This window comes from Rutidosis leptorrhynchoides, chromosome 11 (genome assembly GCF_046630445.1).
Source record: "Rutidosis leptorrhynchoides isolate AG116_Rl617_1_P2 chromosome 11, CSIRO_AGI_Rlap_v1, whole genome shotgun sequence".
Classification (NCBI taxonomy): Eukaryota; Viridiplantae; Streptophyta; class Magnoliopsida; order Asterales; family Asteraceae; genus Rutidosis; species Rutidosis leptorrhynchoides.
The window spans coordinates 300,383,569-300,455,657 of NC_092343.1; the positions used below are offsets into that span (position 1 = coordinate 300,383,569).

The window sequence follows — 72,089 nt, forward strand, 5'->3', positions numbered from 1 at the left end:
TCACTGACCCTCAGATAGTCACGCTCTAACCTCCTAACCCGACCGACAAACGATTCGGAGCACTCCGACTTACGGTGTCCCTTCTTTTGGCAAATAAAGCACTTGATTGTGCTTAAAGGTACACTCGTACAATCCCGTTCCAAATGACCTCGTCCTCCACACCTAAAGCACGTAGGCCCATAACCTCCCTTAATCCTCTTCTTCACTTTTTCAACACCTTCGGGCGTACTTCTCGCCCTCTTACTAGGAGCACCTCTTGATTCCAACTTTCTCTTACCCAAAGAGTGATCCGCAAATTTTGGAGCGTGAGATTTAATCCCCATAGTTGCTCCTTTGTCACCGACACCTTGAGGTTTAGGAAACCTCTTTTCTAACTCTCCCTTCACGACCTTAGGCACTTGGTCTCGGACCATCTCGGTCACTATTCCCTCGAACGACTCTTGGAGAACTTGTTTAACCTTGTCGGCGAAAATCGAAATATAGCGTTCGAACTCGGCCTCAATCCTTAACGTTAACTCATCCTTCCCTTCGTGAATAGGCTCATTCGTTCCACATCCATCTTCCATTTTCATTCTAAGGAATGCAAACGATTAGATCACGAGCGTGTAAACCATACGCACAACACCGTTCCATCTTGCTAAACACTCGTCGTACATAACTTGTTAGACATGATTTGCACCCGTAATAAGGTTTGCAAATCCTTATTACGCGTACACGCCGTATCAACTTGTTAGTACAACGACCGCCTCGCTCGATGATATATGCAACCGCAACATAAACAAAGCACAAACAAAATCCTACGCGATATAAACACACGCGAGAATTATTATCACATCAAAATAATATATTAATAATATCCGCATTACTAATATACACGTTAGTCAATCTATAAACAAGGCACTAACTAAACCCATTCCGACCCGTAATCCTACAAGTCCCGCAACAATTAAGCACACACACAAGTCTAAGTCTAGGCACCTATCTCAAGTCACCTAAATCCCTTAGACCATGCTCTGATACCACTTGTAACAACCCAACCCGTTAACCAACCAATAACGCAGAAATTTTTTTTTTTTTGCTGGTACAGCACATGGCGCGGCGCCCCATATGGCCGCGCGGCGCGCCAAAGTGGCCTGTCCAAAAAGTCATGAAATGCGAAAATGTTTGACCACTTCCCGACGTATTTAGACAAAACGCTTTTAACCATACATTAATATATGTAGAACTAACACGTTCCATTAATAAAATTAGTTTTATGAAGACCGGGCCCACATTGGCCGTTTTACGACTTTCGTACGAAAATACAAGTTTTCAACCACATGATTTGTAATACAAAATTAAGGTCGAGCATGGCGATTGGGGATACGCTACCAAATCCCAATCAATCCAAAAGCAAGCCTTCTAAAGCAACTACGCGAGTCCACTAGTCCCCGCTTACCCGAGCCTCCGCATCCATGCAATCTATAAAAAAAGTCAACAACGAGAGGGTAAGCTAACGCTTAGTGAGTGAAAATATACTACATACTTATATATGTATAAAATGGACACGCCACAATAATAATCAAATAGCGCATACCGAAGCATCCAAGTATAAGGCAAGCTAAACCTAGCATACCGTACGTTCACTAAGCACAAGCTAACAACACCAACAATATAGTAAGTTCGCAAACAACGTTGCGAACAATGCCAATAAGCTACAACCAGAAGGTTAGCTACATCATGTCAATACAACATTATACGTATACAATATATATATAACAACGCGTAAAACTCCCAAGGTTAACCATAACGCTATGGTGCTACCGGCTCGTGGTTCACACCATACGCAATTGAGTCATACTCTTTTATAGTGCTACCGGCTCGTGGTTCACACTCGATGCTACCGGCTCGTGGTTCACATCAATTATTTTATAGTGCTACCGGCTCGTGGTTCACACTCGATGCTACCGGCTCGTGGTTCACATCAATTATTTTATAGTGCTACCGGCTCGTGGTTCACACTCGATGCTACCGGCTCGTGGTTCACATCCTATCACACACACACATTATGGCACTACCGGCTCGATGGTTCATACCATAACATTCACAAATAAATACGCCATATACACATACGTATAATTATTCCACTCACAATACTACCCTTCGCCATTGGAGTTATATCTAAGTCCGCATCACAATATTAACCCTTCGCCATTGGGGTTATACAATCCACATCATACCGCGTGTGATAATGTACACACAAATTGTGTACCCCGCCAAAGGTGGCCAACCAAAATGCACAACCGTGCCAATTGGACCTATACACAAGTCCATCAAATCCACCTATATGTGAAGTGAGCTCTATAACCAAGAAACACTTCAACCCGACCCGCACCCATCCTACACATACATATGCACATAGGATATTTACACTCACCTTGAAGTCTTGATGGATGCCAAACCAAAATCCGTAATCGCCGATGGAATGTACCTATTCCATTTATCATAAATACAATAACACAATTAGGGTGGATTTACAAACCAACCCAATTTGACACTTAGTGCAAATTTGACCCAAATGCACTTCCAAGTACAAACCGCGCCCAAAATTAACCAATAATCACTAACACAAGTGAGAATGGTCTTAATATGCCAATTAAACCACATCATAGGTGTTAAATACCTATCTTGCCCAAAATGACACTTAAACCCTAATTTGACCCATAAGAAGTCAATATCACGCCATTAGCAAGTTTTGACACCAAAACATATTTAACTCGGTTCTATGCTTCAACCTAATCCATTTTAAGTTTATAAACCTTATTAATTCGATAATTGGGTCATAATCACCACCAAACCCTAATTTTGACCCAAAGTCAAAATTAGTCAACCAACACACCTAAAAGTGTTCCAACACTTCCATAATCACTAAACCTAGTGATTAAACCCAATTACATGTAGCGACCCCGACAAATCGTCAAGTGACGGCGTCGTCTACGTGGGTCCCATTACCTGGTCATAAGTCTTTATGACAACGTTTGACCAAAATATGTCGCCTTCATTTCAAAATAAAGATTGTTTCCAAAGTTTACAAGAATTGTTCAACCAAAAGTTAAGTTACAAGGTTATAAGTACAAATGAAATCTAGGCGACACGGTTTAAAGTAAAGTCAAAAGACGCTCCATGAAATGCATGTATACTCGACATCAAATGCAAGTATCAAATAGTGAGCGGAAGCATGTTTCACATATCGTGCAAGACCTGAGAAAAACATAGAAATCTGTCAACGAAAACGTTGGTGAAATCATAGGTTTAAGTAAGTAAGTGAGTAAAAGTAAGTAAGTCGAACCACAAGGTTTGCAAAGTTGAAATAATAGTAATACATTCTAAAAGTTAATATTCACGAGCACCCAATTATCAAAGCTTAACATTCCATCCATTGTATACCCCATCCATAGTGCTAGAACAAACACTGATTCTCGAAAATATATTTCATCCGTAGACGGTAGCGAACCGTCAGAGATGAGGGTTGTCAACCCATATGGCCATATAACATAAGTTCTCGCTTACACCCGTCAAGTGTAACTAATGATAATCGAATTGAGGATTTTTGTTCTAAACTCGTATGTAGAATGTTTGTTTTCCCGTTCTTGTGTTCACTTAGTTCAAAAGAATCGTTTATGTTTTCTCATCCCAAATATAAGTTCAAAAAGAGTAAAAGTGGGACTATGATCTCACCTTGTATGCACGAACCAAAAAGTACTTCGACAAGTAACGTGTGCAAAGAACAATGCTAGTCTTGACCTAAACAAATAGGTTGTATCAATAACGATAGTCACGAAGGGTCAAAGATGTTCAATTAGTTCTATGGCTCGTTACGACTCGATTATATTAGCATGTGAATCAACTAGTCAAGTTTCATGCAAGATACAAGTAAATAATCATGTTAGAAAGGTTGTATAAGTATTTGGTTAAGTTTGACAAAAAGTCAAACTTGGTCGGGTCAAAGTCAACGGAAAAGTCAACATGGTCGGGTCGGGTCTCGGACAAATTTTCTATGCTAGTTATTCATATATAAGCATGTTAAAACAAGTTGCACGTGAATTTGAGGTCTAGAACATGCCAAACATTTTTCGTCAAAAGACTAAGCGAACAGCCAGTTTTAGGCCATTAGGACGGCGTCCCAGATGACTGGACGGCGTCCTATATTGAAGAGTGGGACGGCGTCCTGAGTACCTAGACGGCGTCCAGGTATTAGAAGTGGGACGGCGTCCTGATTTTCTGGACGGCGTCCTGGTTGGTTTCCAGGCCTTGTTTGCTGCAACTCTAGGTGCACGAACCAACAATCAAACCAACCCAAATTACAAACCGCAAACAATTAGAACATGTATTTTATATCACCGGAAAGGTAATTTGACGAGGAAAACACCTAGACACATTTCATCAAGCAATTCAACACTTACACACCCCAAAACCGCATTTAAATGTCCATAATCAAAGTTCAAGTTCCAAATATGCATTTCATGATTCGGGCAACCGTTTTACATGTATGATATGCCGTTTCGAAGGTGATCAAACACACATTGCAACAAAACACTTAACAACAATATCTATAGCATTTGACGCATCAAAAGTTCATGTAAAGCTTATCAAACCCTAATCCAAGTTCACAAAATCACTAATCATGTTCTTGGAGTTTCCTTAATCAACCTATACATCAAAACGAAGCTAATGATACTAGTAACACTTTTAAAATATGCACTTTAACAATCTAACAACATTTGATCATCCAAAATCAAGGATTTAGCAAGTAATTTTCATATTGAACTAGTTACACCAAAAACAACGAATCGAGCATACAAATTACATACACGACATCACAATGAGCCATAGACGCTAATTAACAACTTTATAAGTCAAGAACACGAATTTAAAGAAATCTAGTGTTTTAGAAATGTTACCCAAATGAGATGAAGTTGGTACCAAAACGAAGAGGAAGTTGTAAGGAGCTCAAATATGTAATTTGTTTTGCAAAATACCCGCTAGATCATAAATGGATGATGAATCTTTGTGTTTGGAGTTAGAGAGAAAATGGAGGAAGTAATAAAATGGAGGAGGTGATAATGAACGGGTGGAAAGGGTTTGACCCTTTGACCTAGTCAAAGGTTTGAACCCTTGGCAAGTTTGGTCCCTCAACTATGAATCGGGTGCGGGAATTAACCGAACGAATATTTTAAATTACACGGGAGTACGGGAGACGTTATAATCCAATAACGCGAATTTTTAAGAATGATAGCTAAAAATGGATACGAATCTAGATACAAGGAATATTATTAAAAAGAAAAGACGGCGTTAAAAATAATTTAACGGAAAAATGCGGGATGTTACATTATCCACACCTCAAAAGAAATTTCGTCCCGAAATTTAGTTGGAAGTAATAATCGATGCCTCTCACTCGAGACTTTACGTTGTCAATGCTATGAATAAGTGAAAGTACGTCCTTGAGTGTTCTCATGAATTTGGATAGTTAGGGTTTTACGTTGTATTAAGGTTTGGTTTTACGATCCCCGGTTTCAACTGGTTTTCCTATGAAGAGAAATTTGTCATCGATAGTTGGTGTATCTAGCAGGATTGCACGTTCCTGTTCCGCAGGACACGTTTCTAAGTTTGTTACACGAAATGTAGGGTAAACGGAAACTTAATTTAGTCGGAAGTTCTAAACGGTAGGAAGCGGTTCCAATACGCCCCAAGGTTTCAAAAGGGTTAACATGTCGCGGGTTTAACTTTCCCTGATTCCCGAAACGGATTACACCCTTCCAAGGTGCGGGTTCTCAATATTACGTAGTTACACACTGGGATTTGTGAGGTTTTCATCTAAGTTTGGTATAACTCTTCTGGCGACTACGGGTCATCTCGAGCCCTTCTCGGACTTGAATGATCTCAATTGTTGTTTCTTGTTGGGGTTCGGATTCGGTGATTTGCTTGCCACATGCTTTGGTTAAATGAACAGGGGTATGACATTTGCGGTCATATAGGGTTTCGGAGGTGCGGCGTTAATATACGAGGGATAGCTGTCGTTGTAAGAGGAACTACTAAAGGTGACAATACCAGTCTATAACATGTCTTTCCAAGATTGAATCGTACGTTTGCTCGGTTCGTCAGTTGTGGAAGATACGCGGTACATGTGTCTAAGCGAGTTCCCAAGGTTTCTTGTAACACTAGAAGTGAAACGAGTATTTCGATACAGGATAAATGACGAAGATACACTGTGTTGGTGTAGAATCTCTTAAGATATGTTTGAACAAGTCAGTTAGGGTTCGAAAAATGTTCGTTAGGACTATTCACCCTCGTGGCGAATACTAATGTAATATAAGGAGTTTCTCTATCCATGGAGAAATGTTACAAGGAGTTTCCTTAAACAGAAATGCGAGCGATAAAGATAGGAGTGAAATGAGGACCTAGAATAGGATGAGCTTACATCTCGAGGTAGCCATAACGTGCCTCTAGTTGTCAAAAGTTGAAGTCTAAAAGAGAAACGAGGTAGTACACGTAGTTGTATAGTTCGGGGTTGAACAATAGTTGATCGATTATCAGAAACACAAGGGCGTTAAGTCAAAGAAGAGTGAAGTATCGTTGGATTGTGTGTTATCTTAAATTCCAGTAATATCAGACGGTGATGGTGAAATAACAGAGGTAGGTAGTGTGGTACGGGATGACGAGAAAATTGATCGGATCCACAATTTAGTATTCGAATTCTTCGTGCAAAATAACGAATTTTAGTTATGTTGATTTTTGAGTCGAGAGAGTATGCCTTTCGGCGTTCAAGTAGAAATATTTCCATGTTTGAGTTCCATCTGTTGCTATACGATTTTTAACTAGAAATGTTGGTGTGAAGAATCACGCTCAAGGTGCGAACACGGAGAGGTTTAAAGTTTTCCTTAGTGAGTTTACGAGTTTAAAAGTCGTGTTACACGAGAAAAGTCAGAAATGAATCTTCGGTAATAACAGACGAGATCTAAGATTTTTACGAATACAAGTCCGAGTTGGTAGAGTTTTCTGATTACATGTGGCTTGATTTCGAGATTGATTGTAATGCCTTGACCATTAACATCATGGTTTAGAAAATTGGACTTCGTTCAACAGAAATTCTCACTCGGAGAATTTGGTATAGAGTTGCTCTTTTCTCAAAAGTTCGAGCGTAAGATGGTGATGTTGTTCGACTTTTTTTTTTTTTTTTTTTTTTACTTACATATGTTAAGATGTCATCCATAAATACGATAACAGATTTGTCTAGATAAGTTGCATACGTGGTTTAGGAGGTTCATGAATACGGACGGAGTCCTAAATAAATCAAACGGTACTAAGAGAGATTTACAACTAACGTTGCGAGTTCGGAAAAATGGCTTAGGAGACATCGTCTCCCTTAATCCCCCAATTGATGATAACCGGAAATGAGGTCGATTTGGAATACACGGGATCCACGCAAATAATCATGAGGTAATGGATACGAGGAAGAGGGTATCGGTTTCCAACCGAAAATTACTCGGTTCACAATAATCTATACCTAGTTGTAGGGAAACAATTTCTCCCTAACGAATAGGTTCTGAGCTCCTTAGTTCTATAGGTGTCGAGTCCAATTTCTTAACGCATATCCTCCGATAAAATTTATAGACACACAATATCTTTCCGTTGGTCGCTTACATTGCCTAAGTAGTATCTAGGGGAAAAAGGTGGAATGTAAAGAGTACAAGTCAAGGTCTCGGTTGTAAAACGTCTAGCGGAAATCCAATCGAATAAGTATGAAATATACGGTTTGTTGTGGAGAAACGTACCTGTGACTAGTCCATCGTCGTCTCGGGCATCCTAGGCGTTGATGTTGAAAGTTCAACGGCGTGCGTTGGGGTTGATTTCTTCTTTGGGCACACATTCCTAAAATGACCCAGTTGACCACATTCGAAGCAAGCACCCGTCCTGTGTGCGTTGGGCATCATTCGAGCGACGGGGGTGGTACTTCCACAACGTTTGGCGACGTGACCACTTCCTTGGCGCCGGTGGCGAAACCTGCCACATCCTTCAAAGTGATGCTTGTGGCATTCGTTACAAAAAGGTAGTTTTCCGGCATAGCCTTTCTTGTCGTTGGAGGTGAAAGGCTTCTTGGCGGGGTTGTTGTTATTGTTGTGGTTGCTAAATTGAGAGGCTCCCCATGTTCTTTTGTTGTTACTCGGGTGGTTCTCGACCATTGGTGCCGGTGCTTCCATTTCATTCACCGTTTCCAAAGTTTGGTGGGCCTTTGCTAAAGCCTCTTGTAGGTTAGTGGGTTGGGATGTCATTACCCCGTGTTGAATGCTCTTAGGGAGGCCATCCATGTAAAGTTCGACTCTTAGGGATTCGGGAGTCATGAGATTGGGACACATTGAGGCTAGTTCGGTAAACCGTTGATTATAAGCTTCGAGGTCATTCCCGACCGTTTTTAAATTCCTTAGACCCTGTTCGAGCCTTCGAGTCTCGTCGCGCAGAAAATATTCGGTGATCATTCTTTCTCTTAATTCGGTCCATGAGAGTGTATGGGCTTCATCGTTACCCACCGATTGTACGTACTTGTTCCACCACGAGAGAGCAATGCCGGTGAAAGTGAGGGTGGAAAACTTGACCTTATCTTGATCTCGACAACCGCTTGTGTTAGAAACGGTCTCCATTTGGTCAAACCATCGGGTGAGAGTAACCGGTCTTCCGGTTCCATCGAAAGTGGGAGGGTTGTACTTCATGAAGTTCTTGTAGGAGCAACCTTCGCTTGGATTACCGGCTCCATGATTGGTGTTGTTGGAAAAGTGATCGGCCACGGCCGTACCCACGGCGGTGGTTATCATTCGTTGAAGAGCTTGTCCTAGAGTTTCGAGAGGGGTATTGTGTTGACCTTGGTGAGCCATTGTTCCTTCATGACACAAGAATATCGTTGGTTAGTATTTTCAACAATACTAACCGGAGTATGGAATAAGGATAGAGAGAAAATTTTCCTTGACTCGCCTTAAATTCTTTATGTCATAATGTCGGAACGTCCATGTGAATCACCGTAATATAATCCCGGAAATTATATTACCCTGATTCTCATGTGCATTTAACATTACTTCATAAAGTCAAGGTGGCGCATCAACAAAATTTATCAACGTAAGATCAAGATCGAATACGAGTCAGATATGATAGAAGAGTTCGAGTATAAATGCACAAATAGTCAAGTAATTCCTACTTCAGTCTATATGCCGGTTGTAGTCTAGATTCACCTATGTACCCTATGACTCGGGGTTGACACAAATGAACTCTAAATCCCTACAACCAAGGCTCTGATACCACTTGTAGCGACCCCGACAAATCGTCAAGTGACGGCGTCGTCTACGTGGGTCCCATTACCTGGTCATAAGTCTTTATGACAACGTTTGACCAAAATATGTCGCCTTCATTTCAAAATAAAGATTGTTTCCAAAGTTTACAAGAATTGTTCAACCAAAAGTTAAGTTACAAGGTTATAAGTACAAATGAAATCTAGGCGACACGGTTTAAAGTAAAGTCAAAAGACGCTCCATGAAATGCATGTATACTCGACATCAAATGCAAGTATCAAATAGTGAGCGGAAGCATGTTTCACATATCGTGCAAGACCTGAGAAAAACATAGAAATCTGTCAACGAAAACGTTGGTGAAATCATAGGTTTAAGTAAGTAAGTGAGTAAAAGTAAGTAAGTCGAACCACAAGGTTTGCAAAGTTGAAATAATAGTAATACATTCTAAAAGTTAATATTCACGAGCACCCAATTATCAAAGCTTAACATTCCATCCATTGTATACCCCATCCATAGTGCTAGAACAAACACTGATTCTCGAAAATATATTTCATCCGTAGACGGTAGCGAACCGTCAGAGATGAGGGTTGTCAACCCATATGGCCATATAACATAAGTTCTCGCTTACACCCGTCAAGTGTAACTAATGATAATCGAATTGAGGATTTTTGTTCTAAACTCGTATGTAGAATGTTTGTTTTCCCGTTCTTGTGTTCACTTAGTTCAAAAGAATCGTTTATGTTTTCTCATCCCAAATATAAGTTCAAAAAGAGTAAAAGTGGGACTATGATCTCACCTTGTATGCACGAACCAAAAAGTACTTCGACAAGTAACGTGTGCAAAGAACAATGCTAGTCTTGACCTAAACAAATAGGTTGTATCAATAACGATAGTCACGAAGGGTCAAAGATGTTCAATTAGTCCTATGGCTCGTTACGACTCGATTATATTAGCATGTGAATCAACTAGTCAAGTTTCATGCAAGATACAAGTAAATAATCATGTTAGAAAGGTTGTATAAGTATTTGGTTAAGTTTGACAAAAAGTCAAACTTGGTCGGGTCAAAGTCAACGGAAAAGTCAACATGGTCGGGTCGGGTCTCGGACAAATTTTCTATGCTAGTTATTCATATATAAGCATGTTAAAACAAGTTTCACGTGAATTTGAGGTCTAGAACATGCCAAACATTTTTCGTCAAAAGACTAAGCGAACAGCCAGTTTTAGGCCATTAGGACGGCGTCCCAGATGACTGGACGGCGTCCTATATTGAAGAGTGGGACGGCGTCCTGAGTACCTAGACGGCGTCCAGGTATTAGAAGTGGGATGGCGTCCTGAGTTTCTGGACGGCGTCCTGGTTGGTTTCCAGGCCTTGTTTGCTGCAACTCTAGGTGCACGAACCAACAATCAAACCAACCCAAATTACAAACCGCAAACAATTAGAACATGTATTTTATATCACCGGAAAGGTAATTTGACGAGGAAAACACCTAGACACATTTCATCAAGCAATTCAACACTTACACACCCCAAAACCGCATTTAAACGTCCATAATCAAAGTTCAAGTTCCAAATATGCATTTCATGATTCGGGCAACCGTTTTACATGTATGATATGCCGTTTCGAAGGTGATCAAACACACATTGCAACAAAACACTTAACAACAATATCTCATAGCATTTGACGCATCAAAAGTTCATGTAATGCTTATCAAACCCTAATCCAAGTTCACAAAATCACTAATCATGTTCTTGGAGTTTCCTTAATCAACCTATACATCAAAACGAAGCTAATGATACTAGTAACACTTTTACAACATGCACTTTAACAATCTAACAACATTTGATCATCCAAAATCAAGGATTTAGCAAGTAATTTTCATATTGAACTAGTTACACCAAAAACAACGAATCGAGCATACAAATTACATACACGACATCACAATGAGCCATAGACGCTAATTAACAACTTTATAAGTCAAGAACACGAATTTAAAGAAATCTAGTGTTTTAGAAATGTTACCCAAATGAGATGAAGTTGATACCAAAACGAAGAGGAAGTTGTAAGGAGCTCAAATATGTAATTTGTTTTGCAAAATACCCGCTAGATCATAAATGGATGATGAATCTTTGTGTTTGGAGTTAGAGAGAAAATGGAGGAAGTAATAAAATGGAGGAGGTGATAATGAAAGGGTGGAAAGGGTTTGACCCTTTGACCTAGTCAAAGGTTTGAACCCTTGGCAAGTTTGGTCCCTCAACTATGAATCGGGTGCGGGAATTAACCGAACGAATATTTTAAATTACACGGGAGTACGGGAGACGTTATAATCCAATAACGCGAATTTTTAAGAATGATAGCTAAAAATGGATACGAATCTAGATACAAGGAATATTATTAAAAAGAAAAGACGGCGTTAAAAATAATTTAACGGAAAAATGCGGGATGTTACATTACAAGTCCTAATCAAGGCCAATTTGTTCACCAACCCAAAATCCACCAACACTAACAATAAACCCGATTACTAGCATCACTAAACCCACTTCATGAGTCTAAATGGGTTTATCAACAAATCAAGTTCAAACCCTAACTTTGAATAGCAAAATCAACAATGAAATTCGGAGTTAGAACTTACCAATACCGCCAAAATGATGCCGTTGACGAGTAGAACAACTTTAATACCCGAGGTTTGACCTGAAACACCCTTCTTCTTCTCCAATTGGAGCTCTCTCTCTCTAAAGCTCTACTCTCACTCTAGGGTTTGAAGATGAGAGTGTTTGATGAGTGAAAATGTGATCCAAACTGATCAAAGGATCAGTTTTGATGACCCCAAACCGACCCCAAGTGAAAAGACCAAAGTACCCTTCATTTAGACCTTTTAAAAAGGCTGAAAATTGCATCAGACGGGTTCGGCGCGCCGCGCCGAAAGGTGGAGCGCCGCTCCAACCTACAGGTCAGTTTTCAGAAACTTGTTTTGGCCATAACTTTTTGACCGTAGCTCCGTTTTCGATGAATCAAATATCGTTGGAAATGTGATAAGATTTCATTTCTAATGGTAAGGCTTTGGAACATCAACACAAACTTTATTTGGGGTTGAAAGGATACGTACACACCTTGTCACTTCAGACAACGTCCAGTTTCCTTCGGCGTCTGAGCAAGCAACACGTAAAATTCATACACGCATCGTACACCATAAATACATTATGTACAATAAATATTTGGGTCTTACATCGTGCGTATCATAAAAGAACAAGGACGATCAAGGAAAGTATTAATGTTCGTTTTGATGAGTTATCGGGAATGATTTTTGAACAACTCAGTTCAAAACTCGATCCTAACCTGGCTACTATTTCTTCCACACGTAATTCAATTTTCTCGAAGAAGGGTGTTCCTACGGTAACTACAAAGGAACTGGATCTACTGTTTGATTCTTTGTATACTCCTCAACCGAATTCAAATGTTAATGCCGTACCTGAAACAACATCACAATCTACTACAATGGAGACACAACCAAGTCTCTATGATGAAGATATAACACCAACTGATTCACCAGTTGTGTCTTGATCCTCCCTCCCACCTCCAAATGATAATCTTGATACGCTTCAAGATACATCTATTAATACAACTCCGAAAATTTCTGCTGAAGTTCACACATACCTATTTGATAATGTTACTTCAGAACAAGAGGATCATGGCTCAACGTCATCAACGGTTGATGATTCAATGGATACCACTAATGTAGGACCTCTTCCACAAACAAACCGATGGACTAAAAGTCATCCAATTGATCTTATCATTGGTGATGCTACTGCTCCAGTGTTAACTCGAAGGGAAACTCGAAATATGTGTTTATATACTACCTTCCTTAGTAAGATTGAACAAAACTCGGTGGCTCAAGCCTTACTTGATCCAAACTGGGTAATATCAATGCAAGAAAGGATATGTCAATTTGAACGTTTGAAGGTATGACGCTTAGTTCCAAGACCAACGGGTCAAAAACCAATCGGTGTTAAGTGGATCTTTAAAAATAAGAAAGATTCTGATGGGGTTGTGGTTCGAAATAAGGCACGACTAGTGGATGTCAAAAACCGCTTTTCTTAATGGACATCTTCAAGAAGATGTTTATGTTGATCAACCTGAAGGCTTTGTCGATCCTATTCATCCGAATCATGTCTACTACTTGGAGAAAGCTTTGTATGTTCTAAAGCAAGCACCGTATTGCATGGTACGAGACCTTAACAAAGTATTTGCTAGAAAATGGCTTCTCTCGTGGAACGATTGCAACAACACTCTTCATCCGTAGAAACCACGGTCACATTCTCTTGGTTCAAATTTACGTTGATGATATTATTTTTGGTTCCACGTCCCCGGCCTTATGCAAGGAATTTGGTGACCTTATGGCCAACAAATTCAAAATGAGCATGCTTGACCAGCTTAATTTCTTCTTGAAGGTTACAAGTCAAAAAATTACCAAATGGGATTTTTTATCAGTCAAACCAAGTATATCAATGATATGCTAAAACTATTTAAAATGACTACTTTAAAACCCATGACAACCCCAATGAGGAAATTGCTGGATGCTGACGAAAAAGGGGAACCCTTTGATATAAGGCTTTATAGAAGCATGGTTGGTCTTTAATGTACTTAACAGCGAGCAGACCGAACATTACACTTGCTATAACGGTATGTGCTTGTTTTCAATCGAACCCAAAGAAATCACACTCCAAAGCAGTGGTTAGAATTTTTCAATACCTAAATGGTACACCTAACCTTGGAATTTGGTATCCTCATGGATTCGATTTTAATCTCACTGCTTACACAGATGCTGATCATGGAGGTTGCTATGTTGATAGAAAAAGCACATATGAATCAATTCAGATGTTGGGAAATAGACTAGTCGGTTGGTCATCCAGAAAGCAAAACTGTGTATCTTTATCAAAAGATGAGTCTGAGTATATTGCTGCAGCTGACTGTTGTTCACAAGTTTTGTGGATGCAAACTAAACTATTAGACTATGACTTTAAGATTACTAAGACCCCAATTTACTGTGATTCACAAAGTGCTATTGCAATAACTAGCAACCCAGTCTAACATTCCAAGACCAAACACATAGATATTCGTTATCATTTCATTAAGGACCATGTAGAAAAGGGAGATGTAGAATTATACTTCGTGCCTACCAAAGTGCAATTAGCTGACATGATCACTAAACCTTTAGATTAAGTTAGGCTAAAGTTCTTAATTCAAGAAATTGGCATGGTGGATTATAGTGCTTAAACTTCCTTAGTTCTCTGGGAACTTATTCCTGGGATCTTGTGTTTAGGGGGAGTATATACTTTCTAGGGGGAGCAACTGTCTTCTCATGCTTTAGATATCATTTTTCAAGGGGGAGCTGTTATTTTTTGTTAACTCCCTGGGTTTATATTTCAAAAGTTAGGAAAGGGGGAGGTAACTGATTGATATCATGTTTCAAGAAGGAGTTATTATATTATCTTATTGAAGTATCAAAATGCTGATTTACTTACTTATATATCACATTTTGAGGGGGAGAAAGGGAGAAAAAGAAAAAGAAAATTGATTTTGAAAAGTGAAATCATAAAATCTTGTGTTTCAAATATGAAATTATTCACTTTGGCTTGTATACATAACAGTATGCAACCCGTTTTCAATAATTGGCATCACTAAAGATTTGTACTTTGTACATATTTCTAAAATCTATAAGTACAAATCTTGATTTTAGAAAATTAAAAAAAAAAATTGGAAAAGTTAAAATCCAAAAAGATTTGAATTTTTCACGAATAAATGCTATTCATAGCATCATACCGAATCTGACAACAAAACAGTGCAGATTCGGTAAGTCTCAAAACTGTTAAAATTCACTCAGAAATGTTGTTCAAAGAAAGATTTATAAACTTGTGTATTTCCTGATATAGAGTTGTCAAAGTTTGAAGGTTAATTGTTTAAAATTTGGAAATGGACTGCATTCGGTATTTTTAGGCCCATTCTTTAAGGCCCAATTTTGACCTAATTTCAGTATCTATAAATAGAAGGGTCAAAGTCAAAGACTCTTACACTTTCTTAATTGCCTACCGAATCTGATTATCATATCGAGTCTTTGCTAAACTACCGAGTCCGTCCTCTATTTACTTCAAATCTTTGGTAATATCTTGTTTAAATCAAGTTTATCATTTACATGTCATAGATCTGAGTTGAAAACATACATATAAACCAGAAAAGATATCATCTTACTTGATTTGAATGATTAATTTTGAAAAACTTTGAACGAAACCGAATCTGATATGAACTTCAAAATTAAGATTCAATCTAAATCCTGTGATCATTTGCAATGAAACAAAGTTTATCTAGTGGTTAAGATGCTGATCTATCAATAGACTGAGTCTGATTGCATGATTAATTGATATTTTGATGGATTCTGTATATACCGAGTGTGTTCTTGCTACACTACCGAGTCTGTTCAAAATGTTAACATGATTATCTGATTCTTTTGTGCTTTAAATTAATTCTGGTTATGAAATTGAGTGATATATGACTAGATATGCATGTTAAAGTAATAATATATGAATTTTGAAGATACCGAATCTGGTTTTTGGTTTGATACTGAGTCCGACTTCTGGTACTTTAAAGTTGGATGATTTTAATTTGAAATACTTGCATGCTAAATCTAGTTCATCAGAGTGGAAAGAAAAAGCATATTTGGTTACTGAATCTGCAATATTTCATGGTTACCGAATCTGCTATTGAATTTGACAAATTGACTAAGTGTTGTTGGATTTTTGGTTTTCATATTTGATTATTCATGATCATTTTAAAATGAATAGAATTTTATTTGAATATCATGATTGTCAAATATGTGTGAATAAATGAAATAAAAGATTGTTATAAGTTATAAAATCCATAAACATCATAAAACTTTAAAAAAAAATAAAATAAAAAGGACTTCAAAGGAAATAAGAATAGAGATATATTCTTTATGATAATATATTTTGGTCTTCTATTCTTATTAAACAGCTAAATGGCGAACAATCACTTTATCAATTATGAGACCAACATTCCTGGTAATTACTGGCTTGCTATTCTGGAGAGGCATACATTATGGGGTGCTCTGAGCAACACAGTTAGTGTTCTAAATGCATACTTGAGCCTTCTTAACAGAACTATCAAGTTTGTTGAGGCTACACAACCATCTACTGCTAACCCACAGGGAGAACATGATAGATTTGAGTTTCTACTCAGAGGGGTTAATGGTTTAAGGAGTATAACAAAGGCTGATTTCAGGAGGATTTTTGGACTTCCTCTTGTGAACAATGCTCCTGCATTCCCCTCCACTCAACAAATGATGAACTCTATCTTCCAACTAGGTTACAGTGGAGATACTAATGTTACACCGGCTAAGTTCCAAAAGAAGTATCTATACTTCTGGTGGTATGTGATCTACTCGATCCTCAACAGGTGTCTTCTAATGACACGAAGTGGATCTGATAGCATGCATGTCCCAATGCTAAAGCTATTCTACTCTTTTACTAGAGTGGAGAATTCAGATTATGCAGAACTTTTGTGGGATCTGGTACACGCCCAAGTGGATAAGTCAAGGAATGCCTATGTTCCTTACGAAAGGTTTTTCTGTTTGTTTATTCATGATGCTATAACTGCTTGCAGAAATGAAAATATTCCTGTTCCAGGTACACAGGGAATGCCAATGGTTCGCTTTGGGGAGGTAAAGATGAATATCCCAGTGATCTCTGATAGTCGTAACTCTGCACCAATTCCAAATTGGTTGGTGAATCTAGCTAATCCCTTAGACGCAAGAATGCATACTTACTTTGAGGCGGTAGGAATACCTCTTCCGAACCCGGTACAACAACAACAAGTTGAACCGGCCGCGGTTCTAGCCGGAGAGGTTGTAGAGGAACCAGTAGTTCAACCACCCAGACCGGCTAATCCTCCACTTAGGATAAACCTAAAACGACCTAGGGCAGTTCAATAAGCTCACCCTATGAGGATCAGAGAGCCTAGTCGGCTTAGGATTGAACCCACCCTCTCAACTACACCTGAGGGAAGTGACACTGATTCATCGGAAAAGGAGTCATCTTCTAAACAAACACAGAAGCGGACATGTTATATACCTGATGAGATGATTTAGACTCTGCCAACCTAACGCGTAACTAGATCTAGGTTTATGACTCCAATCGTTCACCTACCAGTTACTCAAAACATTGGTGGTGCGTACTAAGACTTAGAGCCAACTAGGTCACCCTCACCCATTTCCGTATCACATCCAAGAATAACAATAAGCCCTACACTAAATGAAGCGCAAGTTTTGGTAGACAAGAGATCTAAATGCACGGATGGTAAAAAGACCAATCAGCCCATCCAACCTAATCATGACTTAAGTATAAATCGTACAATGAAAGATGCTTCGGCATCTCATAAGGAAGTAAAGTCTTCCTCTGCAGTAAAGTCTGTGATGATTCAATCGATTGATAACCTCAATCATTGAAGTCCAGAACGGCCGAAGGGGAGCCGAAAAACCTTGAAAAGGCACCCTGCGTATCGGCCGGAAATCCTCTTGATATACTTCATCTAAGTGATGATGTATTGCCTCAACGTACAACAGGGCCTGGAGGTCCGGCTTATCTTGATGAGGGAGATCTGCCGCGTCCCATGGAAACGAATCAACATGACATTCCTTCGGGAAATTTATCAGACTTCCAGCAGACTGTTCCTTTGGATCAAGAAATTGATTCATTGGTTCAAACCACCTCTCTTTCGGATCTTGAAACTCATGGTCTGGAGGATGAGTCCTAAACTGAAAGAGATGTGTCACCTCATGGTACATTGATGTCTTCAGGAGTCGGGGATGAAATCTCCGCGAGAGCTAAATCGACGGGTAGTTCTTCTACTCTGTCAGAGTCCTATGAGACCAAAGTCATGGAGGCGGATAATTCAAGCGAATCTTCGCCTGTGACAACTTCGGTTGTTACCCAACCTCCATCAGAATGGGATATCACGAATCTGACTAGTAGTATGTATATCCCTACATATAAGAATAATACCACACAAATATCCTTACCTACCCTCACGACAAACCAAACACTTCCACCGACATCACATTCAACAGATGCTGCTGCTACTGCTGTTCCCATTGTTACTTTTCCACCATCACGCCCACGTTCACCAAATTATTATGATGCTTTAGAGCAAGAATATTTTAGTCGTATGTTTCCTAGAATAAATCTTGATGTTCTTCGACGTACTTCGCTTCAAGCTATGTTTTGTGCTAGATTACGACATCCACTTACTTCCTGATCTTCTCCTCTAAGTCCTCACCGTGATGATGAACATGATGATTCTGATCCTCAGAATAGCCATGAGGGGAGATAGGAGTAGATTGAGAATTTCTTACGGTGAACATTTACACTAGGGGTGGTGGTGTGAGGTCTGCTTCAGCTTCACAAGCTCAACAGGTTCATACTGAATCAGAAATGGTTTCTACTCATAATGCTGATATTGAAAACATGGAACCTGAGCAAGTTATCATTCCAATTATACATTCTGGGGTTAAGAGTGGACCGGTAGACGAGGATTTGAACTTAAGTAACTTTTATCTTGAAGAAACAGATGATGATGGGTTTGTCATACTAAGTAAATTATCTTCTTTATCTACTATTCTTGAGGATGTGGAAATTGTTGGTGAAGGGAATCCTGATCCAGTTACTGAAAGTGATGACGAGATGGATTCTACTGATGAAGATGAAGATGATTTGTACGTTAACCCAAATTTAGATGACTTATTTGATCATATTGAAGATGACAATGTTCTAACAAATAATACGACAAATCCTACTGATCAATCATCAAATTGTACACCATTATCGAGTTCAAATCTGACAAATGTAAATGAAAGTTCAACTTCTGGTACATCAACATCAAGTTTTACAGTGAATTCATGGTTCAAGTACAGCAACAGTATATTCTTTAAGAATTGGGATCAAAGACTACAATTGGGAGTTGAACATGATTTCATGATGTTAAGAAACACATTCATTGAAGAAAATGCTTACAAGATCTTCCGGATTAACGAGACTCCGAGAAGTGAAAGGTTTACCTATATTGGTTCAAAATTACTTCCTGCTAATGAAAGAAACTGGTATTGATTTTTGTGCAGGAAACACATTAACATAAATGAAGATGATTTGTGGTTTCAGAGAAAGTATCGTCTGTCATAAGTATTGAATATTACTCGGGTTGGAGTAGAAATAAGTGAGAAAAGAGACGTCATCAGTCAGTTCCATGTTATTAGAGAAGATGAGAAGGAGTACAAGTTTATAGAAGCCGATTTTCAAAATCTGGATATGCTTGACATCATTCACATGTACAACTACCTCAGTATCATCACCAATCGACCTTTTGCTAAATCTCAAGCTTTGGAAGCTGTGAAGAGATATATGATGGAGAAAATGAAACTGATGAGACGTGAGGACTTTCAAATCGGTCTCGAAGCTAATAGGAAAAAGATTCGAATAACCTGTCCGGATCAATTTACAGAGGGACTGGAGGATATAGGAATGTTTCAAATGCAATTTGAACCCGAAGGGTTTGTGTTTGTGAATTCTCAGAAAGAAAAAGTGTTCATCCGAACGAAAGAGTTAAACAAATATTCAGATGGTACACTCAAGGCTGAACTGAAGTATCTTAAATTTCGTCAAAGCAAGGTTGATGACATTGGCATGAAAATGGGTCTTGGAGAGTTCATAAAGCATAGCAGAGATCGTCTAAAGCTCCGAATCCGAACTAGACAATTTGAGATTCTTCGTGGCCAAAGAAAAAGATGGTATTTCAACGAAATGGATGAATATCCATTACATGAGGGAGATCCAAGAAAAATGTGGGGCGTCTGGAAACCGTCTAAACAAATTTCAGAAAATCAAGTTGAAGTTTCAAAACCAGATAGCACACGTTGGAAAGTCACATTTGGACCTCTCAAGATTACAAAGTAGGATTACATTGTAATTTTCACATTTTACACTAAGGGGGAGATTGTTAGGACCCCGAAAGTTGTATAGTGTTAATGTGAAATAAGCTAAATAGAAGGTTCCTTAGAAGAGGGCTATATAAGGAACCTAAGTAGTCCTAATTAGATAGCCACTGCATTGTAACTGAGTTTAAGAAGCTGGAGAATACAAATTGTACCGATTCTCTCTAATACCGAATCTGTTCTAACCTTACCGAGTCTCACTCAATCTTATCAATTCTTCTATTCTCACCATGATATGACCTATCAGCAACTATCATCGTTTACTCTACACTTTGGAGTATTTGGAGACTAAGGAAGAATGTGATCTTTAACATTGTGTTGTAGCTCATGTGGTAGTGGCCTGCCTCTCTTAGCGAGAGGTCAGGAGTTCGACTCCCGTGGGGTGCATCATTGCACACAATGTTGCCCCTTTACCCATGAAATCCACCCAAGGGTGCCTTTCGCACATCGCATTGCGGGGGCAGTGGGGGAGGGGGTTTTTACCGCCCATGCCCTCGGATTGGGCCGGGTTTCCTCCTGGACAGCAGTTGGGGGCGGGTTATGCAACTGCATGGAGATGAACGTGTGGGTGGTTAAATCCCCCTGGTTGATCCCGTACTGCTGTTAAAAAAATGTGATCTTTAAAGATAAAGCTTTTTGGAAATATCACATGGTGGATATCATTGTATTTTCCGGGTTTTGCTGGCTTATTCATTATTATTTCTATCACGGAGCTTGAGCCCCAACCTCTTTGATTGAAAAGCTTATGGAATACCGCTAGGCTATAAGCTTTTTGATACTACAAGTAAAATATGTCACATTTTAAATTTAGTTGAATTAAGTCATTTTAGACATATTTTGTGCTCGTTAATCATCACTCGTAATTTTAATTTGAATAAATATATGATTATAATTATTATTAATTTTAACTTATGATTATCAGCTTGTTTTGTGTACCGAAAAACTTAAATAAACTATACGTAATTGAAATGATAAGCTGGCCATTTGATACATGCTTTGGTTAGTGGGCTATATAAAATAATTGTTTTGGCTTGATGTATCATTTTATTTGGAGAAATTAGTCAAAATGCTATAATTTGTTTTATAATATGACTCTTATGTACTAACATAGTATATAGTTATAACGGAATCATTTTTGTTAGTCCTTAAGAAATACAAAATTTTATTATGACCGCTTTTTTAGTACTAACGTAATCTATTTTGACTTTTTGAGACCCTTTTGTATGTCTCAATTTCAAAAATTCTCATAATATTTACTTTTAGGAACCTTTCTATGTGAATGTTAATCATATTATAGGACCTGATCATTGATTTCATAATCTTATTACATTTTAGGAAACTTTTTAGTTTGGTTTTATGCTGAAAATAGGCTATATACATTTTTTTAAACCCGATGTAGGTCATATACTTAATAAAATCTCAATGTAGACTATTATCTTTAAAAAAGTGTTCTAATGTAAACAAACGTACACGAGTTACCGGGACAACCGGTAAAACTAATTACGTGGATATATGTTTAAGTAAATAACGTAATTATATGTTTCTTTCATAATTTTTTTTCATCAATCGTTGTAACCCTAACCCTAAACGCGAAGACAAACCCCTCGATTATTGATTCAGGTATGAAATTTCATCTCTTTTTACTCGATTTGATACTTAGCTCGTTGATTACTTTCAATTTCTAACCCTAATTTCTTTAATTTTACAGAATGACGTTTACCATAAACTTTCACCATGAAGGCTTCTTCAGTATAGAACCTTTCGAATATGTCAATGTGATGTAGATTCCATCGATGAACTAGGTAAATTTTCAAATATGCAGTTTGATCAAGTATTTGAGTTGCTAAAAGGTTCTTGTAGTTGTAAACCTTCACACCTTTATTATTGTGTTCCTGGAATGGATTTAGACAAGGGTTTAAGAGACTTAAAAAATAATGGTCATTTACATGAGTTTTTTAATTTAGGTTCTAAACATGGTTCAATAGACTTATATGTAGAGCATCATGGTTATGATGTACTAGAGATGTTGAACATGTCTGATAAAGTTAAGGATAAGGCTAAGGCAGATCCTAAAGGAAAGAAAATAGTGTATGAGTCGGATGAGGATGAATTGCCAACAGTTGATCCTGATGTAGCAGAATTTGTTAATTTGCATAATGAGGGTGAAGATAATGTTGTGATCCCTAATGTTGTAAAGATATACTAGATGAACCTCATGGTGTAGATCACAAGTACATTGAAGATGACCTTCAAGAGGATGAGGATATTGATGATAAGTACATAGTGAAATCTGGTATAACTTACCCTTTTCATAATCCATCCACCCTATGGAATAAAATGGAACCTATACTGGGGATGAGGTTTGCTAGTCCTGAAGAACTGAAACATATGCTGATTAACTATGGTGTAGCTAATGGTTACCAAATGTGGTACAAGAGAAATGACTGGAGATATCTTTTGGTTTTGTGTGGGAAGGATGTTAGAAAAGGGTTATGTGCTAGTGGTCATATTAAGAGAAAGAAAAAGGGTGAAAACACTGAGGCTGCAGAAAGTAGTAAGAAAGCAGAAAGTAGTAAGAAGGCAGATGTTAAGAAAAAACCAAATGCTAAGGGTAAGGGTAAGAAGTACAATTGCAGGTCTAAACCAATAGATTGTTGCCCTTTTAGGTTATTTGCTTCATAGATGCAAAATGAACATTCTTTCCAAATAAAAACATTGATTAAAGATCACAATTGTAGTAGGGAGTTTGATCTTGGTTCTTTAGTTTCATATAAATGGATAGCAAGGCAGTGTTTAAAATTCATAATTGAAAACCCTAACACTTCTTATAGACTTTTGAGAGCTGAAATCAAGAGGAATTATTTAATTAATGTTAGTTTGGGACAGTGTAGGAGGGCCAAACAAGCAGCACTTTATGACCATGAAGGGGGATTGAAGGAGCATTATTCTAGGTTATGGGATTACAGGGATGCACTTTTGAAATCAAATCCAGGTTCTACAGTTAAGATAGATGTTGATCAAGGTCAAAATGGAAACACTTACTTTTCTAGGATGTATGTTTGTTTCAAAGGTTTGAAGGATGGATGGATTGATGGTTATAGAAGGGTCATGGGTTTGGATGGATGTTTTCTTAAATCAACATGTAAAGGTGAACTATTGATAGCCATGGGTAGAGATGCAAATAATCAAATCTATCCCATAGCATGGGCTGTGGTAAGTGTTGAAAACAGAGACAATTGGTGTTGGTTCATTGCTACATTAGTTGATGATCTTCAATTGGGGAATGAAGACTATCTGACTATCATATCTGATGGTCATAAAGCATGTTTTAATCTATTTAAATTACATAATATTATTCATTTACTTAGCATTATATAATCTAATACAATAAACATATATTATAGGGTTTGATTGATGCTGTTACTACTTGGTTACCTGTGGCAGAACACAGGCAATGCACAAGGCATATATATGGCAACTTCAAAAAAAGATGGACTGGTGTGCATTGAGGAAATCTATTTTGGTCTGCAGCCTCAACTACTATACAGTCTAAATTTGAAACCAAAATGCAACAAATAAAAGCTCTTGATGTGAAGCTTTATGATTACTTGATTGAGAAGAATCCAAACAGTTGGTGTAGAGCTTTCATTCAAATGGATAGAGCTTGTGTAGCCTTTGAAAATGGAATTTCAGAAAGCTATCATGCTGTAATTGTACCTGCAATGTGACGCCCCGTACAAAATCAACGTGTACGAATCATCAACAACAGGTCCATTACACGGTAAAATACTACATGCTGTTTTGAAACAAGTTTTGCATTCATGAAAAGGTGACGTCTTTACCAACGTCAAATATTTTACAAAGATAACGTGCTTCTATGAATAGAAAGTATTAACATAAGTACGTGACACAAAGATTACAAAGCCATTGTTCAAATGTAACATAAGTTGTGAATGCAAAGGAAAAGTTCCATGATTGAGACATCTCTAAGTAATGCAGCGGAAGTCTAACACAGCGAGTCTGTAACAGCAAGTCTATAACACCAAGACTATAACAACAAGTCTAACAGCGGAAGCAACAACGTCTAAGCACCTGAGAAATACATGCTTAAAAAGTCAACACGAATGTTGGTGAGCTATAGTTTGTATGTAATCAGTAATGTATGTAGACCACGAGATTTCAGTGCTTTAACCAGCGTTTCAAATCAATATTTCAAATCAGTATGATAAAGTATATGCTTATCCGTGGGCACCCAGTAACTAACTTAATAAGTAATATATCACCCACTAAAAGTGCCCTTGGCGAGTGCGTAGGTTTACGAAGTATTAAACACCCGTTGAATGCTAGCGCGACTAGCCCGAGTGGGGATGTCAAACCCTATGGATCCATATCTAAGATTCGCGTTCACCAGTTCATAAACCAATGACTAAATGTTACCGAGCTAAGGGGAATCTTTGTGCCGTTATGTCAACCACACATATATAAAGTTTAAGTACTCGTGTCTAGTATGTAAAACATAAAAAGCGCATGTATTCTCAGTTCCAAAAATAGTTAAAGTAAAAAGGGAGCTATAACTCACAGTGAACAATGCGGTAAAAGTCGATACGAAAATGTAAGCAAGTAGTAAGTTGGTCCAAACAAGTAAGTAGGTAGATCCAAAAGGTCCGCAACCTAAGTCAAAGGTTACTAATTCAGTATATTGTCCCCAAAAGTTTAAAGGTGAATAAATTAAGTTTAAGTATCATCATCATTGAAATGTCCCGTTCATATTGATTATAAACGTTCCTGTAACACCCCGTTTTTCTAAACATGACACTTGTGCCATCCTACGGAGCCCAAGAATGAGTATTTGATAGTTTGGATGTAATGAGTTGACCACGTTGGACTTTGGAATGTTTCAAAAGTGTATAATGATTAAAGTTGGAGGATTCGGGTTTTAAAGTGTTTATCACGCAAATCGTGTTACTTTTCTACATTTTGGAGCCCGTATGTTATCATGGGTTATATAGGTTGTGGGTATAAGTTCGAATGGTTTAAAGTGCAAGAAAATGTCCAAAATTGAAGTTTGGAATGTGTGAGGCGCGCACGCATGAAGAAAAAGCGGACAGTCAAAAATTACACTAGGTGCGCGGGGCGCACTTTCATGTGCGCGGCTCACAGAATTTACACTTGGTGCGCGGGGCGTGCATTATAGTGTCGCGGCTCGCACAAATTGCACTTGGTGCGCGGGGCGCATATTAAAGTGTGCGCGGCGCGCACACCCCTGTATCAGCATACTTTGTATTTTTTTTTTAAGTTTTTGAAGGGTGTTTTGGTCCTTTCACTTTGGGGTCGGGTTTTTGGCCACAAAACTGACCCAAGGCTCACTAGGAGCTCATTTCTTATCCACAAACACTCCCAACATATTCTAGTGAGAGAGGGTGATTTTTAGTGTGAGAAAGCTCCGATCTAGGAAGAAGAAGCTCAGTTCTCACCAAAGCTCGAGAGTTAAAGTTGTTCATCGCGTTCTTGGCTACGTTTTGGTAGTATTGGTAAGCTCTAACTCCGAATTTAATTGTTAAGATTCTTGTTCATAATTAGGGTTTGAGCTAGTTTGGGTTATAAACCCCATTTCTCATGAATTTGGGGTTTTGCTTTATGTATTGTGTAAGTAAACCCGATTATTGTGGGCTTAGGGTTGAGGATGAATTTGGTCATCGTTTGGGTGTTAAATCACTAGATTGTAAGTGTGTTAGTGTTTAGATGTTCATAAGAACTTGTTTGTATGACCAAATGGATGTTAACCTTGATTTGGTGTCAAACTAAGTTATGGGTCAAGATTTGATGAATCGAGTGTTTAAATGATTGAATCAAGTGTTAATTGGTGTTTTGGAAAGTAATCACTAGCCGTTAGTGATTTTGGGCATTTTTGGGACTTATGTCAAAATGAGTTGACTTTGATTGGGTCAAATTTGGTAATGGCACTAGTTTTGGCCAAATGGATGTTTAAACTTTTGTATTAAGTATTAAATGATGTTTTTGAAGGTAATTACTCGCGAGAAGTAATTTTGGGTTAAAGTGATATTTTAACATAAGTCAAAGGTAGTTAAAAGCAATATGGGTCACTATTGCACGTGTTGGAGTTTTGGTGTATTTGGCTTTTGAAATGATTACTACCTAAGTAGCAATTTAATGTTAAGACCTAGGTTTGGTCTAATTGGTGTAAAGTATGATTTAGGTTAAATTGTACTTTGTTGTGTTGGTTTGAATTACCACCCGAAGTGGTAATTGGTTTGTGTCCATTAGGTGATTAAATGGGCAGGATTTGGCGAGCAAGGTGTGATCCCTCGGCTAAGGGATGTTTGTGTCGAGTTCTCTTTTAGAGAATGGCTATTTATGTGTATATTGTACCTATGTGTAATATAGGTGGTTACTTGCTCGGATTTGAGGACGAAGATCATGTTGTACATGACTTGTGCAGGCATTCCAAGGTGAGTGGAATAATTATGCGTGTACGTATATAATGTATTTATTTGTGTGGTATGAATGTGGCATTGTCGCGGTGTTTAAGACACCACATTCTAAGTAACGAGTAGTATTGTCGCGGTGTTTAAGACACTACTCATGGTTGATTGACATGTGGTAGTGTCGCGGTGTTTAAGACGCCACATTGTCATGGGAGTGGAATTGTCGCGGTGTTTAAGACACCACTCATTGTTTTGATTGACGTGTGGATTCGTCGCGGTGTTTAAGACGCCACGTTGTCATGAGGGTGAATTAGTCGCGGTGTTTAAGACATCACCCGGGGGAATTAGTGATTACGCGGTGTTTAAGTAACACTAATGGATGTTATGAACTTTGGCGGTCTTTCGAGTACCGTTCCCTTGTATGTTCGGGTAACCATGGTTATGTGTTGTAGTTTTAGCATATTAAATTGTGAACTATATGCTTTTGGCGATGCTAGCTTATTGTGAATTGCGGATATTTAGTATGCATTGTGATTACATGTTTGTTGAGTTGCTAGCTCGTATGCTGTATTTGTGTAAGTGTTTGCAAGTAAGTAGATTATATATGTATATGTATAATTATTGCATTCACTAAGCGTTAAGCTTACCCCTCTCGTTGTTTACCTTTTTACAGGTACTGTGTTATGAAGTTAGCTAGTTGTTAGACTAGTTGCGTAGGAGCACTTGGGCTCGATGGGGTAGCTATTGGACATTGGACACGGATTGGGGATTTGGTAGATCCTCGGGATTATGATCTTGGTATCGGGTTGGGCTATTGTGTCTTAACCGTGGTGTTGTGTAAATGTTTCGAGGTCGTATTGTTTGGTTGTGTTGAGTCAAACCTTGTATGTGAAATACATTCTCGTAAGGATGTATGATGTCATTTGTAAACCAAGAGTCGAGATAAAACGTTAACGTGCTATTATGATAAATTGTATTCGGTTAAATTATTTGAAATGGTTTATGTAAAGTGGATATTTAATGGGGACCTATCTTATATAAAAAAAAAATGTACTCCATTTTTGGTTAAACGGATTGGGGTTGTTACAGTTCCATATTAATTGATTTCGTTGCGAGGTTTTGACCTCTATATGAGACGTTTTTCAAAGACTGCATTCATTTTTAAAACAACCATAACCTTTATTTTATCAATAAAGGTTTTAAAAACATTACGTAGATTATCAAATAATGATAATCTAAAATATACTGTTTACACACGACCATTACATAATGGTTTACAATAGAAATATATTACATTGACATATGTTTCTGGAATGCAGTTTTTACACAATATCATACAAACAAGGATTCCAAATCTTGTCCTTATTTTAGTATGCAACAGCGGAAGCTCTTAATATTCACCTGAGAATAAACATGCTTTAAACGTCAACAAAAATGTTGATGAGTTATAGGTTTAACCTATATATATCAAATCGTAACAATAGACCACAAGATTTCATATTTCAATACACATCCCATACATAGAGATAAAAATCATTCATATGGTGAACACCTGGTAACCGACATTAACAAGATTCATATATAAGAATATCCCCATCATTTCGGGACACCCTTCGAATATGATATAAATTTCAAAGTACTAAAGCATCCGGTACTTTGGATGGGGTATGTTAGGCCCAATAGATCTATCTTTAGAATTCGCGTCAATTAGGGTGTCTGTTCCCTAATTCTTAGATTACCAGACTTAATAAAAAAAGGGGCATATTCGATTTTGATAATTCAACCATAGAATGTAGTTTCACGTACTTGTGTCTATTTTGTAAATCATTTATAAAACCTGCATGTATTCTCATCCCAAAAATATTAGATTTTAAAAGTGGGACTATAACTCACTTTTACAGATACTTCCTTCCTCGGAAATAAGACTTGGCCACGGATCGATTCACGAACCTATACAAATATGTACATATATATCAAAGTATGATCAAAATATAATTACAACCATTTTTATTATGTTTTAAAGATTTGAGTGTATTAAGTCAGCTGTCCTCGTTAGTAACCTACAACTAGTTGTCCACAGTTAGATGTACAGAAATAAATCGATATATATTATCTTGAATCAATCCACGACCCAGTGTATACACGTCTCAGGCTAGATCACAACTCAAAGTATATATATTTTTGGAATCAACCCCAACCCTGTATAGCTAACTCCAACATTACTGCATATAGAGTGTCTATGGTTGTTCCAAATAATATATATACATGGGTCGATATGATATGTCAAAACATTTGCATACGTGTCTATGGTATCCCAAGATTACATAATATATTAGAATACATGTATAATGCAATATAAGTTAGTTAGGATATGATTTGTATAGATTTGTTAAACATTTTCCGTAGGTAAAAAGATCAAAAATATCCAATCTTGTTTTACCCATAACTTCTTCATTTTAAATCCGTTTTGAGTGAATCAAATTGCTATGGTTTTATATTGAACTCTAATTTAAGAATCCAAAAAAAAGGTATAGGTTTATAGTTGGAAATTTAAGTAACATGTCAATTACTAAAGAGGTAGTCATTTCCATCGAAAGAACGACATCTTGATGATCATTTTGAAAAATATACTTTCACTTTGAGTTTAAACAAGACTTTTGGATATAGTTTCATGTTCATATGAAAAATCATTTTCTCAGAAGAACAACTTTTAAATCAAAGTTTATCATAGTTTTTAATTATCCAAACCAAAACAGCCCCCGGTTTCACTACGACGGCGTATATCCGATTTTATGGTGTTCATTATGTTTCCAGGTTTTAAATTATTAAGTTAGCATATCATATAGATATAGAACATGTGTTTAGTTGATTTTAAAATTCAATTTAGAAGGATTAACTTTTGTTTGCGAACAAGTTTAGAATTAACTAAACTATGTTCTAGTGATTACAAGTTTAAACCTTCAAATAAGATAGCTTTATATGTATGAACCGAATGATGTTATGAACATCATTACTACCTCAAGTTTTCTGGATAAAACTACTGGAAATGAGAAAAATGGATCTAGCTTCAAAGGATCCTTGGATGGCTTGAAAGTTCTTGAAGCAGAATCATGACACGAAAACAGTTCAAGTAAGATTTTTCACTCGAAATAAGATTGTTATAGTTGTAGAAATTGAATCAAAGTTTGAATATGAATATTACCTTGAATTAGAAAGATAACCTACTGTAAATAACAAAAGTTCCTTGATCTTAGATGATTACTTGGAATGGATTTGAAAGCTTGGGAGTAAACTTGCAAACTTGGTAGTATTCTTGATTTTTATGAAACTATACTTATGGAATTTATGAAGAACACTTAGAATTTGAAGATGGGACTTGAGAGAGATCAATTAGATGAAGAAAATTGAAGAATGAAAGTGTTTGTAGGTGTTTTTGGTCGTTGGTATATGGATTAGATATAAAGGATATGTAATTTTGTTTTCATATAAATAAGTCATGAATGATTACTAATATTTTTGTAATTTTATGAGATATTTCATGCTAGTTGCCAAATGATGGTTCCCACATGTGTTAGGTAACTCACATGGGCTGCTAAGAGCTGATAATTGGAGTGTATATACCAATAGTACATACATCTAAAAGCTGTGTATTGTACGAGTACGAATACGGGTGCATACGAGTAGAATTGTTAATGAAACTGAACGAGGATGTAATTGTAAGAATTTTTGTTAAGTAGAAGTACTTTGATATGTGTCTTGAAGTCTTTCAAAAGTGTAAGAATACATATCAAAATACAACATGTATATACATTCTAATGGAGTCGTTAAGTCTTCGTTAGTCGTTACATGTAAGTGTTGTATTGAAACCTTTAAGTTATCGATCTCAATTAATGTTGTTAACCCAATGTTTATTATATCAAATGAGATGTTAAATTATTATATTATCATGATATTATGATGTATGAATATCTTTTAATATGATATATACATTAAAATATCGTTACAACGATAATCGTTACATATAAGTCTCGTTTCGTAATTCTTGAGTTAGTAGTCTTGTTTTTACATATGTAGTTCATTGTTAACACACTTAATGATATATTTAAATATCATTTTATCATATTAAATATAGTGTATCAATATCTTAATATGATACATATGTATTTAGTAGACGTTATCATAACGATAATCGTTATATATATCATTTCGAGTTTCTTAACTTAGTAATCTCATTTCTTATGTATATCACATATTGTTAATATATTTAGTGAGATACTTACTCATCATAATCTTATTTTAACCATATATATATGTCTATACATACCACAACATGTAGTTTTTACAATTTTGTAACGTTCGTGAATCGCCGGTCAACTTGGGTGATCAATTGTCTATATGAAACTTATTTCATTTAATCAAGTCTTAACAAGTTTGATTGCTTAACATGTTGGAAACATTTAGTCATGTAAATATCAATCTCAATTAATATATATAAACATGGAAAAGTTCGGGTCACTACAGTACCTACCCGTTAAATAAATTTCGTCCCGAAATTTTAATCTGTTGAAGGTGTTGACCAATCTTCTGGAAATAGATGCGGGTATTTCTTCTTCATCTGATCTTTACACTCCCAGGTGAACTCGGGTCCTCTACGAGCATTCCATCGAACCTTAACAATTGGTATCTTGTTTTGCTTAAGTCTCTTAACCTCACGATCCATTATTTCGACGGGTTCTTCAATGAATTGAAGTTTTTCATTGATTTGGATTTCGTCCAACGGAATAGTGAGATCTTCTTTAGCAAAAAATTTCTTCAAATTCGAGACGTGGAAAGTGTTATGTACAGCCGCGAGTTGTTGAGGTAGCTCCAGTTGGTAAGCTACTGGTCCGACACGATCTATAATCTTGAATGGTCCAATGTACCTTGGATTTAGTTTCTCCCATTTACCAAATCGAACAACGACTTTCCAAGGTGAAACCTTAAGCATGACCATTTCTCCAATTTCAAAATCTATATCTTTTCTTTTACTGTCCGCGTAGCTCTTTTGTCGACTCTAGGCGGTTTTCAATCGTTGTTGAATTTAGATGATTTTCTCGGTAGTTTCTTGTGTTATCTCCGGACCTGTAATCTGTCTATCCCCCACTTCATTCCAAAAAATCGGAGACCTGCACTTTCTACCATAAAGTGCCTCAAACAGCGCCATCTCAATACTAGAATGATAACTGTTGTTGTAGGAAAATTCTGCTAACGGTAGGTGTCGATCCCAACTGTTTTCGAAATCAATAACACATGCTCGTAGCATGTCTTCAAGCGTTTGTATCGTTCTTTCACTCTGCCCATCAGTTTGTGGATGATAGGCAGTACTCATGTCTAGACGAGTCCCCAATGCTTGTTGCAACGTCTGCCAGAACCTTGAAACAAATCTACCATCCCTATCAGAGATAATAGAGACGGGTATTCCATGTCTGGAGACAACCTCCTTCAAATACAATCGCGCCAACTTCTCCATTTTGTCATCTTCTCTCATTGGCAGGAAGTGTGCTAACTTGGTGAGACGATCAACTATTACCCAAATAGTATCATAACCACTTGCAGTCCTTGGCAATTTAGTAATGTAATCCATGGTAATGTTTTCCCATTTCCATTCCGGGATTTCAGGTTGTTGTAGTAGACCTGATGGTTTCTGATGTTCAGCTTTGACCTTAGAACATGTCAAACATTCTCCTACATATTTAGCAATATCGGATTTCCTACCCGGCCACCAAAAGTGTTTCTTGAGATCTTTATACATCTTCCCCGCTCCGGGATGTGTTGAATATCTGGTTTTATGTGCTTCTTTAAGTACCATTTCTCTCACATCTCCAAACCTTGGTACCAAAATTCTATCAGCCCTATATCGGGTTCCGTCTTCCCGAATATTAAGATGTTTCTCTGATCCTTTGGGTATCTCATTCTTCAACTTTCCTTCTTTTACAACCCCCTGTTGTGCCTCCTTTATTTGAGTATTAAGGTTAGTACGAATAATTATATTCATAGCTTTTACCCGTATAGGTTCTCTGTCCTTTCTACTCAAAGCGTCGGCTACCACATTCGCCTTTCCCGGGTGGTATCGAATCTCAAAATCATAGTCATTCAACAGTTCAATCCACCTGCATTGTCTCATATTCAGTTGCTTCTGAATAAATATATGTTGGAGACTTTTGTGGTCAGTATATATAATACTTTTGACCCCATATAAATAATGCCTCCAAGTCTTTAATGCAAAAACAACAGCACCCAATTCCAAATCGTGAGTTGTATAATTTTGCTCGTGAATCTTCAATTGTCTAGACGCATAAGCAATCACCTTCGCTCGTTGCATTAATACACAACCGAAACCTTTCTTTGATGCGTCACAATAAATCACAAAATCATCATTCCCTTTAGGTAATGACAATATAGGTGCCGTAGTTAGATTTTTCTTCAATAACTGAAACGCCTTCTCTTGTTCATCCTTCCATTCAAATTTCTTCCCTTTATGCATTAATGCAGTCAAGGGTTTTGCTATTTTGGAGAAATCTTGGATGAATCTTCTGTAGTAACCAGCCAATCCTAAAAATTGACGTATTTGTTTCGGAGTTTTTGGGGTTTCCCACTTTTCAACGGTTTCGATCTTTGCTGGGTCCACCTGGATACCTTCTTTGTTTACTATGTGACCGAGGAATTGAACTTCTTCCAACCAAGATGCCCACTTTGAAAACTTAGCATACAGTTTTTCTTTTCTCAATTCTTCTAGCACTTTTCTCAAATGTTCTTCGTGCTCTTGATCATTCTTTGAGTAAATAAGTATGTCATCGATGAAAATAATGACAAACTTGTCAAGATATGGCCCACACACTCGGTTCATAAGGTCTATGAACACAGCTGGTGCGTTAGTCAATCCAAACGGCATAACCATAAACTCGTAATGACCATAACGCGTCCTAAAAGTAGTTTTTGGAATATCATCCTCCTTTACTCGCATTTGATGATATCCAGAACATAAATCGATTTTCGAATAAACTGACGAACCTTGTAGTTGATCAAATAAGTCATCAATTCTCGGCAGTGGATAACGATTTTGATGGTAAGTTTATTCAACGCTCTGTAGTCAATACACAACCTAAATGTACCATCCTTCTTCTTGACAAACAAAACAGGAGCTCCCCATGGTGATGTGCTTGGTCGAATGAAACCATGTTCTAATAGTTCTTGCAGTTGGCTTTACAGTTCTTTCATCTAGCTGGGTGCGAGTATGTAAGGAGCACGAGCTATTGGTGTAGCTCCTGGTACAAGATCTATTTGAAATTCAACAGATCGATGTGGAGGTAGTCCCGGTAATTCTTTCGGAAATACATCGGGAAATTCTTTTGCGACGGGAACATCATTGATGCTCTTTTCTTCAGTTTGTACTTTCTCGACGTGTGCTAGAACAGCATAGCAACCTTTTCTTATTAGTTTTTGTGCCTTCAAATTACTAATAAGATGTAGCTTCGTGTTGCCCTTTTCTTCGTACACCATTAAGGGTTCTCCTTCTTCTCGTACAATGCGAATTGCATTTTTGTAACATACGATCTCTGCTTTCATCTCCTTCAGCCAGTCCATACCGATTATCACATCAAAACTCCCTAACTCTACTGGTATCAAATCAATCTTAAATATTTCGCTACCCAGTTTAATTTCTCGATTCCGGCATATATAATCTGTTAAAATTAATTTACCGTTTGCTAATTCAAGTAAGAATTTACTATCCAACGGTGTCAATGGACAACTTAATTTAGCACAAAAATCTCTACTCATATAGCTTCTATCCGCACCCGAATCAAATAAAACGTAAGCAGATTTATCGTCAATAAGAAATGTACCCGTAACAAGCTCCGGGTCTTCCTGTGCCTCTGCCGCATTAATATTGAAAACTATTTCGCGGCCTTGTCCATTCGTGTTCTCCTGGTTCGGGCAATTTCTAATAATGTGGCCCGGTTTTCCACATTTATAACAAACTACATTGACATAACTTGCTCCGACACTACTTGCTCCGCCATTACTCGTTCCGGCACCATGTGTTCCTTTCGTTCTAATAACCCCTGGTCCGTATACCTCACACTTCGCCGCGCTATGACCATTTCTTTTACACTTGTTGCAAAATTTGGTGCAGAACTCCAAGTGATACTTTTCACACCTTTGACATAGCTGCTTCTGATTGTTGTTGTTGTTGCGGTTGTTATTGTTGTTGGGATGATTGTTGTGGTTGTTGTTATTGTTGTGCCGTTTATTGTAGTTGCGATTGATGTTGCGATTGTTGGGATAGTTGTTGTTGTTTTGGTGACTCTTATCACCGTTTTCCTCCCAATTTCTTTTGACTAACTTCACGTTGGCCTCTTCGGACGCCTGTTCTTTAATTCTTCCCTCAATCTAGTTCACTAGTTTGTGAGCCATTCTACATGCCTTTTGTATAGAGGCAGGCTCGTGTGAACTTATATCTTCTTGGATTCTCTCCGGTAACCCTTTCACAAACACGTCGATCTTCTCTTCCTCATCTTCGAACTCTCTCGGACACAATAGGCACAATTCTGTGAATCGTCTTTCGTACGAAGTAATATCGAATCCATGTGTTCGTAACCCTCTAAGTTCTGACTTGAGCTTATTGACCTCGGTTCTGGGACGATACTTCTCGTTCATCAAGTGCTTGAATGCTGACCACGGTAGCGCGTAAGCAGCATCTTGTCCCACTTGCTCTAGATAGGTATTCCACCATGTTAACGCAATACCTGTGAAGGTATGCGTACTTCAGCACACTTACTTATGGAAAAAACCGTTTCAACTTTCTCGGTCCACCGTTTCAATCCAATTGGTCCTTCGGTCCCATCAAATTCTGAAGGTTTGCAGGCAGTGAATTCCTTGTAGGAGCATCCTACACGATTTCTTGCACCATTAGCTGTATTGCTAGATTCAGAGTTATTGTTGGTATGTAGCGCGGCCTGTACTACGGCTATGTTTGAAGTAAGAAAGGCACGAAATTCCTCTTCGCTCATATTCAAGGTGTGTCGAGTAGTCGGTGCCATTTCCTTCAAAATAGTCAAATGAAACAATTTAATCATACAGAATATTAAGAGTAGTCAATAGTATCTCGTAGCATAATATGAACTCATTTATAAAAGCTTTTTCTTCATATTAGCGTTTTATAAGTTTAAATTCGGGTACTACCTACCCGTTAAGTTCATACTTAGTAGCTAATATACAATTCAACTACTACAATTCCATATGAAAAACTGATTATAATAATATATCACATACAAATATTCTTCAAACTTACAACTTTGTTATATTACATATAACATGAAATATAGTACACTATGATACAGGACAGTTTTGAAGATAAATCTAGTTAATACGCAAGTTGTTCAGTAAAGGAAATAAAGACACGTAATTCATAAGTCCAGAAACAAGTCATGCATTCTGGTTTTACTAAGACGACTTCCCATCCTTGGTCTTGTGGAAAATAACTGTTATGACCATTAGCTAGGCAGCATGTTGTAATGTCGTCAAAAGGACGAGGGTTTCGTAATGTCCAACAGCCCCGTAATAATCTAAAAACCTTGTTTCTCACCCCAACTACTGAATCTGTCACTTGCGGGAAAGTTTTATTTAAAAGCTGCAATCCGATGTTCTTTTTATCACTTTGGTAAGAAGCGAACATCACTAACCCGTAAGCATAACATGCTTCTTTATGTTGCATGTTAGAAGCTCTTTCTAATTCACGAAATCCTATGTTGGGATATGTTGAGTCAAAATAGGTTCTTAACCCGTAGTGTAAAATTGCATTTGGGTTCCCCGCATTTAACGCTTTAAAGAAAACACGGCGTAACTTAAAGTCTCCCCAATGTGATATACCCCACCTATCAAAGGAAAGCCTTTTATAAACTAAGGCATTTCTGGAAAGTCTTTCAAATGTTTGACAAGTTAATTTCGCCATAACTAAATGTGCTGATGAATTCTGACCGACTCTAGACAAGATTTCTTCAATCATATCCTCTGGTAGGTCTTCTAAAATATTCGGTTGTCTACCCTTAACGTCCATTTTGTTTTTATACTGTAAAATAGACAAGGATTAGATTCGTAATAACAAACAATACAAGCAATTTTTACATAGAACATAAAAGTACAATCACACTATACATTTATTACACAACATGCTCACACCCCTCTAATCTGAATCACTGATTTCTTCTTCTTCGGACTTGGTTCTTTTTCCTAATCTTCTAGGGATATATGATGTTCCTCTAATACGAGTCGTCGTTTTCCACATTAGTTTAGAAAAACCTGGTGGTTTAGAGGTTCCCGGGTTATTGTCACGATATTGAAAATACGGGTGTTGACGGTACATATAAAGTACATCGGGGTCGGAATCAGATTTCTCTATTTTGATGCCTTTTCCCTTATTATTTTCTTTTGCCTCATTAAATTGGGTCGGGAAAATTTCTATAACATCATCGGAATCCTCATCAGGATCCAATTCATCGGAAAATTGGTAATTTTCCCAATATTTTGCTTCCTTAGTGGAAACACCATTGACCATTATTAACTTTGGTCCATTGGTTGAGGATTTTCTTTTATTTGACCGGTTTTCTGTGGTTCCTACTATTCCCCCCTCTGGAACCTCTTCTTCTTCCGGTTCCTCTTCTTCTGGTTTTTCTCCTTCCGGTTCCTCTTCTTCCGGTTCCGTTTCCTCTTCCTCCGGTTCTTCGGGAACTTGTGAATCTTTCCAATATATATTCGACTCTTCGTTATTATTAGGTGAGTCAATGAGATTTGTGCTAGAGGTAGACATCTATCACACAATATCAAACATGTTAAGAGATTAATATATCACATAATATTTACATATTAATAATATATAGTTTCCAACAAAAATGTTAAGCAATCATTTTTAAAGAAAACACGATCGAAGTCCAGACTCACTAATGCATCCTAACAAACTCGATAAGACACACTAATGTAAATTTTTATAGTTCTCTAAGACCAACGCTCGAATACCAACTGAAATGTCCCTTTCATATTGATTATAAACGTTCCATATTAATTGATTTCGTTACGAGGTTTTGACCTCTATATGAGACGTTTTTCAAAGACTGCATTCATTTTTAAAACAACCATAACCTTTATTTTATCAATAAAGGTTTTAAAAACATTACATAGATTATCAAATAATGATAATCTAAAATATACTGTTTACACACGACCATTACATAATGGTTTACAATAGAAATATATTACATTGACATATGTTTCTTGAATGCAGTTTTTACACAATATCATACAAACATGGATTCCAAATCTTGTCCTTATTTTAGTATGCAACAGCGGAAGCTGTTAATATTCACCTGAGAATAAACATGCTTTAAACGTCAACAAAAATGTTGGTGAGTTATAGGTTTAACCTATATATATGAAATCGTAACAATAGACCACAAGATTTCATATTTTAATACACATCCCATACATAGAGATAAAAATCATTCATATGGTGAACACCTGGTAACCGACATTAACAAGATGCATATATAAGAATATCCCAATCATTTCGGGACACCCTTCGGATATGATATAAATTTCGAAGTACTAAAGCATCCGGTACTTTGGATGGGGTTTGTTAGGTCCAATAGATCTATCTTTAGGATTCGCGTCAATTAGGGTGTCTGTTCCCTAATTCTTAGATTACCAGACTTAATAAATAGGGGCATTTTCGATTTTGATAATTCAACTATAGAATGTAGTTTCACGTACTTGTGTCTATTTTGTAAATCATTTATAAAACCTGCATGTATTCTCATCCCAAAAATATTAGATTTTAAAAGTGGGACTATAACTCACTTTCACAGATATTTCCTTCCTCGGAAATTAGACTTGGCCACGGATCGATTCACGAACCTATACAAATATGTACATATATATCAAAGTATGATCAAAATATAATTGCAACCATTTTTATTATGTTATAAAGATTTGAGTGTGTTAAGTCAGCTGTCCTCGTTAGTAACCTACAACTAGTTGTCCACAGTTAGATGTACAGAAATAAATCGATATATATTATCTTGAATCAATCCACGACCCATTGTATACATGTCTCAGGCTAGATAACAACTCAATGTATATATATTTTTAGAATCAACCTCAACCCTGTATAGCTAACTCTAACATTACTGCATATAGAGTGTCTATGGTTGTTCCAAATAATATATATACATGGGTCGATATGATATGTCAAAACATTTGCAAACGTGTCTATGGTATCCTAAGATTACATAATATATTAGAATACATGTATAATGCAATATAAGTTAGCTAGGATATGATTTGTATAGATTTGTTAAACATTTCCCGTAGCTAAAAAGATCAAAAATATCCAATCTTGTTTTACCCATAACTTCTTCATTTTAAATCCGTGTTGAGTGAATCAAATTGCTATGGTTTCATATTGAACTCTAATTTAAGAATCCAAATAGAAAAAGCATAGGTTTATAGTCAGAAATTTAAGTTACATGTCAATTACTAATGAGGTAGTCATTTCCGTCGAAAGAACGACATCTTGATGATCATTTTGAAAAACATACTTTCACTTTGAGTTTAACTGGATATAGTTTAAAGTTCATATGAAAAATCATTTTCCCAGAAGAACAACTTTTAAATCAAAGTTTATCATAGTTTTTAATTATCCAAACCAAAACAGCCCCCGGTTTCACTACGACGGCGTATATCCGATTTTATGGTGTTCATCGTGTTTCCTGGTTTTAAATCATTAAGTTAGCATATCATATAGATATAGAACATGTGTTTAGTTGATTTTAAAAGTCAAGTTAGAAGGATTAACTTTTGTTTGCGAACAAGTTTAGAATTAACTAAACTATGTTCTAGTGATTACAAGTTTAAACCTTCAAATAAGATAGCTTTATATGTATGAATCGAATGATGTTATGAACATCATTACTACCTCAAGTTTTCTGGATAAAACTACTAGAAATGAGAAAAATGGATCTAGCTTCAAAGGATCCTTGGATGGCTTGAAAGTTCTTGAAGTAGAATCATGACACGAAAACAGTTCAAGTAAGATTTTTCACTCGAAATAAGTTTGTTATAGTTGTAGAAATTGAATCAAAGTTTGAATATGAATATTACCTTGAATTAGAAAGATAACCTACTGTAAATAACAGAGGTTCCTTGATCTTATATGATTACATGGAATGGATTTGAAAGCTTGGGAGTAAACTTGCAAACTTGGTAGTATTCTTGATTTTTATGAAACTATACTTATGGAATTTATGAAGAACACTTAGAACTTGAAGATGGAACTTGAGAGAGATAAATTAGATGAAGAAAATTGAAGAATGAAAGTTTTTGTAGGTGTTTTTGGTCGTTGGTATATGGATTAGATATAAAGGATATGTAATTTTGTTTTCATGTAAATAAGTCATGAATGATTACTAATATTTTTGTAATTTTATGAGATATTTCATGCTAGTTGCCAAATGATGGTTCCCACATGTGTTAGGTGACTCACATGGGCTGCTAAGAGCTGATCATTGGAGTGTATATACCAATAGTACATACATCTAAAAGCTGTGTATTGTACGAGTACGAATATACAGGTGCATACGAGTAGAATTGTTGATGAAACTGAATGAGGATGTAATTGTAAGCATTTTTGTTAAGTAGAAGTACTTCGATATGTGTCTTGAAGTCTTTCAAAAGTGTAAGAATACATATCAAAACACAACATGTATATACATTCTAATGGAGTCGTTAAGTCTTCGTTAGTCGTTACATGTAAGTGTTGTTTTGAAACCTTTAAGTTAACGATCTCAATTAATGTTGTTAACCCAATGTTTATTATATCAAATGAGATGTTAAATTATTATATTATCATGATATTATGATGTATGAATATCTTTTAATATGATATATACATTAAAATATCGTTACAACGATAATCGTTACATATAAGTCTCGTTTCGTAATTCTTGAGTTAGTAGTCTTATTTTTACATATGTAGTTCATTATTAACACACTTAATGATATATTTAAATATAATTTTATGATATTAAATATAGTGTGTCTATATCTTAATATGATACATATGTATTTAGTAGACGTTATCATAACGATAATCGTTATATATATCATTTCGAGTTTCTTAACTTAGTAATCTCATTTCTTATGTATATCACACATTGTTAATATATTTAGTGAGATACTTACTAATCATAATCTCATGTCAACCATATATATATATATATATGTCTATATATACCACAACATGTAGTTTTTACAATTTTGTAACGCTCGTGAATCGCCGGTCAACTTGGGTGATCAATTGTCTATATGAAACTTATTTCATTTAATCAAGTCTTAACAAGTTTGATTGCTTAACACTTTGGAAAAATTTAGTCATGTAAATATCAATCTCAATTGATATATATAAACATGGAAAAGTTGGGGTCACTACAGTACCTACCCGTTAAATAAATTTCGTCCCGAAATTTTAAGCTGTTGAAGGTGTTGACGAATCTTCTGGAAATAGATGTGGGTATTTCTTCTTTATCTGATCTTTACACTCCTAGGTTAACTCGGGTCCTCTACGAGTATTCCATCGAACCTTAACAATCGGTATCTTGTTTTGCTTAAGTCTCTTAACCTCACGATCCATTATTTCGATGGGTTCTTCAATGAATTCAAGTTTTTCATTGATTTGGATTTCGTCCAACGGAATAGTGAGATATTCTTTAGCAAAACATTTCTTCAAATTCGAGACGTGGAAAGTGTTATGTACAGCCGCGAGTTGTTGAGGTTGCTCCAGTTGGTAAGCTACTGGTCCGACACGATCTATAATCTTGAATGGTCCAATGTACCTTGGATTTAGTTTCCCCCGTTTACCAAATCGAACAACGCCTTTCCAAGGTGAAACCTTAAGCATGACCATTTCTCCAATTTTAAACTCTATATCTTTTCTTTTACTGTCCGCGTAGCTCTTTTGTCGACTCTAGGCGGTTTTCAATCGTTGTTGAATTTGGATGATTTTCTTGGTAGTTTCTTGTATTATCTCCGGACCCGTAATCTGTCTATCCCCCACTTCATTCCAACAAATCGGAGACCTGCACTTTCTACCATAAAGTACCTCAAACGGTGCCATCTCAATACTAGAATGATAACTGTTGTTGTAGGAAAATTCTGCTAACGGTAGGTGTCGATCCCAACTGTTTCCGAAATCAATAACACATGCTCGTAGCATGGCTTCAAACGTTTGTATCGTCCTTTCGTTCTGCCCATCAGTTTGTGGATGATATGCAGTACTCATGTCTAGAAGAGTCCCCAATGCTTGTTGCAACGACTGCCAGAACCTTGAAACAAATCTACCATCCCTATCAAAGATAATAGAGACGGGTATTCCATGTCTGGTCACAACCTCCTTCAAATACAATCACGCCAACTTCTCCATTTTGTCATATTTTCTCATTAGGAGGAAGTGTGTTGACTTGGTGAGACGATCAACTATTACCCAAATAGTATCATAACCACTTGCAGTCCTTGGCAATTTAGTAATGTAATCCATGGTAATGTTTTTCCATTTCCATTCCAGGATTTCAGGTTATTGTAGTAGACCTGATGGTTTCTGATGTTCAGCTTTGACCTTTGAACACGTCAAACATTCTCCTACATATTTAGCAATATCGACTTTCATACCCGGCCACCAAAAGTGTTTCTTGAGATCTTTATACATCTTCCCCGCTCCGGGATGTATTGAATATCTGGTTTTATGTGCTTCTTTAAGTACCATTTCTCTCACATCTCCAAACCTTGGTACCCAAATTCTATCAGCCCTATATCGGGTTCCGTCTTCCCGAATATTAAGATGTTTCTCAGATCCTTTGGGTATCTTATTCTTCAACTTTCCTTCTTTTACAACCCCCTGTTACGCCTCCTTTATTTGAGTAGTAAGGTTAGTACGAATAATTATATTCATAGCTTTTACCCGTATAGGTTCTCTCTCCTTTCTACTCAAAGCGTCGGCTACCACATTCGCCTTCCCCGGGTGGTATCGAATCTCAAAATCATAGTCATTCAATAGTTCAATCCACCTGCGTTGTCTCATATTCAGTTACTTCTGATTAAATATATGTTGGAGACTTTTGTGGTCGGTATATATAATACTTTTGACCCCATATAAATAATGCCTCCAAGTCTTTAATGCAAAAACAACAGCACCCAATTCCAAATCGTGAGTTGTATAATTTTGCTCGTGAATCTTCAATTGTCTAGACGCATAAGCAATCACCTTCGTTCGTTGCATTAATACATAACCGAGACCTTACTTTGATGCGTCACAATAAATCACAAAATCATCATTCCCTTCAGGCAATGACAATATAGGTGATGTAGTTAGCTTTTTCTTCAATAACTAAAACGCCTTCTCTTGTTCATCCTTCCATTCAAATTTCTTCCCTTTATGAGTTAATGCAGTCAAGGGTTTTGCTATTTTGGAGAAATCTTGGATGAATCTTCTGTAGTAACCAGCCAATCCTAAAAATTGACGTATTTGTTTCGGAGTTTTTGGGGTTTCCCACTTTTCAACGATTTCGATCTTTACCGGGTCCACCTGGATACCTTCATTGTTCACTATGTGACCGAGGAATTGAACTTCTTCCAACCAAAATGCACACTTTAAAAACTTACAGTTTTTCTTTCCTCAATACTTCTAGCACTTTTCTCAAATGTTCTTCGTGCTCTTGATCATTCTTTGAGTAAATAAGTATGTCATCGATGAAAACAATGACACACTTGTCAAGATATGGCCCACACACTCGGTTCATAAGGTCCATGAACACAGCTGGTGCGTTAGTCAATCCAAACGGCATAACCATAAACTCGTAATGACCATAACGCGTCCTAAAAGCAGTTTCTGGTATATCATCCTCCTTTACTCGCATTTGATGATATCCAGAACGTAAATCGATTTTTGAATAAACCGACGAGCCTTGTAGTTGATCAAATAAGTCATCAATTCTCGGTAGTGGATAACGGTTTTTGATAGTAAGTTTATTCAACTCTCTGTAGTCAATACACAACCTAAATATACCATCCTTCTTCTTGACACACAAAACAGGAGCTCCCCATGGTGATGTGCTTGGTCGAATGAAACCACATTCTAATAGTTCTTGCAGTTGGCTTTGCAGTTCTTTCATCTCGCTGGGTACGAGTCTGTAAGGAGCATGAGCTATTGGTGCAGCTCCTGGTACAAGATCTATTTGAAATTCAACAGATCGATGTGGAGGTAGTCCCGGTAATTCTTTCGGAAATACACCGGGAAATTCTTTTGCGACGGGAACATCATTGATGCTCTTTTCTTCAGTTTGTACTTTCTCGACGTGTGCTAGAACAGCATAGCAACCTTTTCTTATTAGTTTTTGTGCCTTCAAATTACTAATAAGATGTAGCTTCGTGTTGCCCTTTTCTCCATACACCATTAAGGGTTCTCCTTCTTCTCGTACAATGCGAATTGCATTTTTGTAACATACGATCTCTGCTTTCATCTCCTTCAGCCAGTCCATGCCAACTATTACATCAAAACTCCCTAACTCTACTGGTATCAAATCAATCTTAAATATTTCGCTACCCAGTTTAATTTCTCGATTCCGGCATACATAATCTGCTGAAATTAATTACCGTTTGCTAATTCGAGTAAAAATTTACTATCCAACGGCGTCAATAGACAACTTAATTTAGTACAAAAATCTCTACTCATATAGCTTCTATCTGCACCCGAATCAAATAAAACGTAAGCAGATTTATTGTCAATAAGAAACGTACCCGTAACAAGCTCCGGGTCTTCCTGTGCCTCTGCCGCATTAATATTGAAAACTCTTCCGCGGCCTTGTCCATTCGTGTTCTCCTGGTTCGGGCAATTTCTAATAATGTGGCCCGGTTTTCCACATTTATAACAAACTACATTGGCATAACTTGCTCTGACACTACTTGCTCCGCCATTACTCGTTCCGACACCATTTGTTCCTTTCGTTCTATTAACCCCTGGTCCGTAGACCTCACACTTTGCCGTGCTATGACCATTTCTTTTACACTTGTTGCAAAATTTGGTGCAGAACCCCGAGCGATACTTTTCACACCTTTGGCATAGCTGCTTCTGATTGTTGTTGTTATTGTTGTTGTTGTTGTTGTTGTTGTTGTTGTTGTTGTTGTTGTTGTTGTTGTTGTTGTTGTTGTTGTTGTTGTTGTTGTTGTTGTTGTTGTTGTTGTTGTTGTTGTTGTTGTTGTTGTTGTTGTTGTTGTTGTTGTTGTTGTTGTTGTTGTTGGGATGATTGTTGTAGTAGTAGTTGTTGTTGTTGTTGTTGTTGTGCCGTTTGTTGTAGTTGCGATTGATGTTGCAATTGTTGGGATAGTTGTTGTTGTTTTGGTGACTCTTATCACCGTTTTCCTCCCACTTTCTTTTGACTAACTTCACGTTGGCCTCTTCGGCCGCCTGTTCATTAATTCTTCCCTCAATCTGGTTCACTAGTTTGTGAGCCATTCTACATGCCTTTTGTATGGAGGCAGGCTCGTGTGAACTTATATCTTCTTGGATTCTCTCCGGTAACCCTTTCACAAACGCGCCGATCTTCTCTTCCTCATCTTCGAATGCTCTCAGACACAATAGGCACAATTCTGTGAATCGTCTTTCGTACGAAGTAATATCGAATCCCCGTGTTCGTAACCCTCTAAGTTCTGACTTGAGCTTATTGACCTCGGTTCTGGGACGATACTTCTCGTTCATCAAGTGCTTGAATGCTGACCACGGTAGCGCGTAAGCAGCATCTTGTCCCACTTGCTCTAGATAGGTATTCCACCATGTTAACGCAATACCTGTGAAGGTATGCGTAGCGTACTTCACTTTGTCTCCTTCAGCACACTTACTTATGGCAGACACCGATTCAACTTTATCGGTCCACCGTTTCAATCCGATTGGTCCTTTGGTCCCATCAAATTCTGAAGGTTTGCAGGCAGTGAATTCCTTGTAGGAGCATCCTACACGATTTCTTGCGCTGTTAGCTGTATTGCTAGATTCAGAGTTATTGTTGGTATGTAGCGCGGCCTGTACTGCGGCTATGTTTGAAGCAAGAAAGACACGAAATTCCTTTTCACTCATATTCAAGGTGTGTCGAGTAGTCGGTGCCATTTCCTTCAAAATAGTCTAATGAAACAATTTAATCATACAGAATATTAAGAGTAGTCAATAGTGATTTTTAGAATTTTTCAGGACGTCGTTACAAAGGCGTAGTGATTTTCAGAAGGCTATAAATCCTAAACCGTATATCGGATTAAGGTGAGTATTAAACAAAAAGTCATCTACTCGAATAGAAATATCTGAAAATCAATTTTACAGAAGTCCCAGGAGTCTGATCAGACCCTGAAAACTAGTAAACAAGTGCTCCGGTGGGTTTCTTGGTGCTTGATGCTCATCACGGTTCTCATCCTTGATGCGTGTAGGCTTCAAGTGTACAACTCTTTGATATTTTAGCATCACTTTGAACAAGTTTCAACCATCAACATAGAATATCAAGACTAAGAAGTAATACAATTCACTTAAGAGTTTTAGATGGGTGATGAACCAAGGTTACATCATGTTCTTAGTCTTAACACAATACAAGTTCTATTCAAGATTAAAGCCACAAACTTTGATTCAATCAAACAAGCATGACATAAATTTGATCAATCAAAGTAATGAAACCCTAAGCTAGAGAGCTTGGATCCCTTAACAAATAATTATGAGATTTCAAAGCTAGAAAGGTTGAATCTTTTATGTTCTTGAAGATCTTTAAAGCTAGAAGCTAGATCTCTAAGTTTCATGAAGATCATAAACAAAAGTTTTGATCTTTTAGCAAAAACAAAGTAATCTTAAGCTATAAAGCTTAGATCCATCAAAGTAATGAAAATTCAAAGTTAGAAATCTTGAATCGTTTATGTTCTTGAAGAACTTTAAAGCAAAAGGCTAGATCTTCAAGTTTCATGAAGATCATAAACACAAGTTTTGATCTTTTAACAAAAATAAAGAGATCATAAGCTAGTAAACTTAGATCCAACAAAGTAATGAATATTCAAAGCTAGAAATCTTGAATCTTTCATGTTCTTGAAGGATTCAAATCAAAGTTTGAATCTACAAGATATAACAAGATCAAAAAGCTAGAAAGGTTGATCTTAGATGATGATGATGTTGATTTCATGAAGAGAAAAGAAGAAGAATAAAACTTTAAACTTACAACTTTTAGTGTGAGAATGACTAGAGAGAAAATTAGAGAGCAAGTGTGTGTAAAATGAGAATGAGATCAAGTGTGAAATGGGTGAATGATGCTTGGTATTTATAGTGGTGGTGGTGAGGGTTGGCCATGGGTATGGGGGGACAAGGGGACACCTTTTTGCTTTTTGTATGGTGGTGGTCTAAAGGTGGTGTTTATTGTTGGGATCTCATGCAACATGTTTAGTAATGGTTAATAAAAATGCTAGTATGTTGGCTCATATTAATGGGTTTTTGTCCTACATCTTAATGGGTCATAAACTTATTAAAATTGGGCTAACTTAAGAGTTCATTAGTTAGAGTAGGGTGGGCTTAAGTCCAATAAGGTAGAAAGTCCACTAGGACTAACTAGTGAGCATAAGTAAATTACTAAGCATAATTAAACAACCAATACGCCAAGTAATTGTCATTAGAAAATAACAATTAGTATTACGTAGTCATAATATTCCAATTATGACAAAAGTTAAATGTGTACCAAGTACGTAGCTCACTTTAAACGTCAAGTGACACTAATGATCATAAAAGCATTTGAGGATCAAGTTAAGTGATTACGAACTTAATAGCACGTTGTACGGTATTAACAAAAGTAATTATCATGAAATATGATCCCATAGCATAAACTAGCTCAGTACGCACAAATACACAGTTTCGTGAAAGTATAGAGCACAAAAATATAAGTCGAAAAAGTCGAGTCGTTACATTACTCACCCGTTAAAGAAAATTTCGTCTCGAAATTTTGAGGAGTGGCCAACAACGGTACCGAATTTGAAAAATAAGGAGCGTATCAGAGTTTCGAGAGACTCGTGGGTTAAGAAGTGAGCTATTCACCTTGAAAGGTACTTGGGCGTATAAAAGTAAAAATAGGTATATGCCATTAATTAAGTCTCTTGACCTTAAGATCAACAAATTGATTTCGTTCCCTGTTAACATGAATATGTCATCTGATTATATACCCACAAAAGGAAAGATGATTTTTTTAGCCTTACAGGCATCTTCAGTAAGCTGGATGCATGAAATGCATCACGAATATTACCAAACTCATCTAAAACATTGAGCGCTTATGTCGCAATACGAAGCTGACAGATAGAATGGATAGCATGTGATCACAACTGATATGGCTGAAACGGACGGTTTTTATTTGCGCGGTGTCGTTAGGCCGCAGCTCGCCAGGATCAGCCACTCGTGGGAGAGGGTACTGTTTTAAATTTATATTTAGCGGGGCCAAAATCTTACTACTCCTTATAAGTAAGGGAAGTATGACCTAGAGTCGTATTTTTGAGATATCAGTAACATCTAACCTATATTGTAGCCTAAGATAGTTAGGAAGTAGTGAATATTTATTTTGGGATTTTCTAATTTAAGATAGATAAAGTAAATGCGATAAAATTTGTAATTTAGATAAGGTTAAAGTAAGTGCATACTATGACTTCATCAGTTATTCTACCGAGATTATAGAATGCTGGCTCATGAATAGGCAGAGGCCTTGTATTCATTACACTGGTCCTAAACGCCCCTGTCATAAGACATGTCACTGGGTACAGCGTTAGGCTTGAAGATTCTGAATAGACAGCAACGTCCCTTACCCCCGACGCCCGTACAGTCTGACTACAGGCATACACGTTCAGATGGCTAATCCAATTGAGTGACTCAGTTGGGTGGCGTATTAACATTCTAAAATGGTCTAAACTTTCTTAAGCATAATAGAATACATGGTTTACCATATCCAAGAGAAGTGATGTGCTTCAATGCTTTCGTTAGTGATTGGTAAAAGATAGTTAGGCCCTTAAAAAGAGTTCAACCATAAAGAACACCATGGCCAAGTCAAGATGACTTCCATGAACACGTTCGGTTATCCTAACGGTCCAATCCTTCATGTGTCTAAACAAACAGTTCCTTAATTAACTAAGAATCCTTCAAGCGGGGTGCAATGCTTGAGACCGCATTATGGTGCAGTGTACTGGTCAACACTAACCGTGTTCCATGGCTTTACTTAGCAGAGGTACAGCTTACAACAACTGCTGTGCTTCAGCGTGCACGTACGAAGTTTATATGCTTGGTGACTACACTAGCATGGTCTAGAACCAACAATGTACTAAGGGTCTAGTCAGATGTTTCACTACGAAAGAGTCCTCAGTCGAATCCAAAGCTCGATAGACTTACTACAACCGGTGTGCCTCGGTAGATCTTACGTTGTATCCGATAGACTTCTCTTACCAAGGGGTGACACATATAGTGTACTCTGAATCGGGGTTCGCGACTTCCCAATAACAGAGCCTATAACTACGTTTTATTAGTTGGAAAAACGATTGAGTTTAAAGCATAATCAAAAAGCATTTCGATAACATACACAGACCATAATATTATTTCGGCATTATAACTACTTACATCATAGCATACACTAAAGATAACTACTCGCTAATCATGGCAATAATATCATAAAACATTATATAAGATAAAGGATAGAAGTACCAGTAGATTAAACGAGTTCTGAATACAAAAGTGACAACTTCAAGACTCCAGACCGCTCCTAATACAATCTTCAGCGTTCGCCTCCGGGTAATTAATTTCCCGCTCGGAGGTGAGAAGGCCTTGAAAGTATGACTAATATTGTACAAGAGAGAGAAAGAAGTGAATTGAAGTGTGTGTTGGAATGAATGACAAAGACCCTTTAAATAGACTTGAAAATTGCCAAATATGCCTGGCAAGCCGTTTGGCAGGCCGTATGGCAGGCCGTATTTGGCAGGCCGTATGCAAGGCAGGCCGTTTGGTGGCTCGTTTGGTTGCACGTATATGGCAGGCCATTTCCATAATGGCAGGCCGTATGGCAGGCCGTATGGCTTGCTGGTCAGCCTGAATTCCCTGGATCGTAACTTGATTTCTTGTCTTTCACCGTTTTCGCTCTAGAATCTTCGTTTTAGCTCCGATTCTCTTGATTCTTTATGCACCGTCTTCGTAATTACTTGTTCTTCAATTCTAACCGACGAAGTGGGTGTTTTGCCAACAAAGTTCGAATCTTTCTTGTTTTTGGGCCTTAATACCGGGGTGAAAACGTGACTTTTTAGCCGATATCAAATATCCCACACTTAGACTTTGCTTGTCCTCAAGCAAACTCTCATTTTAGAGAATCTTTTTGGCATTTCTTTTCTAATAGCCTAAGCGGTTTGCTTTTATTATAAGAGAAAAAAGATAAGGTGAGTGATCTATGTTAGGATTGAAATTATCTCTGCAAGCATGCGAGGAGGTTACATGACATAGGCTAGCTTTCACGCGTCACTCAAATAACTCAAGTGTTTAGGGTTCCCTATAGATCTAAGAAATGAATACACTCATAGCCAGTCATGCTGCACCCATCATCATAGGCTTGATAAAGACTCAAATCCTTGCTGCTAACGCGAGAACGGTAGTAATCCCAGCTTTATGGGTTATTTGTCAATGATGGAGAAGGAATTTTGGAGTGGTAGTGAAGTTGTTTTTGAAGGGTGAGATAAAAGGGGGATAATATAGTCTTTATACAGACTTTTATTCGGATAGATAGGAGTGCTGAAATATTTTGAGAAGTACTTTTGAACTTTTCTTCATTTGATAATCATTTTCGGTCTAGTTCTCTTCGGCATTTCTCTTATTTAGTTCTGCTCCTTCATCAAAACATTTTTTAGAACTTCATCATTTTTTTTTTTTGGAGACTTCATCTCGAGAAACTTTTTGCCGGTAAAATTTTTCAAGACCTTTGCCATGATACTTGAGAGGTTTATAACATTGGGTTTTCGGAAGGAATCTCATTTTCTGGGTTTTCTAAGAAATAGTAAAGGTGATATGGATGTGGTGGTGGAGTAGAAGTAGTAGAGGTGTGGAAGGCTTATGTTTGACAAATGGGTAGCTATTTTGATTACAACCGAACCACGCTTTGCTGCTTGGAGATGTAGATCTAAAGCAAGTTCTGATTCTGAGCACAGTCATCGACACTCTCAATGGAAAATAGTGAAGCATTAAAGATGAATGCTGGTCTTATTTGGGGTGCCTCACCATAATCAATTTAGGTCGATAATGCCTTAGTCATGCAATTCTCTATTAGAGATTTCAATCTAACAAGATTTCCACCTTACTTAAGTCTTATTTTTATTGACAAACGTTTTAGGTTTTCAAAAATACTTTTTCGAAAAGGGTTTCTTTTGCAAAAAATTTGAAATTTGGCTTAAGGACTTGGAATCTTCGTAATGGTTTATTATGATATAGCATATAAAGATACCAACATCCCACACTTAGACGAACATTGTTCTCAATGTTCCTAGTGTATCCCACACTTAGGAGTTTTAGTTGAAGATTTAGGAGTGTTTGTCTAGTGTTTTAATTGGGTGTTATCCCACACTTAGTGATAAGCTAGGATGCGGTATAGTTTGAATCTTGAGCTAGTAGCGAAAAGAAAGAAATACCCCTAGCAGATGTGGCTGGTTTCCTTGCTTCTTTATCGGCTCATTTGTCATCCTTTATTCTTCTACTCTACTTTATTGCACGGGTTGCCTCCCGGGAAGCGCTTTTGTTTAAGGTCGTTGGCTCGACCGTAGTGATTCTTCAAAAAGCAAACATTCCTCGTTGATGGTTATGATCTTGGTCTTCTTGAGGGAATGTGAGTCTTGGTGGATAAGTCCGGAGAAAGTGTCGGACCAATAGTGGTAACAAGTCCGGTACTTCTCTTGAAGATCTTCTGAACGATAAGTAGTGCGCAGTTTCGGCTCTTGATAAGTCTTGAAGTCCTATGAGAATATGATCCACAGCTCTGCTGGTTGACCCATGAATGTCAATCATGGTTGCAGTGCTGGTGTTGATGATTTGTCTGACTGGATGCTCATTTCGGAGGTCTTCAAACAATGTAAGAAACCATATCTTTAGAATTTCGAAGTCTTCAGAACGGTGATCTCCACAGTAAGAGTCTGTAGCTTTGCACAGATTAGTTAAGAGACGAAGCTGGAAAGAAGTGAACAGCAATCCTGATCCGAGTATTAATTTCACCGTCTTTGAGTATATCTCTCGACATCCAGCTTTAAATATGAAACTAGGATCTGTGGATTCATGGAAGATACGTGATAGCTGCTTCGTAACATTGGTGGAAATGTTGACTCGATCTGGTTCAAGATGAGAGAATGGATTATTTCGTCTTGCTTCCTCCATAACAGCATCTTGTAACTCTTTGATAATCAGATCAGCGTGGTGATCAATTGTTACGTAAATCACGAGTCTGTCTGGTGTGCTTTCGAAGTTATCTCTATCCAGAAGAGCGAAAAGACTGTGAATATCCTCGATCATTTGCAAATCAGAGTGATAAGTCGGGCGGCCGGTGGAAAGATCCATATGCTTTCGGATGAGAGTCAGTAGTGCTCGTTCGTTTCGTGAGAACGGAAGTGCAGATCCAGCTAAGGCATTATAAACCTTAGAGTAAATGATCTTCTGATCTCGACAGAATCTTGTCTCGAGAATAGTGCGAACCACTAAATTATGCTCTCGTTGCCTTTCTTCGTGATAGATATGATCGTGAAGAGAATTGATAAAGTCTTGAATGCATTCTTCTAGGATTTCAACATCATTTTCTTCTCTTCGGAGATAGAGGTGGTGCTCTTCTCTGATAGCCATGATTCGTTCTGTTAAGCGTAGCGAAAAATCAATGGTTGACTTTCGGATGGCTTTGAGAATGTCTTCAAATTCATCGGTATCATTGATGAAGGTAATCATGTCTGCATGTGTGGATATAACCGGAATTTGATCTGAAAAAGAGTCCGGCTCCCTTTGATCTACTTCGGTTGGAGAGTGTGAGTTAGTCAGAATGTCTTCGTGATGCTCTTCCTCGTCATCATCGGTATCCGGTTCCTCTGAGGATGCGTCTGATGAACGGGTTCCTTCAGTATTCTGATTCTCCACTTTGATACTTACAGGATCAATTTCTATATCCTTAACCTTAGCCTTGTCGTTCTTCTTTTTGAAGCGAATGATTAAACTGTGATCTGCCGTTTCAAGCCTCATTATTTCTTCATGATGCTCAGTGCTTAGAACGGGTGTTGTCGCAGTTTCTTTTACGTCTTCCATTTCCTCTTCCTCTTCAGATTCCTCCTCTTCCTCTATTTCTTCGCTGGGATTCTCTTCTTCCATTTCTAGGTCGTCTACAGACTGTGATTCGACACCCATCTCGATATCGTTGGCTGGTGGTAATGACTCATCATTGGAAGTGATCCGTCTGGTGGAAATAGCAAACATCTCTGCCTGTCCAGAAAGATCGATTGTTCGGTCAATTTTGAAGGTAATGCTCTCCCCATGTGATCGTAAGATCATGGTTTGATTGTACACATCAATGACAGTCCTAGCCGTATTCATGAAAGGTCTCCCTAACACTACTGGGGTGTGTAGGTCTTCCTTAATATCCATTACTACGAAATCCGTAGGATACAAGAATTTGTCGACTTTCACCAAAACGTTCTCAACTATGCCCTTAGAATATCGAATTGTATGATCGGCAAGTTTGATTGTCATTTTGGTTGGTGACAAGTCTCCTAACTCTAATCTCTTGTAGAGAGAGTAGGGGATTAGGTTGATACTTGCTCCTAAATCTGCTAGCGCATGAATGGTTCTAGATTGGTAGATTGAACACGGGAAAACGAATCGACCCGTATCTCCTAGCTTAGGTGGTAGAGAGTTTCTGAGTAATGCAGAGCATTCTTCACTCAGTGGAATTTTGTTAGAGTCTGGTATCCTCTCCTTTGTAGAAAGAAGCCTTCAGATGTATCTCTTCTGGTTGGGAACTTTGGACATGGTGTCCAAGATTCTTCCATCTAGTTTGAAGGAATCAAGCTTGGATGGTTCTTCTTGTAGCCTTCCAGGATAAGGTATGCGAACTGGAGTTTCAGGGGTCAGCTTCTGAGTATATGTTGATTTGTTCTTGAGCCTAGTTGACCTTCTCCGTGGTTCTTCTTCTGGGATTACGGAATCCATTTGCTTTGTTTCTTCTATGTGGGGATTCTGGATAGTATTACTTGGCAATCTTCCCTGCGGTCGGGTTTCAAGACGTTGTGATAACTGTTCGAGCTGCGTTTCCAAACTTTTGAGCAGAGCCAATTGATTTCTCATTAGTATCTCCGTCTGATCTTATCTGGTTTCAGTTCTCTGATTTAACTGTTGTTATCCTTGGATGAACTGAGTTAATTGATCATCAGCTCCGAGAGTGGGGTTAGTTGCTTTTGTCATCTGGGTGGTAGGGGAATTTTCCTCAACTGGGGGACCAGTGAGTGGAAGTGGTTAATCGTAGGTCAATTGAGATTGTTGGGCTAGATAAGGTGGATAGCGATAGCGGAAAGGTTGATTGCTTCGCTGAAATTGATTAACCCTTGGTGGTTGATTGAATCCGGGATTTGGTGGACGAGCTGGGTATTGAACGTAACAGACTGAACCGTCAGGGTTTCCGTACTCAACTTGATAGTCTTCAGTAGGTTGCGGGTTGGTACAATTAACACAAGCCTGAGCTTGGTTAACCTGCTGCGGTTGCGTCTTCAATTCTCCGAGTTGTTTGGCAAGAGATTCCATCTTATCTGTGAGGGATTTGATGGCCTCCGTTTGATTGTTAAGTGCAGAGAGTGGGGCAGATGATGAAGTTGTTTCACCACAGTTCCAGTCATGATGATGCATTGTCATGTTCTCGAGCAATTCCCATGCTTCATCTGCGGTTTGGTTCATCAGATTCCCTTGAGCTGCTGCATCGATCGTCGTCCTATGATTTACCGTAAGACCATTGTAGAAGGTACAGATTTGGGTTGACCGTTCTAACTGGTGATTAGGGCACTTCTTCAGCAGGGTTTTGAAACGCTCCCATGTAGTGTAAAGAGATTCATCATAACTTTGTTTGAAGTTAATGATGTCATTTTTCAGTTTGGTTTGTTTAGAAGGAGGGAAATATTTTGTTAGGAATTTAGTCGCCATCTCCATCCATGACGTGATGGAATCCTTTTCCAGTCCTTCAAACCAAGTTTGAGCATGATGAGTGATAGATTAGGAGAACAAGTATAGCCGGACTATATCTTGTCCTATCCCTGGCTATTTGTAGGAGTTCGAAAGAGATATGAATTTATCAAGGTGAGTATTAGGATCGTCATTCGGTAATCCATGAAACGGACAGCTATTCTGAATGAGCTGGATGATGTGATGTTTTAACTCGAACGAGTGTCCTTGAATCTCTGGAAATCTGATTGGTCCTCCACGACCTTCAATCGAGGGTTTTGTGTTTTCTACTAAAGTAACGCGTAACGCCATTTGGTTTCTGATTCATGCTTCCTTGCGTGCTTTAGAGATTATTGCGTCTGGATCAGGTACGAATAACAACGGCCCTGTTCTAGATCGGGTTTGGGTCATACACTGGGTATGCCTTTTTTGTTTTTAATTTTCGCAAATAAGCTAAATTATAATAAGCTAATCTAAACTAATCTAATTCTAAGGTAATGTAATTTAATCTAAGGCAATCTAAGGTAATCTAAGGTGGTCTAATCTAAGGTAAACTAGAGTAATCTAAAGTAATCTAATCTAATTAACTAACTATCCTATGGTGGAATATGTTTTTGGTTCTGGCTACAGATTCCCTGGTATTTTGGTAACAAAGTTCCGCACAAACTATTCAACAAACCAAGTGGCCAGGCCGACTACGGAGAGGCATGATCCTTTTGGTCCCAATATAATTGGCGACTGTTCGGAAAATCCAATAACCAAGTCCGTGTATAATTGTCTTTCTTAGACACCACTAAATGCTTGTAATAAGTTTGATTGAAAACAGTATTGCTTGATACCAGTTCCCCAGCAGCGGCGCCAAAAACTAGTAGGTCTCCTGATATGGCCAAAATGGATGGTTTTTATTTGCGCGGTGTCGTTAGGCCGCGGCTCGCCAAGTTCAGCCACTCGTGGGAGAGGGTACTGTTTTAAATTTATATTTAGCGGGGCCTAAATCTTACTAATCCTTATAAGTAAGGGAAGTATGACCTATAGTCGTATTTTTGAGATATCAGTAACATCGAACCTATATTGTAGCCTAAGATAGTTAGGGAGTAGTGAATATTTATTTTGGGATTTTATAATTTAAGATAGATAAAGTAAATGCGATATAATTTGTAATTCAGATAAGGTTAAAGTAAATGCATACTATGACTTCATCAGTTATTCTGCCGAGATTATGGAATGCTGGCTCATGAATAGGCAGAGGCCTTGTATTCATTACACTGATCCTAAACGCCCCTGTCATAAAACATGTCACTGGGTACTGCGTTAGGCTTGAAGATTCTGAATAGACAGCAACGTCCCTTACCCTCGACGCCCGTGCAGTCTGACTACAGGCATACACATTCAGACGGCTCATCCAATTGAGCAACTCGGTTGGGTGACGTATTAACATTCCAAAATGGTCTAAACTTTCTTAAGCATAATAGAATACATGGTTTACCATATCCGAGAGACGTGATGTGCTTTAATGATTTTGTTAATGATTGGTAAAAGATAGTTAGGCCCTTAAAAAGAGTTTAACCATAAAGAACACCATGGCCAAGTGAAGATGACTTCCATGAACACGTTCGGTTATCCTAACGGTCCAATCCTTTATGTGTCTAAACAAACAGTTCCTTAATTAACTAAGAATCCCTCAAGCGGGGTGCAATGCTTGAGACCACGTTATGGTCAACACTAACCGTGTTCCATGGCCTTACTTATCAGAGGTACAGCTTACAATAACCGCTGTGCTTCAGCGTGCATGCACGAAGTTTATATGCTTGGTGACTACACTAGCATGGTCTAGGACCGACAATGTACTAGGGGTCTAGTCAGATGTTTCACTACGAAATAGTCCTTAGTCGGAATCTAAAGCTCGATATACTTACTACAACCGGTGTGCCTCGGTCGATCTTACGTTGTATCCGATAGACTTCTCTTACCAAGGGGTGACACAGATAGTGTACTCTGAATCGGGGTTCGCGACTTCCTAATAACAGAACCTATAACTACGTTCTATTAGTTGGAACAACGATTGAGTTTAAAGCATAATCGGAAAGCATTTCGACAACATACACAGACCATAATATTATTTCGGCATTATAACTGCTTACATCATAGCATACACTAAAGATAACTACTCGCTAATCATGTCAATAATATCATAAAACATTATATAAGATAAAGGATAGAAGTACTAGTAGATTAAACGAGTTCCGAATACAAAAGTGACAACTTCAAGACTCCAGACCGCTCCTAATACAATCTTCAGCATTCGCCTCCGGGTACTTAATTTCCCGCTCAGAGGTGAGAAGGCCTTGAAAGTATGACTAATATTGTACAAGAGAGAGAAAGAAGTGAATTGAAGTGTGTGTTGGAATGAATGACAAAGACCCTTTAAATAGACTTGAAAATTGCCAAATACGCCTGGCAGGCCGTTTGGCAGGCCGTATGGCAGGACGTATTTGGCAGGCCGTATGCAAGGCAGGCCGTTTGGTGGCTCGTGTGGTGGCACGTATATGGCAGGACGTTTCCATACTGGCAGGTCGTATGGCAGGCCTTATGGCTTGCTGGTCAGCCTGAATTCCCTGGATCGTAACTTGATTTCTTATCTTTCACCGTTTTCGCTCTAGAATCTTCGTTTTAGCTCCGATTCTCTTGATTTTTTTTTGCACCGTCTTCGTAATTACTTGTTCTTAAATTCTAACCGATGAAGTGGGTATTTTTCCGACAAAGTTCGAATCTTCCTTGTTTTTGGGCCTTAATACCGGGGTGAAAACGTGACTTTTTAGCCGATATCAACAACCATGCGACTTGATGTCTGGATAGTGTTAGCCACGGATTTTACTAATCCCATTAATTTTTGAAGGAGACCATAGGCATAAAGAACCCAATATTTAAGAAACGTTTGATTTGAATTGAAATTTTTAGCTGGAAGTGACAAATCGGACTTGTACGCAATGTAAGCCATAATTATTTATAGTGTCTTCAGGACGGTCTGAACGAACAGTGAAGGATATCACCCAGTTTACCATACCACATGTGAACTTATCCTTGGATTGAATGAAAACACAGTTCCCTAATGTAACTATATGCTCTCAGTTACATGTTGAAGTTATGGTTAACATCGACTAGAACAACATATAGTTGCAACCAACGAAGGAAGAAATATATAGAGTAACCACTTCAGTGTTATAGATGTTTTAAGCAGTCCCTTCCAAGAGGATAACATGATTCATAGATTTTTAAAGTAATTTATATTACATTCCCGAAAGAAAATCGCACGAAAGGTGTGATCTTTGAACGAGAGTGAACTTTTCGTACAACGAGCGAGTTGATCTGAATATATCCCTATACTTAAGGGGGTGCGCAGATGAGAAGATACGTGAACCCTTGGTCATAAATAATGGTTTACTCCAAGTGAAAAGAATCTCAAAAAAGATTTCTTGTACCTCAACATACTGGATCATACTGGATAGTTAGCCGTGAAATATTGAGAGTAGAAACCCACCTAGTGCCTTTCCTACAATGGGGTAACCACTGAGTGTACCTCAGAAAGCTGATTTATCGGCCTACGATTTTGCCATGTCTAACCTTAAAAGGAACATTTTTATGAGCGCAAAGACTTCCTAACAATTTCTATAAAACTGCCATCCAAAGTGGCTCAAGAGTTTTTAACAAAGATCTTAATGGCAAGCTTCATCCCTAACGGAGGGAGAGAAGAAGTGTGATCCATACATGGTGTAGTTTAATATGAAAACCATTAATAAAATTAACCAAGGAAGTTTCGAAAAACCTTTAAACGTTTGACGTGACAGCATAAACGGAACGAAGTTTTCAGTAAATTTAGAAGTATGTAAATGTGTACCATTTTGCACAAAACTATTTGACTTAAGTTAAACAACTCAATAAATGAGCGATTTTTAAATAATTTGTAGGTATAACTTATTATGTACTAACCAAAATATGTAAGGGTAAATTTATTAATTTAATTATATATACATATATGATTTTATAAATCGCATAAGTGACAGAAAAATTTTGTTACTTTTATTTGTCCATAAATCTCGTGAGGACTGCACAAATAAACAACGTGTAAAAATTTTGATAAACATAGTTTTTCGTATTTCAGAGGTTATGAGTTGAAAAAGATCGAGTGAAAAATCTTTGAATCATCGGGTGACATGTTACTAGGTAAATGAAAACTAATGAATTAAATGTAGTTTTGATAATTATCAAGACATAAGTCTTTGGGCCAAAAATGTTCACGTGCGAAGCCGTTGCTAAAAAGTGAGGTATGAAGGATAGAGCATGAGGACGGGAAGTTAATCGCTTCTTGACTTTGCAAAATGCGAAACAGGTTATAACTAATATTAAAGTCGGAATACCTATGGTGTTAATATCACTAAATGAGAATCCCTGGAATAAGTCAGGACTTAGAGTTATGTAAGAAAGAGCATCGTTCTAACAGGTGTGGCAAATAAGATCCTTGGGGTAACGCAATAATTTTGAATGGTTTAAGTGTTAGTGGATGCCCGAAGGCTCTGCATGACGTGGCAGTAGGTGCCTTTATCACACACACACACACACATACACACACATGAATCTCTCGATTTCGACGGTTGTAAAGTCTTCATGATGACTTGGATATGAATAAGCAACAAAAAATTTTATAATAAGCAACGGAAATTTTATAGAAATTGTTTTAAGTGACAATGTAAGAAAAGAAACGAAGTTCTTAGTAAACTAGAGTTATGTACAACTTGTAGTATTGTAAGTAAAATATCCTTTGAATAAGAGAATTGATTTGTAAAAGCGAAAGTAAAATTTCATATGTACTAGTCAAAAATAAGTAATTATTTACTTTATTATACATAACATATACGGTTTCTAAAATTTGTACGAATGGCAATAAAATATATTTTTATAAAACTTTGAGAGGATCGCACAGTAAAATAGTGTGTGTAAAATTTTGGTAAACAAAATTTTCATATTTCGGAGGTTACAAGTTGGAAAAAGATTGATGAGGATCGAGTAAAAGATTTTTGAAAATTTCGGGTGATATTTGAGTAACAATGTCATGAGGTAATGAAAACTATTGAATTTAAATGTGGTTGATGACTGTTAGTAGGGCATAAGTCCTTTGACAAAAAATGCTTAAGTGTGAAGCTGTTGCTTATAAGTAAGATACGAATGGGAGAGTATGAGGATGAGAATCAACCACCCATTGATTTTGGAAAAATTTTGAACTCGTATGACTAATATCGAAGTAAGAAGGATGATGGTGTGATTATCATCAAATAAGAAATCTCTCGGAATAAGTTAGGATTTAGAGTCGCGTAAGAATGAGTATCAAATAGGAATTTTGGGTAGTCTTTAATATAGAATTTGAATTGCTGAAGTGACAGGATACAATTTCCTTTATGTATCGTGGTGCAAGTTTGTCCATTGCATCGGTTTCTTTCATGGCTAGAAAGTGAGCAGATTTGGTGAGGCGGTTAACGATAACCCAGATAGTGTCATAACTGCCTACCGTTTTCGGTAGCTTCGTGATGAAATCCATTGTTATTTCTTCCCACTTCCATTGTGGGATTTCGGACTGTTGAAGTAACCCTGATGGCTTTTAGTGTTCGGCTTTGACCTTGGAACAAGTCAGACACTTCCCATCATAAGTAGCAATGTCCTGGTCTAATGACCTTTTGTGCCTTCATGCAACTAATAAGGTTCGGCTTCGGGCTACTCCTCTTCCCGTAAACTATTAAGGACTCACCATTCTCACGAGGTATACGAATAATCTTCTAACTATAAATAACTTTCGCTTTCATCCTTGAAAGCCAGTCCGTTCCGACTATTTAATTAAAGCTTCCTAACTTGATGAGTATTAGGTTTATCCTAAAGTCCATTCCAATTATTACATCAATCTCCCAAATTGATGGGTGTTAGGTAAATCTTAAGGTTCATCCCAACCAAATCTTATGATACTACCATGAAAAATTCTACCAATCTTCTCAAATAACATCTGCTTGTGCGTAGGTAACTAATCCTTTCTAACTACTACTTTAAAACTTCCAAGTTTCATTAACATGAGGTCATCTCCAAATGTCCCTCCTGTTAATTTCAAGGTACTACCTTAAATTATTCCTCTATCTCTGCCAGCTTACCATTAGCTTGTCCTATAGAATACCTAACTCTCATGGTTGTTAATGGCTTATTAGTCATAACACTAGGGTCCTTATATATAAGGTTTCTATCACTCTAGTATTAAACAACTTCGAGACACTAAAACGTCATGACAAATTGTATCCTAACTATAATCAGGATCCATGCGAGTCTCCATAGCTGAGATTACGATTGCTCTACAGCAAGTAAGTCCAAAGTTTTTCCTATTTGAGAATTTTTTCCTTAAGTGTCCAGGGTGTCTATATCTATAACAAATTTTTAGGTTATCAATTCTGCAATCAAGGCCTTTCTTGTACGGTATCTGGGCTACATGGTTATTCTTTCCCTACCTCTAACAGACCATAATGCGTATACTCAAGTGGTTCCTACCAAAATTTTATTTGAATCACTTCATATTCCTTACGTAGTAACATTGGAACTTCTGCATGATTTACTTCAATATAATCACGCTGGCCTGGCGTCATTATATTGTACTAGATCGTATGTTCATTCCAATATCACTCCATATGGTCAATGTAACGTGATCACTTCAAGTTCTACTCAATTTCATCTAACGGTGCTTTATCTATGCTATCTCAAAACAAAATCTACATAATTAATCTCACGGTTTCTCGGTGTGGGTGCATCGGTTCCGTAGGTCATGCATCAATTCCTAAATGTCCCAAAATTTCTTCAAAATGTTCGGGTTCAGGTAATGTCGTTAGGTTCCTTTTTAGAAATTCAATCTGGGTCTCGTGTCGAGTTGTACGTGTAGCAAGTAGTAATACGATATGTCTTAAGGTGACTCCCAAGTCTTTAGTGTCGTAATATATATATATATATATATATATATATATATATATATATATATATATATATATATATATATATATATATATATATATATCGAGCAGTGGTGAAGGATGAAAGAGATAAGTGCCGGTCATGAAAGCGTATGGGATACGGGTCAACTTGTGGAAACTAAACAAGCTTCTAATGTTCATACGTTGTACGTGGCTAATTAGGGTGAGCTCGGGGGTTGGGGCGAGGTGTGGTTACTCCGACAAAGCCTCACATATCTCCTCCTCCGAGGATCAATTTTAGTGGGCGTGTAATCCGAGGGGTACTCTTCCTAGATTGCGTGAAGTAATGTTTCGATCTCAGGAACGGTGGAACGGTAGTAACAGGTGGATTATAATACTAGTCCTTAGAGTTAGACGAGTGGGAAAAGGGTTCAAAAAAACATCTGAACCAGGAAATAAATTCTCCAAGTCGGTACAGTGAATAGCAAACATGTAGCAAGAACGTAATCAGGCATAATAACTACAGCAGCCTAGATTGTCTACAGCAGTACATAGCATCGCAATAATAACAATATTAAACAGAAGTATCATGCAAAAAGCAGATAGTAGCATGTAGTAGTGAGAATAAGCAGTAGTATACAACAAGTTCACATGGCAGTAAAAGTAAGCAGTAGCATGCAGCAAGATCATATAGCAGTAAAAGTAAGCAGTAGCATGCAGCAGTTCCGCAGAAACAAGTAAACGAGCAAGTTGTAGATTAGTCCTATTAGCGAATGCTACTCAACTCAGTCAAGACTCACTAATGCAACCTAATTCCCTACAACCTGGCTCTGATACCAAATGTGACGTCCGATACAAAATCAACGTGTACAGATCATCAATAACAGGTCCATTACACGGTACAATACTACATGCTGTTTTAAAACAAGTTTTGCATTCATGAAAAGGTGACGTCTCTACCAACGTCAAATGTTTTACAAGATAACGTGCTTCTACGAATAGAAAGCATTAACATAAGTACCTGACATAAATATCATTACAAAGCCATTGTTCAAATGTAACATAAGTTGTGAATGCAAAGTAAAAGTTCCATGATTGAGACATCTCTAAGTAATACAGCGGAAGTCTAACACAGCGAGTCTGTAACAGCAAGTCTATAACACCAAGACTATAACAGCAAGTCTCACAGCGAAAGTAACAACGTCTAAGCACCTGAGAAGTACATGCTTAAAAAGTCAACACGAATGTTGGTGAGCTATAGTTTTCTTGTAATCAGTAATGTAATGTAGACCACGAGATTTTAGTGCTTCAACCAGCGTTTCAAATCACTATTTCAAATCAGTATGATAAAGTATATGCTTATCCGTGGGCATCCGGTAACTAACTTAACAAGTAATATATCACCCCCTAAAAGTGCACTTGGCGAGTGCGTATGTTTATGAAGTATTAAACACCCGTTGAATGCTAGTGCGACTAGCCAGAGTGGGGATGTCAAACCCTATGTGGGGATGTCAAACCCTATGGATCCATATCTAAGATTCGCGTTCATTGGTTCATAAACCAATGACTAAATGTTACCGAGCTAAGGGAATCTTTGTGCCGTTATGTCACCCACACATATATAAAGTTTAAGTACTCGTGTCTAGTATGTAAAACATAAAAAGCGCATGTATTCTCAGTCCCAAAAATAGTTAAAGTAAAAAGGGAGCTGTAACTCACAGTGAACAATGCGGTAAAAGTCGATACGAAAATATAAGCAAGTAGTAAGTTGGTCCAAACAAGTAAGTTGGTCGATCCAAAAGGTCCGCAACCTAAGTCAAAGGTTACTAAGTCAGTATATTGTCCCCAAAAGTTTAAAGGTGAATAAATTAAGTTTAAGTATCATCATCATCATCATCATTCGTAAAAGATAAAGTAAGTTTTCAACAAGAATAGAGATCGAAAAAAAATGCTGACTTCGTACAGCTGTTACGACCTCTATACAAACTGAAAAGACGCGTGGTCATCGTACAAGGCTCCGTATGTGAGTCCTTGTACTGCTGTCCAATTTTCGGATCCTAACTCGATGTCATTTGACCGCGGCGACGGTTCAAGCGTGAGCAGGTCAGAATTTTCAGCACGTCGTTACAAAGGCGTAGTGATTTTCGGAAGGCTATAAATCCTAAACTGTATATCAGATTTAGGCGAGTCTTAAACGAAAAGTCATCTACTTGAACCAAAATATCTGAAAATCAATTTTTCAGGAGTCCCAGGAGTCTGATCAGACCACAAAAAATAGTAAACAAGTGCTCCGGTGGGTTTCTTGGTGCTTGATGCTCATCACGGTTCTCATCCTTGATGCGTGTAAGCTTCAATTGTACCACTCTTTGATGTTTTAGCATAACTTTGACCAAGTTTCAGCCATCAACACACAATGTCAAGACTAAGAAGTAATACAACTCACTTAAGAGTTTTAGATGGGTGATGAACCAAGGTTACATCATGTTCTTAGTCTTAACACAAATACAAGTTCTATTCAAGATTAAAGCTACAAACTTTGATTCAATCAAACAAGCAAGACATAAATTTGATCAATCAAAGTAATGGAACCCTAAGCTAGAGAGCTTGGATCCCTTAACAAATAATTATGAGATTTCAAAGCTAGAAAGTTTGAATCTTTTATGTTCTTGAAGATCTTTAAAGCAAGAAGCTAGATCTTCAAGTTTCATGAAGATCATAAACGTATGTTTTGATCTTTTAGCAAAAACAAAGTGATCTTAAGCTATAAAGCTTAGATCCATCAAAGTAATGAAGATTCAAAGCTAGAAAGCTTGAATCTTTTATGTTCTTGAAGACCTTTAAAGCAAAAGGCTAGATCTTCAAGTTTCATGAAGATCATAAACAAAAGTTTTGATCGTTTAACAAAAATAAAGAGATCATAAGCTAGAAAACTTAGATCCAACAAAGTAATGAAGATTCAAGGCTAGTAAGCTTGAATCTTTTATGTTCTTGAAGGATTCAAATCAAAGTTTGAATCTACAAGATATAACAAGATCAAAAAGCTAGAAAGCTTGATCTTAGATGATGATGATGTCGATTTTATGAAGAGAAAAGAAGAAGAAGAAAACTTAAAACTTACAATTTTTAGTATGAAAAAGACTAGAGAGAAAATTAGAGAGCAAGTGTGTGTAAAATGAGAATGAGATCAAGTGTGAAATGGGTGAATGAGGCTTGGTATTTATAGTGGTGGTGGTGAGGGTTGTTCGTGGGTACATGGGGGGACAAGGTGGACACCTTTTTGCTTTTTGTATGGTGGTGGTCTAAAGGTGGTGCTTATTGTTGGGATCCATGCAACATGTTTAGTAATGGTTAACAAAAATGCTAGTATGTTGGCTCATATTAATGGGTTTTTGTCCTACATCTTAATGGGTCATAAACTTATTCAAATTGGGTTAATTTAAGAGTCCATTAGCTAGAGTAGGGTGGGCTTAAGTCCAATAAGGTAGAAAGTCCACTAAGACTAACTAGTGAGCATAAGTAAATTACTAAGCGTAATTAAGCCACCAATAAGCCAAGTAATTGTCATTAGAAAATAACAATTAGTATTACGTAGTCATAATATTCTAATTATGACAAAAGTTAAATGTGTACCAAGTACGTAGCTCACTTTAAACGTCAAGTGACACTAACAGTCATAAAAGCATTCGAGGATCAAGTTAAGTGATTACACACTTAATAGCACGTTGTAAGGTATTAACGAAAGTAATTATCATGAAATAAGATCACAGAGTATAAACTAGCTCAATACATAATATACGCAGTTTCGTGAAAATATAGAGCACAAAAATATAAGTCAAAAAAGTCGGGTCGTTACATGCAAGGCATAAACTAATAATAACCATGCTTGAAGATATAAGGGTTTATCTTATGCAAATAATTCATAACATGAATGAACAAGAACAAGATTTACAAGATGTCATATGTCCATCAGTCAGAAAACATTTGGAGCACTTAAAAAGTTTATTGGGTATGTCATAAGTAGGATATCTTTTAATTATATATAGATATCATATGTTTATTAATATAATATTAATTTTTGTTACAGTAAATGGGAGGTGTATCCAAGTTTTTATCAAGAGTTTGAAGTCATGGGAGTTGAGGAAACTTATAGTGTGAACATAGCTTTGAGAAAGTGTAGTTGTAGGCTATGGGAAGCAAGTGGGATACCATGTATTCATGCAGTTAAGGTGTATTCATTTATACACAAAGATCTAGTTGAGGGTGTTAGTAGTTGGTATAGTAAGGAAATGTGGCTAGCTACATATGCTCAACCAATCCACCCAGTTATTTATACTTGGGGTCAAAGTTCATCTTCTCCTATTCTTCCACCAATTAGCAGGAGAATGCCAGGAAGGCCAAAGAAGAAAAGGGTCAGAGGTCCAAATGAAAAAGACTATGAACATGAAGTTAGCAGAGTTGGAAGGGCTATGACATGTAGAAATTGTTGGAAAAAGGGTCACAATAAGACAGCCTGTAAAAAACCACCTCAATTAAAACCTCCAAATCCAAGAAATGTAAAAAAGAGAAGTGGTGGTGTAGCTAGTGGTTCTGGTGTAGCTAGTGAATATGGTGTAGCTATTGAATCTGTTGTGGAAGAAACTATGTAAGAAACTATTGTGGAAGCTACTCCTCTTATTCAAGTGCCTGTTAAAGTGAAAAGAACACCTCCAACACCTTTAAAAGGAATAAGGAAGCCCTCTGAAAGAATTTGGAATTCAAAAAAATAATTCAAATATGGTAAAGATGGGAATGGATCAAGTACAGAGAAGCCATTCAGTGTGGGGGATTAAGCAGAATGTGTTTGTGGTTTGTGCAGGTTAGCTTTTGTAATAGCTTTTGTGTAGTTTAGATGCAAGTGGACACAACTTTATCTTTTGTAATAGTTTATGCCAGCTTTTGTGTAGTTTATTGGTACTATTAGTCAAACTTTATCTTTTGTAATAGTTTATGCCAACTTGTGTAGTACTTTAACTTTTGTAATAGTTTATGCCAGCTTTTGTAATTGTTTAGTGTTTGGTGTTTGTTATTTTGTGCATAGCTTTTAAAGTGTTGTTTGTTGTTTAGCTTTTGTTTATTGAATGTCTGCAAATAATGTGAATGCACTACATTACACATACAATTGAATGTCTGCAAATAATTAGCTTTCATATTCATTTCAAATTAAAGTCTTCAACTTCATTACACATAAATGTACATTACAACTACCACATTACATCAGATTAAGTCTTCAACTTCATCATATTCAAGTCTTCCACTACCACATTACAACATTTCCTAGAACTACTTCATTACACATACAACAACAAGCAAGAATAACAAAGCTAAACAACAATTCTTATAAAAACTCATCATGTATTGTTTCTTCTAAAAGCCATCTTCAAGTTCTGACTCAAAGCTTCACATTCATCTCCTCTAATTCTATTGTGAATCACATTTCAAAAATTCTACAGTTGATCATCATTTAAGCTCGAACGTAGTTCAGTTAACACCATTTTATACCACTCATGGTTGAGTTCAGAATCCAACCAATAAAAAGAGCCACATTGCCTTCCTGAAAACTGTATAAAAATACACAAGTACGAATTAGTGTTTAATTATTGAATCAAAATCAAAAAATTATTACAATTTTGCTTACAGACGTATTAGGGCATACTAGAAATCTCCTTGCAGGGTTCTTTTTTGTCAACGAAATTCTGTTCTTCATTGCTTTACCACATTCGCATAAAATTAGTTGATCAGCAGATAGTGTGGGAGACGTATATGAAGATGATGACATTAATTGGGTGAGACACAATCGATAGCTACGAATTAATGGTTAGGGTTCGCGAAAAATTGGGTTAGGGTTCGTAATAGATTTGGGTGAAAAGGGGAAAGTGTTTTATGTATCTGATATAAAGTGGGTTTAAATACAAACCCTAATTGCCACGTCATCAATTTATTTGGTTGTAGGTGAAAAAAGAAATTTGGTTTATATTAGCACACTTTTTTAAAGATAATAGCCTACATTGAGATTTCATTAAGTATATGACCTACATCGAGTTAAAAAAAAGAATATAGCCTATTTTCAGCATAAACCCTTTTAGTTTCTATACTTTATACGACCTTCTTAGATACAACCCCTATTCCATGAGTCCTATCAAGTGAAAGGTCTTATAAAGTGACATTATACGACCAAATTGGGGGTTCCATAGGTACAATTTTGTTGTAGTGTGACAATGAAGATTATTATTCTGCGACTGAGGAGTCAAAGTCTCTAGAAATCAGTGGGGTTGAGCAGACTGTTTTAATTGGGAAAATAAATCCCATTAATTATGATCATAATGATTTATGGGAGCTAATGGAGGTTGATACATAGGAGATCACCAAAATAAGTGGGGGTGTTGAAGAGTTTGATATGCAGGTCGAACCTACTAAACTATTAAAAATTGACACTAAAAGGATCTTTGACACATGAATATCAATGAATGTGAAGTATTAACCATTAAGATTGAGAGAGAAAATCAGTCAATCAAGATTAACTTTCCATGGCTGTCATGAACTCTTTACATAACAGTGCATAAACTTGGCTAATCTAGGGAGCCTAAGATCCTTTATATAGCCCTCATCTAGGAGATCATCCATAAGGCTAGGGAAACTCGTATTACTTCTTTCCAGGGTTCTAACAATATTCCCTCTAGAGTGAGATTGGTTTCCAAAAACTAACTCCCCAGGAAAACATAAAACATTACAAGGAAAGAATCAACTATTACTAACTAACTCCCCCGAATAATGTGGTAGTTGAATCATCAAATGAATTTGTATCTCTAACATTGTCTTGGTCAATCATTACGCTCCAACCTCTTCCTTTGCATCCTCGAATTGTCATGCTAACAATTTTCTTTCGACTTTGTTTGAGCATTGAACTTCATCGTAATTTCTTTGTTCTTTCAATGGTCTTTGAGTTTGCACAGCAGAATACGCATTGAGGATCACATCACAAACTAAAATGTCACCATTGATTGCTAGACAACAATCTTTTCCTTGACTTAATTGTGATATGTCTTTAGAATTTGCTTGCATTAAGAAGTCATTTTGAAACTTTAGAAGCTCACCCCTCAAAGTACATAGGCTCACATCAAAGGTTTGATCATTGGCTCCCACAGGTAGTCCCAATAATCCTGTGTGGTATACATACCGTCGATTTCATTACCAAGATGCCTCTTGAACTAATCATCATTCCAAAGAGTACTTTTCGATATAGGCCACGAGAAAACTCCCCATATGATGTAGGATCTTCTTCGAGTATCTACCTCCCTCTAAACAAACAATTCTTTCTTTGAAGTCCGAGTTCTATACCATACATGTATAGAAGTCGCAATGTGAAGCCCGAGTCCCATACTAAGTGTATGGAAGTCATACATACAAAAACCATATACATATCTCCCCCACAATGATGTTTGCACGAAGAAAAAGATTCATTGTTTAAGATGGTTGATGTAATCGGAAATTCCCCAAAATATCGCATAGAACGTGTATGAGAAAAACTGGGAGAATCTGAGCCTCAAAAATATTGGAAAAATGTGCTTTGGAGGTCTAGATTCGGATAGGGACCATCCTGGTAAATTATGACATTTTGATAGGGACCAAAAGTGTAAAATTTCTGTCAGACTCAGATATAGGACCATCCATGCAAAGTTTGAGATTTTGATAAGGACTGAATGTGTAAATATCATCAGAATCGCATATTGGGCCTGCAGATTCGGATAACCCAATAAAATATAAGTGTGATATTCGGTCAGCTTTGGTGGGCCTTGTATTGACAGTCCAATTAAATAAATTCGAAGAGCCCAACTACTTGTGTGTACCACAAACTGCTGTAACTAATTTAAAAAATTATATCCAAATTAGAGTCTGATGATGTAGCGTGAGGGTACGAAATAGTATTATTTTTAATACAAAATACTACAAAATATGACACAAGTTTTATTAATTTACGGATGGGATATACCTAAACCTTGCTACAACACTATAGGCAGTGTACCTAATCGTAGAGTAGTGTAGTTTTTAGTAAGTCCGGTTCGTTCCACAGGGAGCTGGTGATACTTACTATATTTTTAACTATATTTATACAAAATATATATAATTATATAAGTAGTAATATTATTATAAAAGGGGGGTTTTACCGTTTAATGACCGGTTTGTCGATTCTATATTTTAAGCGTAAAGATAAATGACGATAATTAAAGTGCGTAAAATAATGACAATAAATAAAATGACAGTAAATAAAATTGCGAGTAATAAAATGACAGTAAATAAAGATACGATGAGAAATATAATAAAAGAATTATGCTTATTTAAACTTCCGTAATCATGATGTTTGACGTGTTGATTTTAATTTATTACCATGGGTTAATTGTCCTTTGTCCTGGTTTATTTGATACGTCTATCTGGTTTTTGTCCATAATAGTCCATCGGTCATAAAAATAAAGTGCGAGTATCCTCGTCAAATTACCCTTATACCCGAAGTCAAATATTCCAACTGATTAAGGATTTAAACTGTGACGCAGTTATCACTTCTGTCAACAATTACACCAGTTATCACTGTATGTAATCCACCCCTGTTTTAATTAGTTTATGAATATTAATTCATCCACTTGATCAGAATGAATAATCAATTACCCAACCCAATTGATTAATTAAATGATTATAACAGATTCCATATGAACATCACTAAATAGGACAACCATAATCATTATTAATTATTAGGTTAATTAATTTGAAGATAGGTTCGACAGACTCCAATGAGTTGTCACTCAATTAGACAATACCCCCCATCTATTAATAGTCAATAGTTCAATTTCCACAAGTGTCGGTCTTTTGCCCAAACCTTAATTATGGTCCAAAGTTCAATAACCCCTTCTTAATATTTTAGCCCAACATCACGATTACTTCGGCTCAAATAAGCATAATAATAACTTTGTTACGATACATTAATGTAAAAAGGTTGAACATAACTTACAATGATTAAAAATAGCGTAGCGTTACACGGACAGAATTTCGACTTACACACTCAAACGATCTCTATCATAAATCTTATTATTATCATAATTTAAAATTAAAATTAAGATTATTGTTATATCTTATTAAGTTAACATTATGATAGAGATATAGAATATAGATATTGATAATTGATATTGATAAATAAGAAAAAGATAGAAAAAGGTGTGTTTTTACATTACGATTACAAAGCCTTTTATAGGCGAATTTAGAAATTGAATTTTCACTTATGACCCCTGAACTATGCTCAATTAACAACTTTTTATTATTTAATATTATTCTTATTATGAATTATTTAAATATTATATTTTATTCTTGTGCATAGTTGACTCGTAATTTTTACACCGTTGCGTCGAGCGTTGAGAGTTGACTCTGGTCCCGGTTCCGAATTTTCGAACGTCCTTGCGTACAATTTTATATTTTGTACTTTGCGTTTTGTAACTTGTACTCTTGTCATTTTTAGACGTTCCTCATCAATAATTTGAACCTTTTTGATTGTATCTTGTACTTTTGAGCTTTTTGGACCTTTGTGTCTTCAATTCGTCGTTTTCGCCTTTTGTCTTCGCACTTATTTAAAATAAACGAATATTACTTGAAAATGGAACAATTGCAACTAAAATCTTGTCTTTCTTGGGGGATTTTGCTATGAAATATATGTTCCTTTTTAGCCTTATCAATATCCCCACACTTGAGCGTTGCTTGTCCTCAAGCAATACAGTCTTGAAATAATATAATACATCACACGAATCACTTCTTTATTCTTCACACTTTGTACATCAGTGATTTTGATAGAGCGGTATAAACAATGATAGTAACGATATGGTTAAAGGTGGGTGTGTCATCCACAGTTGCCTTGGGTTTAGGACAATGACACTTGCAATCAAATA

At 37.1% G+C, this 72,089-nt stretch overlaps 1 non-coding gene across 1 annotated transcript; it reads left to right on the top strand.

Annotated features, from left to right (window-relative positions):
• Positions 1–54,965: 54,965 nt before the first annotated feature.
• On the top strand, positions 54,966–55,072 carry LOC139879235 (small nucleolar RNA R71). The gene has a single exon (XR_011770088.1). It is a non-coding gene; the product is annotated as a small nucleolar RNA R71 (small nucleolar RNA).
• Positions 55,073–72,089: the final 17,017 nt, after the last annotated feature.